General features: G+C 40.7%; 2 protein-coding genes across 3 annotated transcripts; both read right to left on the bottom strand.

Moving 5' to 3' along the window:
- Positions 1 to 30,356: 30,356 nt before the first annotated feature.
- Positions 30,357 to 37,449, bottom strand: C3H1orf52 (chromosome 3 C1orf52 homolog). Of its 2 annotated transcripts, XR_008199146.1 has the most exons (4): positions 37,165 to 37,449; positions 36,331 to 36,529; positions 31,265 to 31,388; positions 30,357 to 30,834 (listed from the first exon to the last, which is right to left on the bottom strand). XR_008199146.1 is itself a non-coding variant. In XM_052637872.1 (3 exons), exons 1-3 carry the CDS (start codon positions 37,438 to 37,440, stop codon positions 30,761 to 30,763), a joined length of 549 nt encoding a protein of 182 aa, XP_052493832.1. In that variant the 5' UTR covers positions 37,441 to 37,449; the 3' UTR covers positions 30,357 to 30,760. The 2 variants fall into 2 exon arrangements, 1 of the variants encoding a protein (XP_052493832.1); XM_052637872.1 differs by lacking the exon at positions 31,265 to 31,388.
- A 7,473-nt stretch (positions 37,450 to 44,922) lies between these two features.
- BCL10 (BCL10 immune signaling adaptor) lies at positions 44,923 to 53,450 on the bottom strand. Its single transcript, XM_052637615.1, has 3 exons — positions 53,153 to 53,450; positions 47,371 to 47,659; positions 44,923 to 45,437 (listed from the first exon to the last, which is right to left on the bottom strand). The coding sequence occupies exons 1-3, from the start codon at positions 53,207 to 53,209 to the stop codon at positions 45,091 to 45,093; spliced, it is 693 nt and encodes a 230-aa protein (XP_052493575.1). The 5' UTR covers positions 53,210 to 53,450; the 3' UTR covers positions 44,923 to 45,090.
- Positions 53,451 to 70,486: the final 17,036 nt, after the last annotated feature.

The following is a 70,486-nucleotide window of genomic DNA, read 5'->3' as shown; positions in this document are numbered from 1 at the left end:
TCAGGGTACATATAACCAAGAAAATCTTATCTTACATAGGAAAAGACAATTAATAGATAATTCCAACATGACACAGATGTTGGTATTATCTGACAAAGACTTTAAAATGGCTATTATGTAACTTCTTCAACAAACAATTGGAAACATTCTTAAATAGAAAAATAGAAAGTTTCAGTGAAAAAGTAGAACATACAAAGAAGAACCAAGTGGAAATTTTAGAACTGAAAAATGCAGTGATCAAAATTTAAAACTTCACTGGACAGGCTCAAAAGAATAGAGATGACAGAGAAAGAATCAATGAACTTAAAGATGTCTCAATAAAAAACTTCCCATCTGAACAAAGAAGAAAGATTTTTAGAAAAATGAACAGACTCAAAGACCCATGGGTTAATAGAAAAATATCTAACATTCACATCGTCAAAGCCCCAGAAGAAGAGGAGACCATGAAACTGAAAAAAATATTTGGGGATGTAATGACTGAAAACTTCCCAAATTTCACAAAAGACATAACATCCCTGTAGCTACCCCTGACATGTCTGTTACTACCTAGGCTTGGAGATGACATGTTATTTCTGCCCACATTCCATTGATCAAAGAAAATCACTAAACCTAGCCCAGGGGTCCGCATATTCAGTTTTTCTAATCTCTGTACTTTGAATTTCTAACTGGTTCCTAAGGGCTGTCCTGATTTTGGCCTTCCTCAGACCCTGCTATTACACTTGATACTATCACGTATTTCACTCCCTGGGATAGCTGCTGACCCACTTCCCTCCATAATCTGCAACTGGCAAGTCCTCTCACCCTTCTTCTATTTGCTTATCTACTTTGTTACCACCTTTGTACACACTGGAACCTCACCTGAGTTTCTATATGCTGGTAGGAATTCTAGATCAATCCCTTGCTTCTCTTCTAATGTACTGACAGAACTTAATGGAGGAAAACTACAATTTACGGAGATCCTACTCTGGCCAAGCACTTAATTATAAATCATCTCATTTATTTCCCTCATGACTCTGAGAAATAGAACTCACTACCCGCACTGCGCAGACGAGAAGCCTAAATCTCAGGGAGGGAAAGTTACTTGTCCAAGTCACAGAACTGGTAAGTGACTATTAGAATCCACCTTAAAAAAAAAAAATTACATCTGATTCCAAAGCTGAAGCTTTTCCTCTATACTCTACTTCTTTCCCAAACACCTGGCTGTTTTTCTCTGCATTCTAGCCACAGGCTTAACCCTTTGTTTATCAAATGATTTCTTGGGTTCTAACTGTTGTCCTTAGGAAATCTGTCCAGGTCATTGTATTGTAGCCACACGTTTCAGGAAACAAACTTACTCAGAAGGACAATGCAGATAGTCAGTTCAGTTCAGTTGCTCAGTCGTGTCCGAGTCTTTGCGATCCCATGAATTGCAGCACACCAGGCCTCCCTGTCCATCACCAACTCTCGGAGTTCACTCAAACTCACGTCCATCAAGTCGGTGATGCCATCCAGCCATCTCATCCTCTGTCGTCCCCTTCTCCTTTTGCCCCCAGTCCCTCCCAGCATCAGAGTCTTTTCCAATGAATCAACTCTTCGCATGAGGTGGCCAAAGTACTGGAGTTTCAGCCTTAGAATCAGTCCTTCCAAAGAACACCCAGGACTGATCTCCTTTAGAATGAACTGGTTGATCTTGCAGTCCAAGGGACTCTCAAGAGTCTTCTCCAACACCATGGTTCAAAAGCATCAATTCTTTGGGCTCAGCTTTCTTCACAGTCCAACTCTCACATCCATACATGACTACTGGAAAAACCATAGCCTTGACTAGATGGACCTTTCTTGGCAAAGTAATGTCTCTTCTTTTGAATATGCTATCTAGCTTGGTCATAACTTTCCTTCCAAGGAGTAAGCGTCTTTTAATTTCATGGCTGCAATCAACATCTGCAGTGATTTTGGAGCCCAAAAAAATAAAGTCTGACACTGTTTCCACTGTTTTCCCATCTATTTCCCATGAAGTGAAAGGACCAGATGCCATGATCTTTGTTTTCTGAATGTTGAGCTTTAAGCCAACTTTTTCACTCTCCTCTCACTTTCATCAAGAGGCTTTTTAGTTCCTCTTCACTTTCTGCCATAAGGGTGGTGTCATCTGCATATCTGAGGTTATTGATATCTTTCCCGGCAATCTTGATTCCAGCTTGTGTTTCTTCCAGCCCAGTGTTTCTCATGATGTACTCTGCATATAAGTTAAATAAGCAGGGTGACAATATACAGCCTTGACATTCTCTTTTTCCTATTTGGAACCAGTCTATTGTTCCATGTCCAGTTCTAACTGTTGCTTCCTGACTTGCATATAGGTTTCTCAAGAGGCAGGTCAGGTGGTCTGGTATTCCCATCTCTTTCAGAATTTTCCACAGTTTATTGTGATCCACACAGTCAAAGGCTTTGGCATAGTCAATAAAGCAGAAATAGAGGTTTTTCTGGAATTCTCTTGCTTTTTTGATGATCCAGCGGATGTTGGTAATTTGATCTCTGGTTCCTCTGCCTTTTCTAAAACCAGCTGGAACATCTGGAAGTTCACAGTTAACGTATTGCTGAAGCCTGGCTTGGAGAATTTTGAGCATTACTTTACTAGCCTGCGAGATGAGTGCAATTGTGCGGTAGTTTGAGCATTCTTTGGCATTGCCTTTCTTTGGGAGTGCAGTTTATACACTGGCGGGCCCAAGGCAGAATCTCCTCTTAGCCAAGGACCTGACCAGTTTTTGTGAAAACCTTATATACCCTAAGTGTACGTGCTCAAACCCACCCCTCCCCCCAAATTCTCTGAAATTAGCCTGAACAAAGGAAAAGAAAGATACAATCAAAGTTAACCCGTGATTTGTATGCCTCAAGCCTAGGTAGTTAACAGTGCACAATTATCGATAGGCCTGTGGTCACAAGCATAATAGAATTTATGATTTTATTCGGCTACACAGATAATTAGGGTATTCTTTTAGGGATGGAGAGTCTAGGTACAAGCCCTGGGGCTCTTCCATGGTGGGGGGTGGGTGGGGCTGGTTTTCCAGTTGTTATGTTGTTTCCATAGATACTGGGCATATAGCTCAAAGTCCACAGTCCGGCCCAAGATGGAGTTCTGCTTTCAAGATGGAGCCTGTTCTGTCCTGTTTCCTCCTTCAATTGCATGGTCTTGGGAAAAATGCCCAATTAGAATTCAAACAAAGACTTCTGATTAAACGATTCTGAAAGGACTTGGTGAAGGAGGCAGTCACCAAATGTTGGCTGGCTAGAAATGAGTTGGGAGGGCATCCTTGCTAGAACGAGCCCCCCACCCCCCGCCTTTTTTTTGCTCAGGGAACAGTGTGGGCAAAGGATGGAAAAGTACAGCATTAGCTTGGGAAATGGCGCCCCACTCCAGTACTCTTGCCTGGAAAATCCCATGGACAGAGGAGCCTGGTGGGCTGCAGTCCATGGGGTCACTAAGAGTCGGACACGACTGAGCGACTTCACTTTCACTTTGCACTTTCATGCATTGGAGAAGGAAATGGCAACCCACTCCAGTGTTCTTGCCTGGAGAATCCCAGGGACGGGGGAGCCTGGTGGGCTCCCATCTATGGGGTCGCACAGAGTCGGACACGACTGAAGCGACTTAGCAGCAGCAGCAGCAGCAGCTTGGGAAAGGGAGCCAGGGGTCTGCTTCAGCAAGAATGTGTGGTCAGCTGATGGGTAAAAGGAAGAGGGAGAAAAGGGCTATCAGGACGAATGTCTGAGGCAGGGCATTGTCTGTATATGAAAAAAGAAGTGAGTGCTTTTTACCTAGATGAAAATCACAACGAAATAACTAGTAGTTACTGCCAAGTCTTGTCAAGGCTGAAGGGGAGCAAAGATTTCATTCCATAGCATTATGTTAACAAGAGAATGAGCCAATCTATAAGCGAATCAAATTCTCTGTGTAAACATTCCAAAACTGCTCTGGGGAAAACAGAGAATGTGGCTTGCTAAAGGACCCAAGAAAATACATGGATTAGGTCAATTACAGGTTAAGACAGAAAGGTAAAGGGGAATAAGGAGGATGAGTTGGTTCAGGTTGCTACAAAATAAATTGTTTCAAAGTTGTTCACTTAATACTAAAATTGTGGCCACTGTTTAAAAATCTAAAAACCTGACAATACTTGCCTCCTTCCCTCCATCACAGAGCTAATGATGAGAGCAAATAATTGTAAAGGTCTGACTTAAATACAAACCTCTAAATAATCTCTTCAAAAAGACTGTCTTTTTAAAAAAAGAAAAGGTAAATAAGTCATTGTTTAACATTGAATAGTTAACTATTTTCCACCACAAGGGAGCCAGTTCTATAAAAAGTAGATCTCTTAAGAGGAGGGTGACTTGCCATTGTATTAAATACTAAATTTAAAAAAATAACTTGTTAATATAACTTCTGTTTCCTTTATAGAGTATTAACATTAATAATCAGTGAAATGCACATTAGAGAAGATAATGTTTTAATAGTTTATTTCATTCATGATAATGAGCTAAGACTTGATATGGCAGAACAGAATGGCCTAGTTACTCTGCCCACTTCAAAAGAAGAAGGCTATTCTGATAAGGGTTTTTGTTATTAGAAAGTGCTAATAGCTGGAGATATTAAAAATATTTATATTATTTGTTGAATGGAAGTCCTAATCTCACTTCTAATTGCTTTCCCCCCAAATAACCTGCCAGGAGCCTTCAGAATAATGGCTTATATTTTCACAAGACTTAATTTGTTACTCAATTTGTCTCCATTTTAGGAATAAAAGAGCAAATCTTAGCTAGGAATTTACTTCCCAACTGTAGATATCAAAGATTACTCCAATTTTAGCGTGTTTTTTCACAAACTGAAAATAGTTCCTTGAACTATCAAGAAAACATTAAAAAATTAAAATATGTATTAGTGGAAGCATTAAGATCACATATCAGGGTGGGTAGAGATAAATGTCATCCCAAATGAATAAAATGCAGTCTCCAAAAACAGAACACTTGAGCTCAGTTTAAAGGGTATCCAAGGAGTGCATGTGTTGGTTTTCATTTTAGTGCTGCTCTTGAGAGCTGGGGTCATAGAAAGGGACTTATTTTCATTGGATGCTATAAATACATTTGAATCATTATATCATCTCTTAAGAGAGTTTTATAGAAATACCAGGCATAGTTTCAAGTATAGCAATTTATACAAGTACCTCTCTAAATATATGTCTTGGGATTGTTGTTAAGCCAGGTAATAAGGGGCATTACCACTTCGGCTAAGGCATATTTGTGTGACAGATTAGACCCTGTGTGTAGGCACCTATTTACAGGTCAAAGCCTGCAGGCCTTGAAAGGAGAAAGCTGGGAGCTCACCCAGGCTGGCCTCCAGCTCCCAGGCAGCTGTGTAATCCCACTGAACCTGTTTGGCAGCTCCATCAGCCACTGCTGCAGCTTGCAGATAAGACCCTCTTGGAAAGCCTGATAGCCTTGTCAATAAGGAAACTGCAGAAAGCGACTGGAAATTTCCAAAGCATCAAAACAGATTCTCCAATTTGAAAAAGCATTGACATCTACTCGTTACAGAGAGCCCTTTGAATACGATTTTTGTTTTGGAAGGATAGATGACAGTTCTTTACTTCTTTGGGTCACATGCAAATCTCAAGCTTATCTTGATCATAAGCAACCATTTTTTTTTTTTTTTAACCTGTTGCATCACTGAAGCAAAATGAGTCACAGTAGCCATGGAAACAAGACTAAGGTTGAATTTCCTCAACTATGCTTCAAAAACATCATTTAAGTTTTACAACTTCCCTATTAGATAAGTATTGCAGATCCCATTTTTTGACATTTTTTAACAGTTTTTTGGCTTCTAGAAAGGTAGAATGAGCCTAGATCAGGGAGTAAAGGAGTGCCCCACCCACAACCCATAAAAAAGTGAGGCTTCCAGCCAGCTACATGTGGAACTACCTAGCGCTGACCTGATCCATGATTTCATAATAACATGTCGCTCTACGGGCCAGAGAACATTTGAGAAATTCAGCTGGGCTTACATTTTTTGCTTTTCAAAGCAATGGTCACTAAAGAGAGAATACCTTTATGAAAATAATACACCAATTTATTAAAATAAGACACCAATAAGTCTCTTATTGTGAAAGAAAAGTTACTGGGACATAATACTCAAGAAAAACATGAAGATGTTTTAGTCAAAGGAGAAAGAAAGAGACTGAGTGGGTAGACAATGATGAGAGGGCTGGAATGTAGAAACCCAAGGGAGCCAGAAAAGAGAAAAATGTAGTGTATGTGTCTAGTTAAGCTGTTTGAAACACTGCTTTATCTTGCTCAGTCTAATCGCTTGCTGGTTTATTCTGATAGTGCTTTCATTGCTGCTGTTCTTTCCCTATAATACTATTTTTTTCCTTTAAGAAATGATTTGTTTAAGTTTTATTGAAGTATAGTTGATGTACAAAATTATAAAAGTTACTATAATACCACTTTTTAACATAAGGGGTAGAGTTCCTTTCAGGATTATAATTTAGTTTTTCTTTTATAAACAGCTTTCCACCTGTTGAAGAGAAGTGACATGTACTCACAAGATAAGAACTGAAAACACTATAAATCTTTTGTCTTGAGACCATGAAGAAACAAAGTGCGCCAATAACAAGCCTGTTGTGGTCATTTGATTTCCGCAAAATAGAAGTGAATTTAAGGAAACAGAGTGAAGGAATAAAACCATTTAATTAGCAGGTGTCCAAAAATGAGGGAAGCCCCAGGATACAAGGAAGTTAGCCATTAAAGAAAGAAAATTAAAGCATTTCATTAAATGTGTGAAAAGAAATCTTTTAACAAAAGTTCTTTTGAATCACAGTGAAAAAATTTCGTTCTCAATAACAAAAACTTGGGTCAAATGAAATGAGGTTTTTCCTACATCTTATTATCTAAGGGGGAAAACTAGATCAAAATCTTTAAAGCATTATTTTTTTCTTATTTTAATTAATTTTTAATTTTAAATCAAGTTTAAATAAATTAGGAGATTATTCATTATTATTTAAGGTGTTTCTAGGACAACATTTCAAGTTTCACCCTACATTCATATCTAGAATTCTAACCAGAAATTTGTTGAGAATTTTCATTCCTTTATTTATTTCCCAAATAATGAAAAGAACTGTTTTTCTGTTCTATAAGTAAGATATCTTAAAAATCCAAAATCGCTATGCAAACATGTAGGGAAGAGTGTAAAAATGACTTGAAATCGCCTGAGAAAACCACAGTTAATATTTTTGTTTTCATCTTTTTATGCATCTCATTTATCTACGTACAAATTTCTGTAAATTGAATCCCATACATGCTATTTTTACTATGCCCTTACAATTTTTTTAAGCAATATTGTGTCTTGCACTTCCCTGGTGGTACATTGGATAGGACTCCACTTGCCAATGCAGGGGACAGGGTTTGATCCCTGGTCTGGGAAGATTTCACATACCATGGAGTAACAAACCTGTGCACCCCAACTGCTGAATCCCATGCTGCAACTACAGAAGCCCATGTGCCTAATGCCTGCGCTCTGCAACAAGAGAAGCCACTGTAATGAGAAGCCCTCACACTGCATCTGGAGAATAGCTCCTACTCTCCACAACTAGAGAAAGCCCATGCACAGCAACAAAGACCTAGCATAACCAAAATAAATGAGTAAATAAAAGTTATATTGAAAAAACTGTGCAAAAATATATATCGTTTCTTTGGTTGTATTCTCATCCCAGAGAATCAATACAAAACTATGGTATGGATGTGTCCTTTTCTTTCCCTGCATTCATATAATCAAATACGTCTGTGTTGTATGTGTGTTTTGCTGTTGTTGTTGTTTAGTCGCTCAGTCACGTCCAACTCCTTGCAGCCACATGGACTGCAGCACCCCAGGCCTCCCTGTCCTTCACCATCTCTTAGGGTTTGCTCAAATTCATACCATTGAGTCGGTGATGCCATCCAACCATCTCATCCTCTGTCATCCCCTTATGTATGTGTATAATAGGCATTTCTCTGCATTTCATCTGTCTTAATCTAAACGATACCATGGAGATTCCGCTGAAAAAACTGGTGTAGCCCTAAACACATTCTTTATAATGACTGCATTATTTTTCCACTGAATGTATGAACCTAATGCCAAATTTTTACATTTTTTCCTCATGGCAAACAAGGGTGCAATCAGTATCCTTATCCATGTACCCTCTCAGTTCAGTTCAGTTCAGTTCAGTCGCTCAGTCGTGTCCGACTCTTGCGACCCCATGGACTGCAGCATGCCAGGCTTCCCTGTCCATCGCCAACTCCCAGAGTCAACCCAAACTCGTGTCCATTGAGTCAGTGATGCTATCCAACCATCTCATCATCTGTCGTCCCCTTCTCCTCCCACCTTCAATCTTTCCTAGCATCAGGGTCTTTTCAAATGACTCAGCTCTTCACATCAGGTGGCCAAAGTATTGGAGTTTCAGCTTCAACATCAGTCCTTCCAATGAACATCCAGGACTGATCTCCTTAAGGAGGGACTGGTTGGATCTCCTTGCAGTCCAAGGGATTCTCAAGAGTCTTCTCCAACACCACAGTTCAAAAGCATCAATTCTGCACTCAGCTTTCTTTATAGTCCAACTCTCACATCCATACATGACTACTGGAAAATCCATAGCCTTGACTAGATGGACTTTGTTGGCAAAGTAATGTCTCTGCTTTTTAATATGCTGTCTAGGTTGGCCATAGCTTTCCTTCCAAGGAGCAAGCGTTTTTTAATTTCATGCCTGCAATCACTATCTGCAGTGATTTCAGAGCCCCAAAATATAAAATCTACCACTGTTTCCCCATCTATTTGCCATGAAGTGATGGGACCGGATGCCATGATCTTAGTTTTCTGAATGTTGAGTTTTAAAGCCAACTTATTCACTCTCCATATTGGTACTTTTATTTAAATGGAATATTCTTCGTATGAGTAGGATTGCTAGGAAAAAGATATGCATTTTTAATGCTAGTTTTACTTTTCAAAATAGTCTAACAATTCACATTTCCACTAGTAATGTGTGAGCATGCCCCTTTCCACATTTTCCTGAAAGCAGTGCCTGTTATCTCTCTCTCTTTTTGTTGCCAATCTGATATCTACAAAGGGATACTTTGATTTGCAATCTCCTGACTTCTTATGAGGAAGGCATCTTGGATTCTTTTTCTGTGTTTAGTGGCTATCTTGGTTTTGCTCTTCTTGAATTGGCCTTTTTACATTTTTTCCAATTTCTATTGGTTATTTTTATTTTTTTAACTTTTGTATAGTAAAACTCTTAACCTTCATTTTTCATGTGCTTTGGAAATATTTTTCTAACTCATCATTTGTCTATTGAATTTGTTTGGGGTATTTTTCCATACCATATATAAATATATATTAATATTTGAGCAGTCATCTGCTATTACTTCTACAGCTTCTGGGTTTCCTACTAAAGGACTCTACAACCAATGTTAAGAGCTAAATTTCCATTGTTACATTTTTATACTCAAATCTCAAATCTGACTGAAATGTACATGAGATAATGGTTGTACTTTTTATTCTACCATATATATAGTGAGGTGTTTGTCAACAATATATGTGAAATAAATCATTCTCAATCACTGAACTGAAGTAAAAAATTTTGCATGTACTAAATTTCTGTATATCTTATAGGAATGAAAGTGTATTCAATGCTGCTAAGTCACTTCAGTCGTGTCCAACTCTGTGCAACCCCATAGACGGCAACCCCACTAGGCTCCCCCATCCCTGGGATTTTCCAAGCAAGAACACTGGACTGGGTTGCCATTTCCTTCTTCAATGCATGAAAGTGCAAAGTGAAAGTGAAGTCGCTCAGTCATGTCCGACCCTTAGCGACTCCATGGACTGCAGCTTACCAGGCTCCTCCGTCCATGGGATATTCCAGAGTACTGGTGTGGGGTGCCATTGCCTTCTCCAAGTGTATTCAATAAAAACTATCAAAACAGTGTGAGCACAAGCCAGTTGGAATAGATGCTGTCTGCAAATCACTGCTATAGGGACACCATGCAAACATAGCGGATAGCAGTCCTGCCTCGAATCTATTTCTGGGTTCTCTATTGTGCTTCAGTGACTTATCAGTCTGTGCCTATGCCAGGATAATACGGCATAATTTCTGATTTCAAAACTCATTAGAATTATTAGAAATGATCATCAGAATAATAGTAGCTAAATGGCACCCCACTCAGGTACTCTTGCCTGGAAACTCCCATGGATGGAGGAGCCTGGTAGGCTGCAGTCCATGGGGTTGCTGAGAGTTGGACACGACTCAGTGACTTCACTTTCACTTTTCACTTTCCTGCATTGGAGAAGGAAATGGCAATCCACTCCAGTGTTCTTGCCTGGAGAATCTCAGGGATGGCGGATCCTGGTGTGCTGCCATCTGTGGGGTCACACAGAGTCAGACACGACTGAAGTGACTTAGCAGCAGCAGCAGCAGCAGCAACACTTGCATAGGACTATGTATGATGTATAATCTAAGAACTTTATGTGAACTGCTTAATCCTTGCAATAACCCTACAAATGAGGTGCACCAAACCATTTTATAAATTAAGAAACTGAGGGTCAGAGAAGTTGTTACCCAAAATGAGAAATGAAGTGAAAATTCAAACACAGGCATTCTGATTCTAGAGTATTCTTAACCACTAGGCAGTAAAAAGTATTAAAAAAAAAAATCATCTCAGTAAATTAGTTACAAACTATAACTGCTATTCCCTGTACTAGTTCAGTTCAGTTCAGTTGCTCAGTCATGTCAGACGCATTGAGACCCCATGAACCACAGCCTGCCAGGCCTCCCTGTCCATCACCAACACCCGGAGTCCACCCAAACCCATGTCCATTGAGTCAGTGATGCCATCTAACCATCTCATCCTCTGTTGTCCCATTCTCCTCCTGCCTTCAATCTTTCTCAGCATCAGGGTCTTTTCAAATGAGTCAGGTCTTTGCATCAGGTGGGCAAAGTATTGGGAGTTTCAGCTTCAACATCAGTCCTTCCAATGAACACCCAGGACCCATCTCCTTTAGGATGGACCGGTTGGATCTCCTTGCAGTCCAAGGGACTCTCAAGAGTCTCCTCCAACACCACAGTTCAAAAGCATCAATTCTTCTGTGCTCAGCTTTCTTTATAGTCCAACTCTCACATCCATACTTGACCATTGGAAAAACCATAGCCTTGACTAGACGAACCGTTGTTGACAAAGTAACGTATCTGCTTTTTAACATGCTGTCTAGGTTGGTCATAACTTTCCCTCCAAGGAGTAAGTGTCTTTTAATCTCATGGCTGCAGTCACCATCTGCAGTGATTTTGGAGCCCCCAAAATAAAGTCAGCTACTGTTTCCACTGTTTCCCCATCTATTTCCCATGAAGTGATGGGACCAGATGCCATGATCTTCATTTTCTGAATGTTGAGTTTTAAGCCAACTTTTTCACTCTCCTCTTTCACTTTCATCAAGAGGCTTTTAGTTCTTCACTTTCTGCCATAAGGGTGGTGTCATCTGCATATCTGAGGTTATTGATATTTCTCCCAGCAATCTTGATTCCACCTTGTGTTTCTTCCAGTCCAACGTTTCTCATGATATACTCTGCATATAAGTTAAATAAGCAGGGTGACAATATACAGCCTTGACGCACTCCTTTTCCTATTTGGAACCAGTCTGTTGTTCCATGTCCAGTTCTAACTGTTGCTTCCTGACCTGCATACAGATTTCTCAAGAGGCAGGTCAGCTAGTATTCCCATCTCTTTCAGAATTTTCCACAGTTGATTGTGATCCACACAGTCAAAGGCTTTGGCATAGTCAATAAAGCAGAAATAGATGTTTTTCTGGAACTCTTTCTTTTTTGATGATCCAGTGGATGTTGGCAATTTGATCTCTGGTTTCTCTGCCTTTTCTAAAACCAGCTTGAACATTTGGAAGTTCACAGTTCACGTATTGCTGAAGCCTGGCTTGGAGAATTTTGAGCATCACTTTACTAGTGTGTGAGATGAGTGCAATTGTGTGGTAGTTTGAGGATTCTTTGGCTTTGTCTTTCTTGGGATTGGAATGAAAGCTGACTTTTTCCAGTCTCTTGGCCACTGCTGAGTTTTCCAAATTTGCTGGTATTGAGTGCAGCACTTTCACAGCATCATCTTTCGGGATTTGAAATAGCTCAGCTGGAATTCCATCACCTCCACTAGCTTTGTTTGTAGTGCTGCTTCCTAAGGCCCACCTGACTTCACATTCCAGGATGTGTGGCTCTAGGTGAGTGATCACACCATCGTGATTATCTGGGTCATGAAGATCTTTTTTGTATAGTTCTTCTGTGTATTCTTGCCAGCTTTTCTTAATATCTTCTGCTTCTGTTAGGTCCATACCATTTCTGTCCTTTATTGTGCCATCTTTACATGAAATGTTCCCTGGGTATCTCTAATTTGAAGAGATCTCTAGTCTTTCCCATTCTGTTGTTTTCCTCTATTTCTTTGCAGTGATCAAGAAGAGGAAGGCTTTCTTATCTCTCCTTACTATTCTTTGGAACTCTGCATTCAAATGGGTATATCTTTCCTTTTCTCCTTTCCTTTTCGCTTCTCTTTTCACAGCTATTTGTAAGACCTCCTCAGACAGCCATTTTGCTTCTTTGCATTTCTTCTTTGGGGATGGTCTTGATTTCTGTCTCCTGTACAATGTAGTGAACCTCCGTCCATAGTTCATCAGGCGCTCTATCAGATCTAGTCCCTTAAATCTATTTCTTACTTCCACTGTATAGTGATAAGGGATTTGATTTAGGTCATACCTGAATGGTCTAGTGGTTTTCTCCACTTTCTTTGCTTTCAATCTGAATTTGGCAATAAGGAGTTCATGATCTGAGCCACAGTCAGCTCTCGGTCTTGTTTTTGCTGACTGTATAGAGCTTCTCCATCTTTGGCTGCAAAGAATATAATCAATTTGATTTCAGTGTTAACCATCTTGTGATATCCATGTGTAGAGTCTTGTCTTGTGTTGTTGGAAGAGGGTGTTTGCTGTGACCCGTGCGTTCTCTTGGCAGAACTCTATTAGCCTTTGCTGTGCTTCCCTGTACTATCAGGGGCTTTAACCATAGAATCTGCATATTAATCAGTCCTAGAAACATTTTATCTCTATGTGTTTGTTAATGAAATAATTAAAATTTCTATGTTTTAAATCATCTTTAGGAATTTTTGTTATGGACATTTCAAGCAACAGCCAATTGCAGTAGACAGATGGCAGGCACTTTGATCTTCAATTCTGTTCAAAGTATTAAGCATTTTGGATATTACATCATGACTTGGTCATTACTCTTAATTCAGTTCAAAATCTTTAGTATTTTGAATATTATGGCAACTTTCTCATTATATGAGAAAAGGATAGGTAATATGATAGTGTATTCAATGTCAGGACAAGAAGGTTTATTCTCATTCCTTGTGTCCAGTGTGAGCAGTGGAAGGTTGAGGGTGAAAAGTGGCCTTAGGCTACATAATTACTCAGAGATCTAGGTCAGTGGGGGTTTCATCATTGTATATGCTGTCAGATCAATAGGGGCTTTAGGGGAAGAGAGACCAGAGAAAGTTTGCATTGACTCCAAAATATGTTGCACCAGATGTCATATATGTTTCTTTGACTCACTATCCCTTGATAAGAGGTAGTCATAAAGCCCTAATTGCAAGAGGGCTAGGAAGTACAGCCCTCCAGGATTCCCAGGAAAGAGGAGACCCACACAGGACAAAGAGTAGATGTTTCTCTCACATCCAATCCCTCACCGTTCACAAGGATTTCAATCTATTGTGATATTTTTGTCTGTTCATTCTTTAAAGTGATGACATAAAGCATATAATCAGAATGGGGATAAAATCTGTTCCTACAAATAGTGTTACAGTTGTGGGTTATATTCTTTACAAAGGTCATAATAACAATAACAATGATTAAAAACTATCATTTATTGAGCATTTATTGTTAGTCAAGAACTGCTCCTAGATTATCTGACTTTGTAAAAGAGTTCCTAGTATTATCAGAATTTTATAGACAAGGAAGTAAAGCTCAGACAGCTTAAGCAATTCACCCAAGGTCACAGGTGGTGAGCAGCAGGGCAAGGAACTGAAGCTATGGGGCCTGAACCCAAAGTCCAGGTCTTATCCGTTAGGCCACAGAGTAGCACATATACCACAGCTGTGCCCAGCTGTATGCTCTGTAAATGCAGCTGCACTTCAAAGTTGCTATAACTCTTAAAGCAGCAAAATCAGGCTTTGACTCACATCAGTTAGCACTGGGAAGCTTCTTACAGATTATAGAGTACAGCACTTTGATTTTCTTGAAAAGAAACTGTGTTCATTAGGATAAGGTTAAGCCATTCAGTGGCTTAAGAAAGAAGCTTCTTTTTCTCTCATGTAACAGTCCCAGTGTGAATGTGCAGGCCTTCAGGGCAGCTTTGTTCCTCACCATTACTCAGGGACCCAGGTTCCTTCCCACTCCTGTGCTCACTTCCAGGGCTTGTTAGTGAAGCCAGGCACCGCATCCCAGCTCCAGCCAGCAGAGATGGGGGAGTGGGCATGCGCGAGGTACAGGGAGGCTCAGGCCTCCAACACACTAATGACAACTGGCAGGGAAAGATAAGAGCCAGACCCAGGGCAGTGACACGTGGAGGAAGAGAAGAGGAAACAATATTCCATTGTTGCACAGTGGGAGGAGAGAGTATGGGCTCAAAGTAGGGAATTTCATTAGCCAGGCATTAAAGAACATACTTGGGGGACAAAACTGCTTCCTGCTCTTTACTGCTTTCTCCTTTCTCTCTACTACCGTCATTACAAGTGCACTCATGAGGGAAGAAAAGGTATTCGAGCTAGCACTTCATCAGGCAGTAGGAAGGATTCAATAGTGGAACATGCTTCTATCCTGAAGTAATTAACTGGGATGCTGGGACTGAGATAGTCTGGTTAATGGAACTCTCAAATGAGCCACTGAGAATAGAAATTGAGAAAAGAAATATCTTTTTCTTGCTTTGTATTTTAAATTAAATTTAAATTTAAAAGTAGATGGTGCAGTCACATTGAAACTTTAAATGATGAAAAAAGATTTACCCAGAGAACTTTCCCACCTCTGTCTTCTTGCTTTTTGTGAAAATGCAGCAGATAAGTAAGAGAAGATTTTATTCTGGCTACTATAATAGAGAGAATGTTCATTAATAAGGAATGTCTCAAAGAACAGGAAGATGGCAGGTAAGCAAGGAGTCGTCCGCAGGAGTCTTATGGGTATTCCGAGGAAGGAGGAAAGTAGTCTCAGACAGCAGGGCACTCCTTTGCTGCAGATGTCTTAACCTTCATTTTCACTGGAGCACGGGGCTCAGGTAAAGTTCAACATGTCACTGTCTACCCTCGAGCTTCTCCTGTCCTCTCATAGGTGACTACTTTACAGCATTGGTATTAGCATTACATTGTACTAACACAGGTAAATTTGAATATGTATTCTGTTTTAAGACTTTTTTTTTTTTTAAACAGAGGTCTTAGATTCACAATAACAATGAGAAAAAGGTATATAGATTTTTCTTGAATCCCCTGCCCCTCCATATGCATATCCTCCCCCATTATCGACATCCCCCACCAGAGGGGCGCATTAGTAACAACCAAAGCACCTATGCTGACATATCATAATTACTGTTCATAGTTACAGTTCACTCTTGCTGTTGTACATACTACGGGTTTAGACAAATGTGAAATGACATGCGTCCAGCATTATAGTATCATACAAAGTCTTTTCACTTCCCTAAAAATCCTGTGTGCTCTATTCATCCCTTCCATTCACCCCAACTCCTGACAACCTCTGATCTTTTTATTGTAAGTTTCCATAGTTTTGCCTTTTCCAGAATGTCATATAGTTGGAATCATATACCACACAGTGTTTTCAGATTCACTTCTTTCATCTAGTAATATGCACGTGTCTTTTCATGGCTCATTTATTTTTAGCACTGAATAATATTCCATTGTTTGGTGAATATATATTTTTATCCTTTCCTTTCTTACACAAAAAGTAAAAAGTAGCATAGTATATATACCTTATGCAACTTCCTTTTCTCAAAATTTATAGTATATCCTGGATATCTTTCCATTTCTATACAAACAGCTTCTTTACCTTACTTATTTTTCCCCACTGCATGCTATTCCACCGAGTGGGTAAACCATACTTATTTTACCAGTTCCATGTGATATTGATTTACTTCAATATTTTGCTATTATAAACAATGTTTCAATAAATATCATGTATATCTTCAGTCGTGTCCAATTCTTTGCAGCCCTGTAGCCCATCAGGTTCCTCTGTCCATGGACTTCTCCAGGCAAGAATACTGGAGTGGGTTGCCGTTTCCTTCTCCAGTACATATTATACATTATATACATATGTATATCCCATTGCATATGTATTGGTATATCCACAGGATCATTTCCAGAAGTGCAATTGTAGGGTTACTCTGTAATATATTTGTAATTTCTATAGAATTTGCAAATTTTCTCTTGATGGATTTTGTATTACTTTACCCTTTTGCCTGTGTTGTATGAGCATGCTGTGCCTCTGTAGCCTTACTAACAGAGTGTGTTGTCAAGCGGAATTTTTCTAATCCAGTTGGTGAGAAATAGTATCTCCTAATAGTATTAATTTGCATTTATTTTAAAACTATCTTTTTGACTCAACAAATGTTTTGAAAATTAATTTAGAAATAGACTCTATGAAGCAGCTGACCCCATGAATAATCAATGATCAACCCTCCTTCCCCCAGCCCCTGTTGGACCCCCTCACCAGTGTAAACCCGAAAGAGTATTGTCATTCCACACGGTAGAGAGCAGCACCTCTTCAAGTCCATTCCACAAGATTTACCAACTGTCCTCAAGAGAGATCTGTGCTAAGTCTGAGGCACTCAGACCAAGATGGTGAGGAGCCTTCCTCACTGGCTGGCTCCTCAGGGGCTTTGCAACTGTGAGGTTCAGTGTCAGGTTCAATGGAGATCTTTTTCTTTTTTTTTTTTTTCAGAGCACAGGCAAGTACTTTTCTCAGAATACATTTCTTGAATGGAGAAGGCTTAGGAGGTTGGGTTGTATTTATTATACACTGTTAATGGCCAACTCTGAAAAGCAGTTTTAGTCGTTTTTTAAAATAAAAAGTTTCTATTGTTTTCTTACCATCTTTTATTCTAAACATTGAGGAAGTGAGGGTGAGGATCTCTGTTAATTGAAAGTTGCTAATACTTGGATTAACTGACGTACAGGAATCAGAATGCGGACTTGGCGAACTCCAGGGCCAGTCCAAGGAAATGAGAACCTTAGTAAACTGCTCCTTGCCAGTCCTCTCTTCCCTGGGCTGCTTTGCTCAGTCCCCCCAAAGAAAGTAGGCTGGCAGGAAAAGCCCTGCAAACTTATTTGCGCTGACATGCTAAGATGCTAAGAGTTACCAGGGCCCAGGTGGCTCAGGGGTAAAGAATTTGTTGGAGACAATGCAGGAGACAGGAATTCGATCCCTAGGTGGGGAAGATCCCCTGCAGGCGGGAATGGCAACACACTCCAGTATTCCTGCCTGGAGAATCCTATGGACAGAGAAACCTATCGGGCTATAGTCCAAGGGGTCACAAAGAGTCTGACACGACTGAATGACTGAACATGAACATGCACACTAAGAATTTGTTTTTCATTCAATTATTGGACAAGTTCTAACTTTATTGCGTTGTGCTGGGTCTCTGAATTTGTCCCACAAGAAATTTAAGGGCCTTCTGGCTCTGCCTCCATCCTTAGTTGCTCAGTGGTATGCGACTCTAGCGACCCCATGGACTGCAGCCCATGGGGCTCCTCTGTCCAGGGCTCTGCAGCAGCCACTGATCCACTTAGGAAGATAAAATGCCCAGAGTGAGGGAACAATGTAAGTGTGATTAAGTGACAAGGTGAGGGGTAGTATAATGTTACTTCTCCCACTCTCTGGTAAAACTGTACTGGGAGTTCCCATTGTGGAATTTCCCCAGTTCCACAAGTCACGATAAGAAGGCATTTTCCTCTGTCCGGTTTTCGGGAGAAGGTGTTCCTTGGCACTCTCTCTAAGTTTGCTGCCTGCTGCAGCGGTGCAAGCCCGCTGCTGTGGGGAAGCCAACCAGCTTGGCCTGCCTGAAAGCAGAGGGTAGCTTCAGTAGCTTTTGGCTCCACCTAAGGTTTTCCTCTGTTAACTGCATTCAGTTCAGTTCAGTTCAGTTCCGTCATTCAGTCGTGTCTGACTCTTTGCGACCCCATGAACCGCAGCACACCAGGCCTCCCTGTCCATCACCAACTCCCGGAGTTTACCCAAATCCATGTCCATTGAGTTGGTGATGCCATCTAACCATCTCATCCTCTGTTGTCCCTTTCTCCTCCTGCCTTCAATCTTTCCCAGCATCAGGGTCTTTTCAAATGAGTCAGGTCTTCGCATCAAGTGGCCTGGAGTTTCAGCTTCAACATCAGTCCTTCCAATGAACACCCAGGACTGATTTCCTTTAGGATGGACTGGTTGGATCTCCTTGCAGTCCAAGGGACTCTCAAGAGTCTTCTCCAACACCACAGTTCAAAAGCATCAATTCTTCTGCACTCAGCTTTCTTTATAGTCCAACTCCACATTCATACATGACCACTGGAAAAACCATAGCCTTGACTAGATGAAACTTTGTTGACAAAATAATGTCTCTGCTATTTAATATGCTGTCTAGGTTGGTCATCAGGAAGTTCATGGTTCACGTATTGCTGAAGCCTGGCTTGGAGAATTTTGAGCATTACTTTACTAGCATGTGAGATGAGTGCAATTGTGTGGTAGTTTGAGCATTCTTTGGCATTGCCTTTCTTTGGAATTGGAATGAAAACTGACCTTTTCCAGTCCTGTGGCCACTGCTGAGTTTTCCAAATTTGTTGGCATACTGAGTGCAGCACTTTCACAGCATCATCTTTCAGGATTTGAAATAGTTCAACTGGAATTCCATCACCTCCACTAGCTTTGTTCTTAGTGCTGCTTTCTAAGGCCCACTTGACTTCACATTCCAGGATGTCTGGCTCTAGATGAGTGATCACACCATCATGATTATCTGGGTCGTGAAGATCATTTTATTCTTGCCACCTCTTCTTAATATCTTCTGCTTCTGTTAGATCCACACCATTTCTGTCCTTTATTGAGTCCATCTTTGCATGAAATGTTCCCTTGGTATCTCCAATTTTCTTGAAAAGATCTCTAGTTTTTCCCATTCTGTTGTTTTCCTCTATTTCTTTGCATTGATCGCTGAAGAAGGCTTTATCTCTTCTTGCTATTCTTTGGAACTCTGCATTCAGATGCTTATATCTTTCCTTTTCTCCTTTGCTTTCCACTTCTCTTCTTTTCATAGCTATTTGTAAGGCCTCCCCAGACAGCCATTTTGCTTTTTTGTATTTCTTTTCCATGGAAATGGTCTTGACCCCTGTCTCCTGTACAATGTCATGAACCTCATTTCATAGTTCATCAGGCACTCTATCTATCAGATCTAGGCCCTTAAATCTATTTCTCACTTCCACTGTATAATCATAAGGGATTTGATTTAGGTCATACCTGAAAGGTCTAGTGGTTTTCCCTACTTTTTTAAATTTGAGTCTGATTTTGGTAATAAGGAGTTCATGATCTGAGCCACAGTCAGCTCCTGGTCTTGTTTTTGTTCACTGTATACAGCTTCTCCATCTTTGCCTGCAAAGAATATAATCAATCTGACTTCCGTGTTGACCATCTGGTGATGTCCATGTGTAGAGTCTTCTCTTGTGTTGTTGGAAGAGGATGTTTGCTATGACCAGTGCATTTTCTTGGCAAAACTCTATTAGTCTTTGCCCTGCTTCATTCCGCATTCGAAGGCCAAATTTGCCTGTTACCGTGAAATTCCTGATGTTCAAGCTGGTTTTAGAAAAGGCAGAGGAACCAGAGATCAAATTGCCAACATCTGCTGGATCATGGAAAAGGCAAGAGAGTTCCAGAAAAACATCTACTCCTGCTTTATTGACTATGCCAAAGCCTTTCACTGTGTGGATCACAATAAACTGGAAAATTCTGAAAGAGATGGGAATACCAGACCACCTGACCTGCCTCTTGAGAAATCTGTATGCAGGTCAGGAAGCAACAGTTAGAACTGGACATGGAACAACAGACTGGTTCCACATAGGAAAAGGAGTGCGTCAAGGCTGTATATTGTCACCCTGCTTATTTAACTTCTATGCAGAGTATATCATGAGAAACGCTGGACTGGAAGAAACACAAGCTGGAATCAAGATTGCTGGGAGAAATATCAATAACCTCAGATATGCAGATGACACACCCTTAGGGCAGAAAGTGAAGAGGAACTAAAAAGCCTCTTGATGAAAGTGAAAGAGGAGAGTGAAAAAGTTGGCTTAAAGCTCTTCAGAAAACGAAGATCATGGCATCTGGTCCCATCACTTCATGGGAAATAGATGGGGAAACAGTGGAAACAGTGTCAGACTTTATGTTTTTGGGCTCCAAGATTGCTGCAGATGGTGACTGCAGCCATGAAATTCAAAGAGGCTTACTCCTTGGAAGAAAAGTTATGACCAACCTAGATAGTATATTCAAAAGCAGAGACATTACTTTGCCGACTAAGGTCCGTCTACTCAAGGCTATGGTTTTTCCAGTAGTCATGTATGGATGTGAGAGTTGGACTGTGAAGAAGGCTGAGTGCCAAAGAATTGATGCTTTTGAACTGTGGTGTTGGAGAAGACTCTTGAGAGTCCCTTGGACTGCAAGGAGATCCAACCAGTCCACTCTGAAGGAGATCAGCCCTGGGATTTCTTTGGAGGGAATGATGCTAAAGCTGAAACTCTAGTACTTTGGCCACCTCATGTGATGAGTTGACTCATTGGAAAAGACCCTGATGCTGCGAGGGATTAGGGGCAGGAGGAGAAGGGCACGACAGAGGATGAGATGGCTGGATGGCATCACTGACTCAATGGACATGAGTCTGAGTGAACTCCGGGAGTTGGTGATGGACAGGGAAGCCTGGCATGCTGCAATTCATGGGGTCACAAAGAGGCGGACACGACTGAGCAACTGAACTGAACTAGGTTGGTCATAACTTTCTTCCAAGGAGTAAGTGTCTTTTAATTTCATGCAATCAACATCTGCAGTGCAATTAACATTTGCAGTGATTTTGGAGCCCCCGCAAATAAAGTCAGCCACTGTTTCCACTGTTTCCCCATCTATTTGCCATGAACTGATGGGACCGGATGCCACGATCTTCGTTTTCCGAATGTTGAGCTTTAAGCCAACTTTTTCACTCTCCACTTTCACTTTCATCAAGAGGCTTTTTAGTTCCTCTTCACTTTCTGCCATGAGGGTGGTGTCATCTGCATATGTGAGGTGATTGATATTTCTCCCAACAATCTTGATTCCACCTTGTGCTTCCTCCAGCCAGTGTTTCTCATGATGTACTCTGCATATAAGTTAAATAAGCAGGGTGACAATATACAGCCTTGACGTACTCCTTTTGCTATGTGGAACCAGTCTGTTGTTCCATGTCCAGTTCTAACTGTTGCTTCCCTACCTGCATTAATATTGTCAATAATGTAGAAGTGCAGGAGAAAAGCTGAATCTGCTTTATTTTTTCCCCTCAGTCCTCTTTTCACCTTAAAATTAGTCTTCAGTTCATGTGGCCACAGATTCCTTTTGCTGGAGGCAAAATAACCAGGTTCTCAGTCTGAGCACTGGTGAGGAGCTTTTTGGGGCAGCCTAAAAAGAAACATGGTTTGTCAGCACACCTAAAAAGAGGATATATTAGAAATGCCAAATTGCTACTATAAAAAGCTGGTTTCTCATCTAACATTTAGGTGATTTAACATCTAGGACTTACCAGGAGTTGTACAAAAATTTGTAAAATACTTGTTTAAATATGGTCTCAAGAGGTTAGGAGCATTAATTCAAAATGGATGAACTTACATATGACTCTGTATTGAGTTCTTACTCACAAAAGTAATTCTGTAATCAAATACTACAACCAAATACTTAATTACAAAGATCTTCATCTTAGGGTCATTTATAGTGGTGAAAAATATGGAAATATTTATAACAAAATAAATAAAAATAAATAACATTTTAAAAATTAGGTCTTTGAAGAATTCTTAATGGAATTGATAATGTTTAATGTTAAGTAAAATATGGGATATCTATATTGTTAAGATCATGTATACATATGGATAGAAAAAAACTCTAAGAAAATACTATATATTAAAATGTTAACAGCGTATTTCTCTGCCAAAAGTGGTTTTTTCCAGATCTTCTATAATACATATGTACCATTTTCACAATCAGAAAAAATTTTAATAAATACAGTTCTATAAAAAATTGTATCTAACATGAATGTTATGACAATGAATTAAAACAATATGACAAATTAATTATTGTTATATTTTTGGTGTAAATATTGTTCCTGTCCTTTAAAAGACTAAAAAATAACTACTATTCCTTCATAGTAAAAAAAAAAGTTTAAAAAGTTTTGTTTTCTGTTCTTCTGAAACACATGGACTTTTTCTCTTACTTTGGCACCTAAGTGAGGAAATTGAAAATCTATTCTCCAATTTACTCTTTTACATGGACAACACATTCTCAAAAGTTAGTGCAATAAAGTTGTAATTTCTCTTAGAACACTAACAGCAACAACAAAAAAAATCTGTTCTCCATCATTATCACATTTTCACAAATCCCAGTTGGAAAAATTAGTTGAAATCATGGTAAATGCTAAGAAAATCTAGTCCTCCTTCAACAAAATCTCCTGGGCTTAAAAAGAAAAAAAGTTAACATTAGGCTATGTGATTTTTAAAAACCTCCAGGGCAAAAGATTAAATTAGGAACTCCCACTGGCAATCCTATTTCTTTAAAAAAGCTCCAGAATCTTTTTTGTACAGTTGAAGCAGCCAGGTTTGGGGGAACCTCCTTCATGCTGTAGTAGTGACTTCCAAGTGCTTCAGTTCACAATTAAGTCACTTACATCCAGTCTGCAATCTCGAGAGTAAGCTCTTCTCCCAGGTGGCAGCTTGGTGTTAGAGAAAACAGACCTTGAAAATTCACAATCACCTTACAAATATAAGGGCTTATTATCTTTCTTCACCAACTATGGCGCAGTCTAGAGAAATTAACCCTCTCATTTGTTAGCCTCAATAACAGGCTTTAACAGATCTGCAGCCTTGGATGGCTCAGATAATTGCTCTAATTAGTTTGGTATGGAGGGAGGCAGGGCTTCAAATAATTAAGCCTAAATTAAAAGAAAAAAAAAAAGAAAAGTTTATGCCTTGATGGATTTGACATATGGATTCCAGATGTTATGGAAGAAATTTTACTGTTCAGAGTTTTAGGCTACTTTTCGTAGTTAAGAGAGGACTGGAGGGGAAGGCCTGAAGGCAGAATATGGGAAAAAGAGAGCATGTATGTATGAAATCTAGAAAAATGGTACAGATGAACCTATTTGCAGAGCAGAAATAGAGACACAGATGTAAAGAATGGACGTGCGGACATAGAAGGGGGAAGAGGGGACGAATTGGGAGAGTAGCATTGACATGTATATACACTACCATGTGTAAAATAGATGACTGGTGGGAAGCTGCTGTATAGCACAGCAAGCTCAGCCTGGTGCTCTGTGATGACCTAGAGGGCTGGCATGGGCAGGGAGAGGGGATGGCAGGGAGGCTTAAGAGGAAGGGGATATATGTATACCTACAGCTGATTCTCTTTGTTGTAAAGCAGAAACTAACACAACATTGTAAAGCAATCATATTCCAATTTAAAAAAGAGAGAGGTTTCACTGATTCTGTGTGTGTGTGTGTGTGTGTGTGTGTGTGTGGCTATTTCTCCAGATTGAAAACTAGCAAAAACCAGCAACAGGGCCTTAAAATCTTCCTGGTACGTGCGCGAGTAATTTCTGAGTTGGCTTGCCTATAGCTTTGCTAGCAGACAAGTCACCTCCTTAGTGGAAGTGAGTGTTATTTCAACGCAGTTTTTCTCAGGAATTCTAAATTTAAACTCCACAGTCAGCTGGCAAAGGTTGCTAGAATTTTGGTCCTATTTAGAAATGGAGACAGGTAATTATGCCAGGAATAGAGGTGCACTTTTACTTCAATGATATGCACCAAATCCTTTATTTTTTCTCCTTTTTCTGAAAATGGTAAACACAGGGAAAGGAACAGGAGTTCCAGATCCTGGGTACCAAAATATTACAGACACACAGGAAATGACTTTTCAAATCCAGCCTATAAACCTCTCATTTCGTGGGCTTGCTTGTGAGCCGAGAAAAGAGTGGTAAGATCACAGAGGAGACATTCCTAGGTTCTGGGAAGGCTGTACCAGGGGAGGCCTTCCCATGCCCTGATGCTTTGACTCTAAACTCAAGCCATAATTTGAAATGCTAGAGAAAAGCCAATGAAATTTAAAGCAAAATTTGTGGTTTAAAGCTATCTATCTGGCTTTGCTAAAAAAAAGAAAAGAAAAAGAAAAAAAGTAGACTCTGAAAAACAAGTGAAAAGCTAAAATATATTTTTGGAGGAAGAGGTGTTTATTCTCAGCCTATTATTTTAAGACTGTCAATTAAAAATACCCCAACTATGTGATAAGTGAGTGACTGTAGCTCAGATGGTAAAGAATCTGCCTGCAATGCAGGAGACCAGGTTTGATCCCAGGGTCGGGAAGATCCCCTGGAGAAGGGAATGGCAACCCACTTCAGTATTCATGTCTGGAGAATTCCATGGAGAGACCATGGGGTTGCAAAGAGTCAGACATGCTGAGCAACTTTTATTCATTCGTGTGATAAGTAAGCTACCAAATTATTGAATTATGCATCAATCTTCCTAAAACATTCATGCATTGACTTTCCTTTTCCATTTTATATGATCCATCTGAAAGACGTTTCTGGTGTATTAAACAAAGGCTGGGCTTCTGGTTAGTGAACTAGTTTCATTAATTTTCCAAGTATTTGTATTCTGAATGCCTTCTAGGGCTAAGACATTCTTTGACTCAAACACACACCACTCACTCTATTGACGCCAGTGCAGTAAGGAAAGGGCCTGGAGCCAGACTGCCTGCCTTTTGCAGCTCTCCCACCTTGAGCAAGTCACCTAACCTCTCTGTGTGTCAGTTCTCTCCCCAGAAAAGTAGGGCTAGTAATAGCACCTACCTCATCAAATTAAATGAGTTACTAATACATGGAAAACACCGGGAATAAAACCTGGCACATAATAAATACTCAGTAAATGCTGGCTATTTGTTTGGTACTGAGCATGGGGAAAAACAACATACAGGTCCAGATACAGGGATAAACAGAACAAGGTGAATAAAGGAGGGAATAATTGAACTGCTTCTTGGAGGGAAAGAGAGGGGTTTGCTAAGTAGATAGTGAAGGGCCAGGCCAAGCAGATGGTACAAGTGAAGGTACAGAATGATGAAACTGAAGAGGGTATCCGGGGGACTGTAAATGATTTAGTAGAGCTGGATTAACAGAATGAGGGGAAAGAACCCTCAGTATTTGCTGACCAAACTCATGTGATGGGAAGTAAGGCAGAGGACAGATTTCCGGGTTGATGGTGATGCCATTAACCAGAAATGAATTATAGGAGATGGTGTGGGTTTTGACTCAATCTGTTGCGTTTTGGACGTACAGTATATGAAGGGCCTTTGAGACCCAAGCAGAAGTGAACAATTGCATGCATGAAACTGTGCAGGAAATCATTAGAGTGTTACTAATTTTGGGGAGCCATGAACTTGGCTGACATTGTCAGGAACCAATGTAAAGAAGAGAACACTGTAAGGTACACTGGCATCTGAAGGCAGCTGGAAGAGAGGGAGCCAGAGAGAAGAAACAAAGAGAACATGGGCCCTTAGGAGAAATCACAGGAGTAAAGAGCTTCACGTCAATTAGGACATTCTCGACTGAAAATGACGCAAGACTTAAACTGGTTTAAATTCTCAAGATTTTTTGGCTCATATGACTGAAAACACAAGCCTCAAGAAGATCACCCCTAAAATTTGCTGTGTGATGTAGGGAGCTCAAGCATGGTGCTCTGTGACAACCTAGAGGGGTGGGAGGGGGTGGGAGGAGGGAGGAAGGTTCAGGAGGGAGGGGACATATGTATCCCTATGGCTGATTTATGTTGATGTATGGCAGAAACCAACACAATACTGTAAAACAATTGTCCTCCAATTGAAAATAAATTTAAAAAAGAAAGGGTGCAGTTTCTTCAAAAAAAAGAAGAGGATCACCCTTAAGCTTGGGTGAGGAATTCCTCTTACCTTATCATCAACACTTTGAAGATATATTGATATATTGAGTGCCTACTATGTGCTGGTACAGTTCTAGTTAATGAACAAAACAGACAAAATTCCTCCTCTGCACATACAAATGCTTCTTGGTATCTCTCTCTCTTTTTCCTCTCATTAAAATGAAAATACAATGCCTTAAATTGGGAAAACTATCTCTGTGGAGGAAGATGAAGAGAAAAAATTTTAGAATACAATGCAAAGTTCAAAACACTTGCTGGGAACCTAACACCTTTTTGTAGGAATGTCTGAACTTCTATACTAAGTGATAATGGAGGGGTGAATGCAGTTCACTATGGATATAAAACTCTAAAATCCAAAATATCACAAATGATACATTTTAAAGCCCAGTGTGGACTTAAATTAGTCAAAGCTCTTATCATAGTTGCTGAGTTAAATTCAGGTACGTATGAAAATAATTACATTTTTCAAATATCTCAGTGGGTCTTTGTTTCTAACTGAATTGTATGGCAACATGTTTTACATGTAGGTCAGGTCTAAACCTGCATTGCTACATTTACATTTAAATTAAAAGTATATAGTTTGCAATAAAAGGAGACCTCAGTCTTTATATCCAACTAAGCACTGTAAGTTTCTCAAATTTCTCCAATGCCTTAGTTCACTCAGACACTTGTCACTATTTGGACTACAGCGACCAGCCTTTCTGACTTGACTTGCATCCTACATATCTGTCCTCTCCATGGCTGAGAGATTTCATCCAAAATGAAGATGAGTCCTTTATTCTTATAATGCCTTGCACTATAGTTACTCCATAAATTTTGCATGAAATGAGATGCAGCTTCTAGCCTGAGCTCTGAAGCTAAGTTCTGGTGCATTTATGGGTATATTGTTTCATCTTACTGGGCCTTTCATTTTCTAATTTGGAATTTATAAAACCTACTCATTAGGTTTTTGGCAAATAAAATACTACTATATGATTGAACTTTGCGAATTCAAAAGCACTACACAGCATTGAGTTAAGATTAGAAGCAAGTCCAAGTTATGTTTGTATTTTAATGGCTAAAAAGGGGTCATTTTCCTCAGTAATGATCTTTGATTCCAGTTAGAATGTTTTTCATAAAACTCTGTAAAGTTATTTATACTTTGAGTTTTAAAATATGGCCCACAAAAGCTTACTTAGTTCTTTTCTCAAAATTCCTTCTTTGCCCAAATGAAGTCCATGCCTGATGTAACTTAATTTACTCATCTTAAGATGAGGAAACAATCAGAAACATTAAGTGACTTGACTTCTAAAACAGAAGCAACTTGAATAAAGGATTTTCCTAATCTTCATGGATTTTTAGATCCTTCTCCACTGGGTGTTCATTACCTGAACCAAATAGTTCCTTATCTACATTACCCACATGAACTCTTAACATGTTCCCAGGGCATTTCTGAAGGGGGGAAAAAAAATCTACTCTCTGATGTGGTGGTAGATTTAGAGAGGGAAGTGAAAAGTCAATTTTCCAACCAGGAATATTTCTACAGGTGAAGCAATCCATCAGCAAGTTCCTTTCCCCTTCAGTTACTTGGCCGTATTTTGAAAAGAAACCCGAGATACCATAAATGGCTGAGTCAGACTGCTCTAAAACATCAGTATTTAGCTTCTTTCTTCCTAAATTCTTTTCCTAAAACTTTTTATGGTTGATATTCCATTATATATACATACTACTTCTTTATCCATTCATCTGTTGAAGGACATCTAGGTTGCTTCCATGTCCTGGCTATTGTAAATAGTGCTGCGATGAACACTGAGGGTCATGTCTCTTTGAACTATGGTTTTCTCAGGATATACACCCAGTAGTGGGATTGCTAGGTTATATGGTAGTTTAATTCCTAGCTTTTTTTAAAAAGGTATCTCCATAATATATACATTACCATGTGTAAAATAACTAGTGGGAAGCTGCTGAGTAACACAAGGAGCTCAGCCTGGTGCTTTATGATGCCCTAGAGGGTGAGATGGGGGGTGGGTGGGAGGGAGGCTAGAGAGGGAGGAGATATATGCATACTTACAGCTGATTCATATTGTACACAGCTGATTCATGCACCGCAGAACCAACAAAACATTGCAAAGCAATTATCCTCCAATTAAAAAAATACTAAAAAAACTTTTTTATTAAAAAAACAAAACCAAAAACTGGTTTGACCTGTACTCACATAGGTGCACCCTCGTGGCTCAAATGGTAAAGAATCAGCCTGCACTGCAGGAGACCCAAATTCTATCTCTGGGTCAGGAAGATGCCCTGGAGAAGGGAATGGCTATCCACTCCAGCATTCTTGCCTGGAGAATTCTATGGACAGAGCAGCCTGGTGGGTTACAGTCCCTGGGGTTGCAAACAGTTGGACTCGTAACACTTCCATTTTTTCACTTTCACATAGGTGCACATCTTAATAATCTCACAAGTGTAATAACTACTTGTCCTATAGATAAAATATTAGAACATTCACCTCCCCCAAGAAAAAGTTGTGTTTGTTTCTCACCTCCCCCATTCTGCTACCTTCTAGAAAGGAAGCTCAAAGAACCACTAGGGACTGATCTAGTGATCCTTTGTTTTCCATCACAAACTGACTGATGGAAGTTAGGAGCTGAAACAATAAATGATAAAAAGAGGTTAAAAAGATTTTCAGACACTGGCTTGGTGGGCATTTTTCTGTGGTTTGTTTTCACGCTAGTTTTTTAAACCTTTTATTTCAGTATCTTCTGAGATATCTGCTCCACCGATACATGAATCCTGACTATAGACTTTTCCAGACTTGGGAATCACAACCTTAGAATTCCCATTTGTCACATGGGACTCATGTTTTACCAGCTGATGTCACTCCCTGGTACATGATACCATCGCCCTCCTAATTATTCACGCACAAAGACTTCAATTTTAAGCAAAAGGTTTCATGCTCTATCAATTACTTCAACTTTGGAATTCAGATAGTTATCAACCTAGAGAATAAGCAGCTGTAGAATTGGATTTTTAAGTTTACGATACCGTGGAAGCTATCACACTCATGTCCCTTCCTCAATTCACAAAACACTGTGACTAGCATCCTTTTAACGACTTTCACAAACTTTAATCTACTTGATCTGTGCTCTCAACAAATTTTACAGTTTTTTGAATGTTGGTTTTCAGTGTAGGGGAAACTATTCAGACTGGGGATTTTTAAAAACTCAATAAAGTCCTATAACTCCTATCTCTTAAAGGCGTAAGAATCATGGAAAGACTGATGGAGTACATAACCTTTTCTTTTTATGTTTCAAAATGTTATAAACAACTGGACTGCATTTTGGACTGTGTAAGTCAAATCTAAGGTTATCATCTCCCTAAATACCCCTTGTTGATTTTATTATCATATGCAAAGCATTAAAATAGGAGTTGCATAAAGAAAACACATAGAAGTAGGGTTACCAGATGAAATAGAAGAGGCTATTATATTTGAATTTCAGATAAACAAATTTCTAGTATAATTATGTCCCAAATATCGCATATACTAGAACATCAATTGTTATTTAAAATTCAAATTTAACTGGTTGTCCTATAATTTCATTTGCTACATCTAGCAACTTGTAGAAGATCCTTATCTCTGGCAAGCTTACTATTTAAGAGGCAAATATACAAAAGATCATAACATAAGGTGTATGTGATAAGTGCAGTAACATAACCAGGAGAGGAGATCTCCCCTGATTAACACAGAAGAGTACCTGGAAAATAGGGTAACTGCAGTTCCTAAGAGATGACTAAATGCAGATTGCCAGATACATGGTTTAGTGTGATTTCCAGAATTCAAGTGTCCTGAGTTAAATCCCAAATCCACTGCTCACTAGCTGTGTAACCTTGGATAAATTAATCTCTATTATAAAATGAGGCTACTAATACCTGCTTTATTAGGCTACAGATCAGAGATAATACATGCACAAAGCACCTAGAACATGGAGGCACTTCCAAAATGGAAATATCCACTATTAGAAGGTCACATGGCAAAAAGGGTACTTGTCACAGATATTCAAATGTTAATGTTATGCAGTAATATCGGTAAATTTATTTTCATGATCTATTTACACTGTACAAACACTGTTGAAAAGCACCCTACAAGTTCACAGTACATTACAATGTATTTACTTTAAAAATATACTCCTTTATAAAAGGTTCACAGAACACTGGCATGTCAACTTGGGATGAAACTCAAAGCATGTCACCAATTCTGCGGTAGCAAGAATGCTTCCAAGCATTGTCAATTACACAATCACAAGTCACCATTTCAGTTTTAAATACATATTTTTAAATAAAAAATGAATTCTACAGTGGAACGTTCCAGCAGGAATACTCATTAGTTAATTAACATATATTTTCATGGAGATGTTGTTTCATAATAATTTACAGTATCAACTTAATTTGCCAAAAAGACCCACAAGTTTTGCAGTCCAAAGATTCTTGTCATTCTTGTCTATTTTTTCTTCTTTGTTGGTTCTCCCAGTTCTACTTTGCGCTTTTTAGAAGTATGCTCATCTTTTTCATCATCTTTAAATAGGAAAGGAAGAGTTTCAATCAGTAACTTTAAAAAAATATTAAACATTAAAATTTCATTGACTCTATAACAAAATCATCATCCTCAACTAATGTTTCTTTCAAAGTTTTCCAATAAAAAACAAAAACTTAAAGGGAGCTGACAATAAGAAAATCAAATTTGTTCTGATAAAGTGATTCTCAAATATTCTACAGTATATACATGGTGAATATTTAAATACATAATCTACATGTTAAGAATGGGGTATTTTCTGTTGTTTTTTACAAAAGAAGATGTCAATTTAACCATGACATTATTTAAGTGACTATCTGGTAGTCTTTCCCTTCTAATCTGGCTTCTCTCTCCCACAAACAACTTCCCTCCCTATTTCATCTCCCCATCCCCACCCCCACATTTACTTTTTGAAGTTAAAAAAGCACTCACAGGTAGATGTTTCACTGAAACCGTATTTTCAATTTTGTCCTATGTAGGTAGTTCTACTTTCTCCCCCATTCCCAGGAGGGTCAGAATATTCCAATGGCAAGACAAAAACAGGCTTCTTCCCCCCCTTCATATTATGGAGAATCGGGAGAGGGGAGGGGAGAAGAACCTCAAATTAAAACCATGTCGTTTACACTTTTCGAAAACGTTATTAGTATCTGTAGTCACAGAAAAATTTTAATTAATAAATAAAAATATTGTAAAATCTGAAACAGTGGACCCTTTAATTCAGTTACAACAATCCAGCTACACATTTCAACAAAATACAGGGTAGCACAGAGCAGCTGTTAGTTCCCATCCTTGAACAAACGTGTGGCATTAAGAACTCCACACAGATGGAATAAATTATACGTAGGAGATGTTATGATTTATAAAGTACAAATTTATTTTAAGCACATCACTGAATTCTTTGTACTTTATTTCTCAATCAAGAGATACTCAAAGTTCAATAACTACCCATGTGGTAGCCTATAAAAAAATGTTCTGATGCTGAAAGGGGACTTCATATTAAAAAATCTGGGAAGCCAACTGATATAGAACATGGACTTTTTTTTTCAACTTCCCTTTTATTATTAACTGTCAAGAGAACAATGCCAACGTCACTGTTATTATTCAACACTTCACAGTCATTTTTACATGTTATTTTTTGATATTCTTCTGATAAAGACTGAGGAGTTCTGTCACTACTCTTTTTTTAAAAATTGGATTATAACTGACACTAACATTAGTTTCAGGTGTACAACATAGCGATTTGATATTTTTATATATTATGAAATGATCACCATAATAAGTCTAGTTATCACCTGTCACTGCACAGTTATTACAGTATTACTGACTATATTCCCTATGCTGTACATTACATCCCTGCGCTTTAACTCATTCTATAGCTGGAAGTCTGCACCTCTTAATCCCACTCATGTTTCACCTGTCCCCTTAACTCCTTCCCTTCTGGCAACTACCAGTTTGTTCTCTTTATCAAGGAGTCTGCTTCTGTTTTGTTTGTTCATTTGTTTTTCGGATCACAAACTCATTATGGGAAAAATAAACAGAAAACCTTAAGCCGGGACTTTCCTGGTGGTCTAGTGGTTAAGAATCTGACTTGCAATGCAAGGGATGTGGATCAGGGAACTAAGATCCCACCTGCCTTTGAGCAACTAAGCCCTCGCATGGCAACTACTGAGCCCATGTGCCGCAACTAGAGAGTCCAAGTGCCACACCAAAAAAGATTTTGCATGAGGCAACTAAGATCCAACTCAGCCAAATATAAATAAATTTAAAAAAACAAAAGAAACCCCCTAAGCCTTCAATTCCCTTCTGATAACTACCATATTCAGAATATTTCTTTTGTTGATATGGACAATAATTAGTATCAAAGCAGGTAATGCATCTTCAAAACCAGCCAAGGTCTTTGTTTTTTAATTGGATTCTAATTATCACCATGCGCCTGGTGGGCTGCCGTCTATGGGGTCACACAGAGTCGGACACGACTGAAGTGACTCAGCAGCAGCAGCATGCCTGACTTTTGAGATTCCTTTCACTAGTAATATAAAAATTGAAATTACTTTTAAACTCTACTAGAAAATGCACTGCTAACATATACTAAAAAGACGATCCTAAGACACTTCTGTTTTTAGTCTGTCACTTATTACAAGAACACTTAACTGAATAACAAGGGAAAACAAACTACTGAGGCTAGAAAAATAACTTCCTACTAGTCGCTGAACAGAAGAGCTAATGCCATCTAGTGATATAACAAGGCATTGCCTTAGGAAAAAAAAACGAAGTGTTTAATCAACTTTACTGAGTTTCTCATTTTTACTCTGTGCTATCTACTACAGATGCACTAAGGAAGCAGTTGTTTTATATGGAATTCACATCACTTGAAGCAAACAAGTTTAAATTATTAACAGAAACTAACTTTATAAATTCTTTAAACAAGTGCTGGTAAGTAGTAAGGCTCTGTAATGAGTTTTGAATTTTTCCCAGCTTCTTCTAACTAGAAGGAGTTAACTGGTAAAAAGAGGCCAAAGGGCAGAAAATGAGAAGAAAAGTAAAATCAAAGTTATCTGATAATCTAGAAAATGAGATAATTTAAGAGTGTGGAACTTCTAATACAAGATTTTTTATGAATTTTAAAAAAAGCTAAAAAAAGATGATGGGAAGTCGACTTGTTAACATGGCACAGGAGACTGAAATGGCAAAAATCACTTCTAAGAAGGAAGGTATTTATTACAAAAAAAGGACAGTTACACTCAACCAACATTAAAGTCAGAACTGAAGATTTCAGTATTATCTTTCAATCTCATAATCCAGCTTTAAGCTGGCTGAGCACTGGGATCCTTTTGTTTTTTGACACTGCCAATATCCACTTCCTAGTAGAGGGCCATCGTATGGTCAGAAATTATCATGGGACTAGCAGCATTATCTGACACATATTTTCTTCTATCTGAATTTAAAAGGCAAGCTGGAAAAAAAGATAATTCTTTCTACTTGTTTGTCCTGGTATATAAGCCTAGGCTATTCCACACAGGAACAAAGAGAAGAGCACCAGTCTACTGACACCCTGGATTGAATATCAACTCTAATGGCCTTACTGCCAATTCTTCCCACAGGACAGATACTTCTCAAGCACCCTGGCTTGGAAAACATCAAGAGACGAAACCCCAGTTTAATAAAGCATCGTTTCCATTTAAAAATCTGATTCCTGTTCTGTCTCTTCCTACTTGTGTGAAGTTAGGCAAATTCTTTAAGCTGCAACTGTCTTCTTGTCTACAAACAGTAATAACAAACATACTAACTCTGTACTAGGTTGCTAAGAGTAATAAACTAGAAAACTCAGGTAACAGTATTATTTTAGAGCTTGGCATTGTCTAGTTTTGTGACCTTGGACAAGTCACATAAGCTCTCGTTTTGACATTTCCCTAATGGTTTCACAAGGGGTTGTAAGGATTAAAGGTAATTTATGCAAAAGTGCTTTTTATTAACTATATAAAACTAGTATAAAATGAGGCATTTTAAATGTCCACTTCATTTGGCATCTCCAAAGAGATGCCATTTACTGAAAATATGCCTTCACTAGTGATTTCTAATTCACACCAGAAGTCATGAAAAAAATGGAAAAACCAGGTAGAATCAAAACTGGAGAGTAATATCCTTTATAGTGAAAAAAAAAAAAAAAAGAGAGTATACACTTCAGGCTGTATACTGCATTCAACTGTCCCATCTCTTTAGGGTCCTTTAGTCAAAAATGTTTCTTTAATCTTTCTTTGACTTTCATGATCTTGATACTTTTGAAGACTCAGCTCATTATTTTGTGGAATAACCTTCAATTTGGATATGTTTGTGTTTGACAGGAATATCACCAATGTGATGCTGTGTTCAAGTGACAGTTTTGATTTGTCCTATTACTTATGATGTTCAGTTTAATCACTTGATTAAAATCGTGTCTTCCAGGCTTCTCTACAATGAAGTAACTCCAAAATGAAGTTACTATTTTTTTCCATTTGGAATGAACAAGTATTAATTTTCTGAAAAGATATTTTAAATCTGAATGAATATCCTATTCCTTAAAAAACGCAAATAAAAACTGGAGTAAGACCTTCAACCAGTTTGTTACCCTTTCTCTCACAAGAAAATTCTCTACAGTTGTAAAAGGAGCTAAGTAAAGTAGCACTTGTATTATGGGAAGATCAGAAATTTGTTTAAGAAAAATAGCACACTCTTCCATAAAAATGACAGTCAAAAATATTTAGTCCAATAATCCATTAAACACTTAAAATGTACTACAAATGGCAATACAAACATAAATAACCCCTGGATCCTGGTATTTAAGAAACTCATTTTTATAAAGGAGACAGACTTATGAACAAACAGCACATAAAGAGTGGTAAGTGCCATCCATGGGAAGCCCAGGTGGCTCAGTGGGTAAAGAATCCACCTGCCAATGCAGGAGACACAGGAGACTCAGGTTGGTTCCCTGGGTGGGGAAGATTCCCTGGAGAAGGGAATGGCAACTCACTCCAGGATTCCTGCCTGAGAAATCCCGTGGACAGAGCAGCCTGGCAGGCTACAGTCCACGAGGTCACCAAGAGTGGGACGTGAAAAAGAGTCGAACGTGACTGAGTGACTGAGCATGCACATGCATGTGGTACAGAGGAACAAATCTTTAACCACAGACTAAGGAGAAACATATATGGAACCACTGAAGGTATGGAACCATTAAATAGCTTGGTCTATTCAGTGCTGAATTTTAAGATCTTAAGAGATGGCAACCCGCTCTAGTAATTTTTCCTGGAAAATGCCATAGACAGAGGGGCCTGGCAGGCTACAGTGCATGGGGCTGCAAAGAGTCGGACGCAACTGAGCACATAAACTACTACAAGGGGGCCATGTGAAATGAGGGCAGAGAAAAAGGCAGTCTATCACAGAGGGCTGACTCTGCTGCTGGTGAAGGGTTTTAAGTAAGTGAGGCCAGAAGATAGAGTGGGTAAAAGTATGGAAGTAGAGATTACTGTGATTACTTATGACTCCTTTTTCCTACTCTAACTACCTAACACTTAAAATCCAAGCAAGAGATGGAATTACAATATTATGAACAAGGCAAGACAACTAAGTCATTATCTTACTACTATTTTTAATCATTATGTATTAAGGGTAAGAAATTCTTTTTGTGATGCTAATTTTAGCTCTAAAGCACAACTGCTTTAATATAAAGTAAAACCTTCACCACTTCACAACTGTGATTACAACAAAGAGTTTATGAAGTAACTCATGTTGCTCTAACAATAAGACGTCATATATCACACATAATACTGGTTGAGATATCAAAGATTTCACTTTAAATCCTGAATATTTTATGACCTTTCTCAAAAACAGAGCAAAAGATATCCAAAGACCATCATAATCAGTTTAACTCAATAGATTTAAATTTCATTCGTTAAATATCTCATTCTTTTAAAACTCGTCACAGGGATCAAAAGGTATTACCACTGGAGTCTGACTTGCCTCACCTGATTCCACTGTCTCCTCCCCTTCTGGTAGAAGCCTAGCTTTCTTAGCATTCTGTGGGGCATCATCACCATTGTCCTCATATATGTTGGACCATTTTATTGCCATATCCAGCTCTGGAGGGGGAGGTTTCTTCTCTGTAGAGTACGTCTCCGGAGGTGGTACATAGTTTGACTTCCATATTTTGAATTCCTTTGGAGGCTGTTAAGCAAACACATTAAGAAGCACTGTGAGGAACCGAGGTTTCTATAATCAATGTGGGCACATGCAACTCCCTGCCGTTCGCTTACTGTTCAGGTTGACTTTTTTTTTTTAAGGTTTAAAGACACATTTTTCCATCAAAATCACAATACTGTTAAGTGAAAAGCCAAAGGGTTCCCTGTACGAATAAAGCTAATAACTTTTAGTTACCAAAGAAGAATCCAGTCTCAGATACTACGCCAAGGCTGACCCCTTCAGGAGGCTGCAGCAGACACTGTCTTGGAGGCAGCACCGCAGGCACTTCGGCGTCAAAGGGAAGGGGTCTCGGGGAGAAGCTGCAGCAGGGGGGGCGGGGGAGTCACCACCGTTAGTCCTCGCCGCGCGGGGTCAGGGCACCGAGTGTGGAGGTTTGGGTCACCTCACAAGGGGGCGGGGGCTGCGGGTCCAGTATGACACCCACCAGGCTGGGGGAAAGGGGCCCGGGCTCCCCAGGGCTGGAAGTGGGACAGGGTGGTGCGGCATCCCGCAGGGCGTGACTGCGTGTGAGGGGCGGACAGCTGGTCCCCAAGACGGGGCTCAGGAGGAAGGGGGCGGAGGCTGGGACCAAGATCGAGAAACGGGGTCGGGGACCTCACCTCCTCTGGAGCTTTGACGACGTGCCTCTCCCAGTCTATCTGTTTGTTGAGCGGATTGTAAAGAAAGGCCGGGCGACTCACGCTCCGGAACAGCTCGTCTGGTCCAGGCAGCCGCTTCTCCGCCTTGTTCCCATTGCCGCCGGCCGACTTCGCTGGATCTTGGGCCTTACGACTTGTCTCCTCCGGCTCGCTGTTATCCTCCTCGTCCGAGGAGCCTGAGCTGCTGCTCCCGTAAGCCGCGAAATAGCTCAAAGGATCCTTCTCCTCCGCTGCCATGACTGCTGCACCGTTCCGCCCAGGGCTCCGCCGGAAACCGGAAGTCACTCCAGGGCCCGCCCCGCAGTTGACCCCGCCCCAAGTCTCGCTGGTGGGCCGGAGGCCTGCGCCCCCTGGCGGTTGCATCGCGTTTTTGCGCCCGGGTTTGTCTTTCCTGGTGGCTCAGAGGTTAAAGTGTCTGCCTGCAATGCGTGAGACCTGGGTTCGATTCCTGGGTCGGGAAGATCCCCTGGAGTAGGAAATGGCAACCCACTCCAGTATTCTTGCCTGGAGAATCCCATGGACGGAAGAGCCTGGTGGGCTACAGTCCACGGGGTTGCAAAGAGTCGGACACGACTGAGCTACTTCACTTCTAGGGGACTGAGGCTGAAGGCTGGCCGCGCACGGTCCCTAAACAGGGAGCTCTAATGCTCATTACTGAGAGGGCTTGAAAAGAGACAGATCCCGAGACGGTAGTCTCAACCAAACTTTCAGATACAGTAAGACTTTATTAAAGGCAGAGAACAGCTGAAAAAATTTCTTTTCACTGCCGCCTTAAAGCCCTTGCCCAGTGAGACCGGGATTTCTTCCTGTTTGCGCAGCATCTCTTCTTCAAAATAGAATTACTAGTCTCCTCTGTCGTCATGGAAGACCTCTGCGGGTAAGTGGTCAAGCAGAATTCTCTCCTGCTTCACCTCATTCCAGCGCTCTCTGAACAGCCTTCTTTGTTGGAGCTTCTCTTGTATTGCATCACACCACTCTGAGGGATCCTCCAAACTCTATGGCTTCTTATTGTCAGCCTCTTTCCGTGCTGGCTTTGCTCTGTATGGCCCTTAAGTGTTCATGGTTCCCAACGTACTATACCATCGTTCAGGAACACTTACTAACCAGGTGTTACAGAGTTGCAAGTCAGACCATCCCTTTCCAGAGTGTTAACCACCTTAATGCTTGTGACTTCAACAGCCGGGTCTCCAAATCCAGTCTCTGCAAGGCAAGCTCTGAGTCGCACCTCTACTTGGCTCTTAAACTATCCCTATGGCCAGGTCTCAAACACCCACTTAAAGATCAGTAAATTGTTTTTCCATATAACTTGCTTCTACATTTGTGTCCCTCCCTTTTAGTAAATGATATAGCCACCTGCTTAGCCACCAGGGAAACCAGAAATCTTTGACTTTTGGGGAACTCAGAAGAATGATACACACACGAAGGCAATAAGGTAGCTATCAGCGGTATGCATTCACAGACCTCACCTAAGGATGCCTAAGTCAGACATGATTGAGCAACTAAACAACAATGGGTTTTGTAGCCAAAGAATACAGATTAAAATTAACCGAGGGAAGAGATGTAGGGGGCAGAATGCTGGAGCCTCCACATGCAGGGCTTCTGGTTGTCTTCTCCCAGTGGAGGTGTAGACAGTGCTCACTTCTGCAGCAAAGATATGTGACAACCTGCATGGCGCCATCAGGGGAGCCTCACCAGAGCCTGAGTCTCCAGAGGATTTACTGGGGATTGGTCATCCGGACATAGCCTCCAGCCCCACCAGAAAAGCGAAAAGTGAGAGTTGCTCAGTGTCCGACTCTTTGTGACGCCATGGATTATACAGTCCATGGAATTCTCTAGGCCAGAATACTGGAGTGGGTAGCCTTTCCCTTCTCCAGGGGATCTTCCCAACGCAGGGATCAAACCCAGGTCCCCTGCATTGCAAGCAGATTCTTTACTAGCTGAGCCACAAGGGAAGCCCAAGAATACTGGAGTAGGTTGCCATGCCCTCCTTCAGGGCATCTTCCCAACCCAGGGATCGAACCCAAATCTCCCACATTGCAGGCAGATTCTTTACCAGCTGAGACACCAGGGAAACCCAAGGATTCTGGAGTGGGTAGCCTATCCCTTCTCCAGGGGATCTTCCTGTAGGGTAAGGGAGTTAGACAAGGTGAGGTTCAGAAAAAGAACAAGACTGGCACTTTACAGGAACTGCTGCTGCTGCTGCTAAGTCGCTTTAGTCATACTCGACTCTGTGCGACCCCATAGATGGCAGCCCACCAGGCTCCCCCGTCCCTGGGATTCTCCAGGCAAGAACACTGGAGTGGGTTGCCATTTCCTTCTTCAATGCATGAAAGTGAAAAGTGAAAATGAAGTCGCTCAGTCGTGTCCGACTCTTAGCGACCCCATGGATTGCAGCCCACCAGGCTCCTCCATCCATGGGATTTTCCAGGCAAGTGTACTGGAGTCGGGTGCCATTGCCTTCTCCGCTTTACAGGAACTGATCACCTTTAATGAGGCCAGAAGGGGCAGCAGTCAGATTAGTGAGCTGCAGCACTAACCCAAGAAAAGAGTAAGTATATAGAGGCATATATATGTGGAAATCTACTGTCTTAAGGGGGCCTGTTCTTCAAGGTTGTTCAGAGTAGTTATCTCTTAAATGGCTGGGGCAGGGAATTCTGGAGATTGGTCAGAGGCTGCTATCGACTGGGAGCTGGGTGTAATCAACCTTAAGGTCCATTTTTTTTTCTTCGGGTGAGAGAGTTCTTTATTGTACATAGGATGGTGGGAAGGACCCAGAGGGGAGTTTTAACTCTAGGCTATTTTGAGCCGTGTAACTTTCCTTCACTTCCCAACCCAGGAATCGAACAGGGGTTTCCTGCATTGCAGGCAGATTCTGTACCAGCTAAGCTACCTGGGAAGCCTATACTAGTCTCTAATACACCTTTTATTTCAGTATACTAAAAAGAAAGAAGAAAATTCAAACTTCTCACAATGGTTTATAAATCCTTTCATATCTGATCTTATCTTACTTGATAGTGAACTCTTACTTTTCAATCCAGGCTCCAGAATTCCCTAGTCATCCCTCTTACGATCCTGCCTTGTATTGTCCTCACTAGCTTATATTCTTGCCTCAGGCCTTCTGCACTTGATGTTCAGTTCAGTTCAGTTGCTCAGTCGTGTCCGACTCTTTGTGATCCCATGAACTGCAGCACACCACGCCTCCCTGTCCATCACCAGCTCCCGGAGTTTACCCAAACTCATGTCCATTGAGTCAGTGATGCCAACCAACCATCTCATCCCCTGTTGTCCCCTTCTCCTCCTGCCCTCGATCTTTCCCAGCATCAGGGTCTTTTCAAATGAGTCAGCTCTGCATCAGGTGGCCAAAGTATTGGGGTTTCAGCTTCAACATCAGTCCTTCCAATGAACACCCAGGACTGATCTCCTTTAGGATAGACTGGTTGGATCTTCTTGCTCAAGGGATTCTCAAGAGTCTTCTCCAACACCACAGTTCAAAAGCATCAATTCTTCTGCACTAAGCTTTCTTTATAGTTCAACTCTCACATCCATACATGACTACGGGCAAAACCATGGCCTTGACCTTTGTTGACAAAGTAATATCTCTGCTTTTTAATATGCTGTCTAGGTTGGTCATCGGAGAAGGCATTGGCAACCCACTCTAGTACTCTTGCCTGGAAAATCCCATGGACGGAGGAGGCTGGTAGGCTGCAGTCCATGGGGTTGCTCAGAGTCGGATACGACTGAGAGACTTCACTTTCATTTTTCGCTTTTATGCATTGGAGAAGGAAATGGCAACCCACTCCAGTGTTCTTGCCTTGAGAATCCCAGGGACGAGGGAGCCTGGTGGGCTGCCATCTATGGGGTCGCACAGAGTCAGACACGACTGAAGTGACTTAGCAGCAGCAGGTTGGTCATAACTTTCCTTCCAAGGAGTAAGCATCTTTTAATTTCATGGCTGCAGTCACCATCTGCAGTGATTTTGGAGCCCCCCAGAATAAAGTCAGTGTTTCCCCATCTATTTGCCATGAAGTGATGGGACCAGACACCATGATCTTAGTTTTCTGAATGTTGAGCTTTAAGCCAACTTTTTCACTCTCTTCTTTTAATCAGGAGGCTCTTTAGTTCTTCTTCACTTTTTGCCATAAGGTTGGTGTCACCTGCATATGTGAAGTTATTGATATTTCTCCCGGCAATCTTGATTCCAGCTTGTGTTTCTTCCAGCCCAGCATTTCTCATGATATACTCTGCATATAAGTTAAATAAGCAGGGTGACAATATACAGCCTTGACATACTCCTTTTCCTATTTGGAACCAGTCTGTTGTTCCATGTCCAGTTCTAACTGTTGCTTCCTGACCTGCATACAGGTTTCTCAAGAGGCAGGTCAGATGGTCTGGGATTCCCATCTCTTTCAGAATTTTCCACAGTTTATTGTGATCCACACAGTTTGTCTATACTTCTCCCTAGAACTTCACACAGCTGGCCCCTTCCTTCTTATGATTTAGGCTCAGCTCAAATGTTGCTTGCTTTGAGAGGAGTTCCCTCATGCTGTTATACTCTGGTCCAAGTTACTTTTTAGCTCATACATGCCCTATTTTGTATCTGTGGCAGCTAGAATTATCTGGGTTTGTTTCTTTATTTTCTGTCCTCCAACTAGAATACGAGTTCTCTATGAGAACACAGACTTGGTCTGTTTTGTTTATTGCTGTTATGTGCAGTACCTAGAATGATAGGTACCAGTAAATACTGAATTAATGAGCAAAAAAATACAGTCTCCACTCTTACCTGCCATCTGAGAAATGTTAACAAGAGAGCTACAGCAAAAACTAACAAACTAACAAAATTATGCAAAGCAATTATATTCCAATGAAAAAATAGCAAATAAATAAAAATAGAAAAAAAATTTTTTTTAAAAAGCATGGAGTTATAGAAAGAACACTGACCTTAAATATCAAACAGTCCTAGATTTCAATTCTAAAGAGATTGTTTCTCTGTTCAAAAAAAAGTAACAATAAAACCTTCCTTGCAGGGTTGGTATTAGCATTGAAAACAGTAACACACATGTGGAAACACCAAGCCACCAGTATTTGGCACCCGTAAGATGTGGTTTCCAAACATTGTTGCACACTGGAATCACCTAGAAATTTTGACACATTTCTGATGACTGTCTTTCATAATCCAAACATTCTGACATTCTCATTTAATTGGCAATGGGGTGTAGCCTGGCACTGGGATGTTTAAAAGCTCTTTAGGTGATTCTAAAATGGGCAGCAAAGTTTGAGAACCACCACAGGACAACTGTCTGATAATTAAGTAGAATGTCAAGTTCGGAGTGAGGACTTTAGGAACAGTGCTAAAATTACTCACAAATTGTGCTTAAATTTAGCTCTCTTTTCAGAAAACCCTCCTAAGAGTACATTTGCTCCTCGGTTAGCTATTTTTTTCCCAAGTCAATAATCATTGTATAATAAATATTGATCATACTTCTATATGATTCATCAATCTTTTATGCAATTGTTAAGTACGTATATTTTAAAACATTTTTAATATTGAAAGGAAAGCTATGACAAGCCTAGAGAGTATATTAAAAAGTAGAGACATAACTTTGCTTACAAAGGTCCATATAGTCAAAGCTGGGGTTTTTCCAGTAGTCATGTATGGATATGAGAGTTGGACAGTAAAGAAAGCTGAGCACCAAGGAATTGATGTTTTCAAATTGTGGTGCTGGAGAAGACTCAATTTTTAAGAGTCCCTTGGACAGCAGGGAGATAAAACCAGTCAAAGCTAAAGGAAATCAACCCTGAATATTCGCTGGAAGGACTGATGATAAAGCTGAAGCTCCAATACTTTAGCCACCTGATGTGAAGAGCCAATTCACTGGAAAAATTCCTGATGCTGGAAAAGATTGAAGGCAAAAGAAGGGGGCAGCAGAGGATGAGATGGTTAGATATCATCACTGACTCAGTGGGCATTAATGTGAGGAAACCCCAGGAGACAGTAAATGACAGAGGAGCCTGGTGTGGGTCTCAAAGAGTCAGACATGACTTAGCGACTGAACATAACAACAATATAGGAAACAGGGGACAGGGGCGGGTATATGGGAACTCTACTTTCTGCTCAAGTTTTCCATAAACCTAGGACTGCTCTAGAAAATAAATTCTCAATTTTTAAAACAATTTTAAAAAGTGACTCAAAGGTGTATTTTTTTATATTAAGTGATAATGTATCTGTGAACTTTTTCACTGCTGCATTAATCAACCCAATAACCAGTTGCACTCTATCATGTCAGACTACCATTCAAATTTACATTTTTGGCAATGGCTGGTTTTCAGCATTTAAAGGAAAAAAACTGACTTCATAGGATTTAGAAAACCCAAAAGCCTAAATTTGAAAACCCAAAAACCTTAAATTTTATTACCTACATAGTTAGTCAACAGTCTGAAAGAAAAGTATTAATATAAATATAGGTGCTACAGCATATCTAAACTACGATCTTTGATTGCAATTGTCTTAAAAAAAAGTAACTGTGTATCAGATTTTATTTTAGTAAATGAAAAGCCTGCTTCTGCTTCTTAAAAAGATTTCTTCAAACATAATGTCATTATTTTTTTTTTTCAACTGCCAATATCTTATTATGCTATCCTGGAGGTGAAACATGCTTCTCTAAAATCCTTGGAAAATGTTTATACTATAAAAATCACCCAGTCTTTAAAAACATTTAAAAGCCAATATGCCAGTCTTCTTCATGATTGATAATTTCATCAGTCCATTCAGAAATGAACTTCATCTCACAACTTGAAGTAATATTTCCTATAAAAGTTGTTCTAGGTATTTCCTATTGAAAAAATAGAAACTTCCAAAACACAGCACTACAACTTAAAAATGTTTATTTTCAATAGCATATTTCCATCTCTGCTTTTTGCAAGTAATGGAAATATATATGAGACAGGTATCTGGAAACATAATTATAATTTAATGAAAACAATGAAAGCAGAAGATTTATAAATTTGTAAAGTAAGTCATACTTTGTCATAGAAAAAATGATCTGCTTGTTCCAGACAGTATTAAAAATAGAATGTAATATACACACACAAAAACCATTTTGTCCTAATTATTTCAATTGTACAGTGGTCTTCATTAAAAGGGAACAAAAAATACAGAAAAAAGTATTTTTAAAAATCTCATCAAATTATATGAAATAACTGAAGTTTATGCTAAGATTTTTCTTTAGGAATAAAAATGATAAAGCAAGGAATGTCACAATTTTAAGGAAGTAGTATTTATTAGTAAAATTAGTAAGACATGTATTTTGGCAAATTGATACCTTAGCTGGCTCAAACTCCATTAGATATCCCTCTGAATCAAAAGGGGACTTTGCAAGTGTCTGGAAGCCAACTAAGTGGGGAAAAGATTTTTTTCTGTCTGCTGGCAGTTTTCCCAGTAGTGATAGGCTTTATTACCAAATGGAAACAGCTTAATTCTGAAAATTTACTGCTGAATGGTTGGAAAGGACTATTAGACTGTGAAACTTATTAACGCAAACTCACAAGGAAGAAACATTATTCACAGTCTAACATTCTATTCTCAAATAGAGAAATGTTGTCTATTAAAGTTAGTCTAAACACACAAAGAGAGTGAAAACACTAAATCTCAAACTTCTGAAATTTGAAAATACTGAAAAGTACATGATCAACATTGAATATGATCAACACTTACTTTAGCTCTCTAAAAATATGCTTTTTATTCTAGAAAATTCTATTTACAAAGTATGTTTATGTTGCATTTTATAAAACATGTATCAATATTAGTAAGTCACTGTAGCAATTTTATGATTCATATCCTTTTCAATATTTTTTGTCATCATTAAAAAAAAAATAAAAGGCAGTAAACTGTCATTGCCGCAAAACAGCCCGTGATCGTAAGGGAAGAAACATCTCACTAGAGTTTCCTTCTTCTTCTAACTGCAGCTCTGGAGGCAAAGGAGGAGCCCCAGGGTCCCCAGGTCTCGGAAGTGTAGTTGAAGAGAAGGTGGGATTTTCAGTTCTGCCTACTTCTAGAACAGGCAAATTCAGAGAAGAATCGGTAGAAAAAAAGGGGGCCGTGCTGGATTCTCCTTCTGGGTGATACATGATGGTGGATGCTCTCAGTTTCTCAGAGAAATTACTCTCATCCGAATTTGATCTAGAAAGGTTATTCGTGGCTCCATCAGGAAAAGGCTCACAGCTGCTACATTTCAGTCCTACAATATAATTATTCAGAGGTAAATAAGAAGTAACTAGGAAATGTGAATCCACACCCATCTTGGAACTTTTTAAAGATTATACAAATTTAAACAGGAGTTTATAAATTGTCATAATCCATTTCACATTTTATCTGCTCTTGACAATCATGAAGTATACTGCTTTTTACATTTTTGAGACAAGTGAATAATCTCAAGGAAGCTACATGACATGCTAAAATTCACATTTAATTTCTGTACTTATACTTAACCATTGAAGGACCTGAAAAAATAAAGTAGCTCCTAAAATTATTCATAGAATAAGAAACAGCTTTTATAACTAAAAAATATTTTTAGGCATTCTAATATACACACACACACACACACACACACACACACACACCACTACCCAATAAAAACAAAATTAAAACTGGATATATCCTAAAATTCTACAAATTAAGTACTTTCAATTCCTGAATCATGGAGTATTAGAAGTGGAAGGGATTCTGGTGGGCATCTGGGATAGCCTCTCACTATGAGAGACACTATGAGAAGACTGAGGCCCAGAACACTGAAGTCATGCCCAACATTCCAGGATTACTTCCTGCTAAGGTGACACCTAGAACCCAAGTCTCCTCTTCATATTACACAAAAAATGTTCTGATGCTCAACCTACCATTTTACTTAAAGAGCAGTGGTTGTTCTGAACAAAAAAACTTCTGTCATATCCAAAGGATACAGTCAACAATTAGCCTCATGGTGGAAATAAATACAAATGCATTTATCTTTCTGTTAGGCTTAGCAAATATTCAACCCAACTGTGTACAGGCACAGAAAGTTTCTGAGTTGACAGATTTGGTGTAACACCTGCAAAGTCTGTAAAGCACATCTGTATGTCATTTTTTTTTTCCATTAGTTTTTCAACTTCACAATACAGTCAGCATTTCTGTCCCATGGAAGAGAAACTATTTTCTTAAAATACGTTTCACGGGGAAACTTCACGTGTGTTCCAGCCTCAGACTTATAGACTGAGTTCTGTAAGGTAAAGTTAAATTACCTGTTTCTGTTTCCCTAGTGCTTAAAAGAGCTGGAATAGAGCTGTTATCACACTCACATCTATCTTATGTGCTACGTAGAGAGAGACGGGGGAAAAAATGGGGGATTTGGGGGAGAGGGGAATTTAAATTGTGCAGACAATTCTATACAGCATTCCAATCAGTGAGTGTGTGCTCCAGGGCAAGGGTGAAACAGAAGGGGTAAACGTGCTCCTCCCTTAATCAGTATCAGTTTCATACCTCTCTCATCTCACCAGACTGAGTGTGATTCTAGTGTTTAAAGTCACATATAATTTATACAACATGATTCTTATCAACATAGGCCAACTATTTTATTGTATGATCAACTGGTGGAAGAAAAACCACCAGAGTTTATCAAAGGTAAAATTTACCTATACACTGTTCTTCATATTTATGATCTGCATTTTCAGGGGTTACTTTTTAACAGATTAATCTTGCATTCTACTAACTTTAGAAACAAACTCCTGTGTTTCTAGGAAATACTGCAATTTCATTATGGTTGTTTTCTATAAATATAGGGTTGCTGCTGCTGCTAAGTCACTTCAGTTGTGTCTGACTCTGTGTGACCTCATAGACGGCAGCCCATCAGGCTTCCCCATCCCTGGGATTCTCCAGGCAAGAACACTGGAGTGGGTTGCCACTGCATTCTCCAAAATGTAGTGTTAATGAACAGAAATACAGAACACTGAGCGATACTTCACTTTTCCAATGTAATGAAATCAAATAAGGTTAAAAAGATACAAATCAAATGTAATGCTGAAGCTTGAACTTTTTAAATAAAAGCAAAAATGGTCATTTCTGGGTTTTCTGTTCTATCATTCTACTTACAAAAGCATTGTTACATTTAAATGAACTTTTAGATACCTAAGATATCTTACCTTTCAGATGCTCTAGTTTTATATTCCTAAGTTTCAGCACTTCATCTGTAATCTTCTGTATAAGGAAGTTCTGTGTTTTTTCTCGTCGAATAGATTCAACCAGGGTATCCAGTCCTTTGGGGTTTTCTTGTAAATAGTCTAACAGTTTCCCAGCCCTTTTTCTACTTGATGTTCGGCAAGAAATTTCTTCAGTGTCTTCTCTACTGAGTATTTTTTTTGCTCGTAGATGATCAAAATGTCTCTCAGCTATGATTTTTTCACACAGGTATACACGCAAATTTTCTAAAGCCTGAAAGAAATAAAATATGGCTTAATGTAACACCTAAGTCATACAGGTGACTGATGGTAAGTTAGGAATCTGACTGGTAAGAGAAAACACCCTGAAGTCAGGAAGCTCAGCCCTACTAAAGGCATGCTATTAAGATGAGTGAACAGGGTTTCCCTGGTGGCTCAGTGGTGAAGAGTCTTCCTGCTAATGCAGGAGATACAGGTTCGATCTCTGGTCCGGGAGGATTCCACATTCTGTGGAGCAACTAAGCCCGTGCATCACAACTCTTGAGCCTGTGCTCCAGAGCCTGGGAGCTACAACTACTGAGCCCACGTGCCGCAACTCCAGAGCCCATGCTCCCTAACAAGAGAAGCTACCACAATGAGAAGTCTGTGCACCACAACTAGACAGTAGCCCTCCACTTGGGGCAACATGAAAAAAGCCTGTGCAACAAAGAAGACCCAGCACAAAAAAAAAAGAAAAAAAAATTATATACATTAAAAAAAAAGATGAAGGAGGAAAGAGATAGAAGTTCTCCGACTAGATATTCCTCACTGTTTCCGTCCTGCTCTGATCTCATCTCCACAACTGTAAGCCAAGATCAAACTATTGTGAGGAGGGGGCCAGTCTCTTCTAGCGATCTTGGGTCTGTGGAAATGAGAGGTATGCTGAGGGCCTTCAGAGGTAAAGATGAGAGCAGAGGTTACTGGACATTTTAGTTTCCATTTAGTAAGGAATCTATGATTAGTCAGGACCAGAGAGGATAACTTAGGGAGGTCTCATGGTTTATAACTTTCTCATTATTAATTTTGCATCTTTCTAGAGTAAAACCCCAAAAGAGAGAGAGAAAAAGAAAGAGCCTAAACTAAAGGGGACCATAATGTGTCTGTCTTTGGAGTCAGTTGGCAAGACAATAATCTAACTCAGTCTTGGGAGGTAGAAAGGTATGGGAGGAAAGAAACAGTGGATGTTGGGGAAAAAAAAAAAACTAAAGAAATACAGAAAAAGAAATCACATAAACAGGCCTACACCTGACAAGAGCTTCCCAGGTGGTGCTTGTGGTAGAGAACTCGCCTGACAATGCAGACCCTAGACATGGGTTTGATCCCTGGGTTTGGAGATCCCCTGGAGGAGGGCATGGCAACTCACTCCAGTATTCTTGCCTGGAGAATCCCATGGACAGAGGAGCCTGGAGGGCCACAGTCCATAGGGTCTCAAAGAGTCAGAAAAGACTAAAGCAACTTAGCATGCATGCACACCTGACAAGTGCCTGCTGCTGCTAAGTCGCTTCAGTCGTGGCTGACTCTGTGTGACCCCACAGATGGCAGCCCACTGGACTCCCTCGTCCCCGGGATTCTCCACGCAAGAACACTGGAGTGGGTTGCCATTTCCTTCTCCATGACAAGTGCCTCGTGAGGCTTAATTAGCCAAAAATCGATCTGGGTCTCCATAAATGGTATGAATAATTTGATGTGAGCAGCTGTATTACATAGCTCCTTCATTCACTAGATATGTGATCTTGGTAACTCCACTCCTTTGGACCTCAGTTTCCTCATCTGAGTGTAATGAGATATGTAATACGTAACATGTGTATGATGATGCCAAACATGACTAATTTGATTCGCACTGACAAAGATGAACTAAAGGCAATGGAAAATCTTCAAAATACTCCAGTATATGGTGGCAGAAAAGTAGCTTAGGTGAAGGGGTTCCTAGAGTTCTCAGTCCACTAAATTCTCACATTTATTTATTCACACAAGACACATTTCACATATCTAAATGCCTAATATGCCAAGTGCTGACAGCGGATATGCAAAGATGAACAAGACTTAAATTCTGCATCAAAGGGCACATAATCCAGTTGAAGAATACATTATTAACTCAAGTTAGTAATTATGAGATAATGGAATATGACCCAGAAAAAAAAAAGATATAGGTCAAGTAGTGGAGAAGCAATTTATTCTGCTTCTAGGACCTGGGAAATTTACAGAGGCCACACCTGAGTGAGAGGCATGAAAGGTATGTAGTAGGGGAAATTACATTTCCCTGTAGCCAAAACCTCATCAAAGGCTTATAAATAAGAAGCCATAAGAAAAGTTTTACAGAGGGCTGGGGGAAGCAAAAATTGGGGTCAGAGTGGACTAGACAACTGCTGCCATATCTTACATATATTATGCTGAGTGCATGAATTTCAGCTGACAGGATGAGGAGAGAGAAAAATAGATTTAAAAGATGAACTTCTTGGAAAACCTCATGTGTTTCCCTAAATTTTGCTATGTGATCGAGGCTCTCTCCCTAGATATCCCAATGGTACTTGAAATTCAACATGTCCAAAACCAAATTTATCTTCTCCTATCCTTTTCCTCTGACATTGTAAACTCACTTGGGAGTACCACCATCTATTCAACAAGCTATAAACCTTCAACCCACCCTTGACTTTTCCGTTTCCACCCACCCACCAAATCTTGCTGATATTTATCTTCCTCAGCGCATACATTCAAATCATCACCAAGTCTTATTACTACTATTTTAAAAAATGTCTGGAATTCTCCTGTTCCATCCATCTCCACTACCTGTACCCTGATCCAAATCACCATCATCTCTCACCTCTATAAAGTTCAAGAATCTCCTCATTAGCTGCCTTCTTCTCACTTTTGCTCACCCCAGTCCATACATTAGGCAGAGGAAATTCCTCAATAGGTCTCTATTACACTTGGGAAGAAAATTCCACTTTACTACCATCTATAAAACCCTTTATAATCTGGCCCTAGCCTACCATCCTAACTTCACCTCAAGGCACTCAACAGCTTGCCTGCATTAGATCCTTTGCAAATTCTATTCAGTCTAGAATGTTCTTCCCTAGTTCGGTCATATCCTTCAGGAATCAGTTTAAATATAACCTTCCCTGAACATCCTATCTCAAGTAATTTCTCCTCTTATCCTGTTATTGTCTCAGCACCTGTTCATCTCCTTCACAGTACTTACCTAATTTGAAATTATACATTTGTTTTCAACCCTAAGAACTCACATGTTAAAAGCACGCAAGAACCAGGTACATTTTGTTCAACTCTGTATATCCTACACTTAGCAGAGTGCCAAGTAGATAATGTTTCAGATGAATGTAAAAATTCATCGTTATTTTGTGATTTGCAATCATCATTTTACATGTCTCCTCCTGCCCCAAGAAGTTGAGCTGTTCTCAAACTAGAATTTTGTCTTCGTTTTTAATTTTTAAACTGTTAGAATCAATGGCAGGATCAGCCTCAGAGTAGTGTGTAGTCCATATTTATGAAACAACTAAATTCAAAGATGAGAGAAATAACTAGATGAGGTACACAGGGAGAAGCGATATAGTAAAGAAGTGGTAGCCTGGGAAAAAAAAAAAAAGAAAGAAATGGGAGTTTCCATGTGGATAAGTCCTCTATATCTGCAGATTCTGCACCCTTAGATTCAACCAAAAATGGATCAAAAATATTTGGGGGAAAAAAAAATTTCCAGAAGTTTCAAAAAGCAAAACTTGAATTTGCTACGTGGGTCAACTGTTTACATAGCATTTACATTATACTAGGTATTATAAGTAATCTAGAGATGATTCAGAGTATATGGGCAGATGTATGTACGTGACATGCAAATATTATACCATTTTATAAAAGGGACTTGAGTATCCATGAATTTGGTATCAGCAGTCAATCCCCCATGGATACAGAAGGAGAACTGTACACTAGTCACCAAGACAGAGACTATAGTAGAAACAGCAAGTGGCTTTGGGGGAGGGATTATAAAAAATTCAATTTTAGACAAAGTGAAGAGTCTGAAGGATATAAAAGTGGATTTCCAGTAGATATTTGGAAATAAGCACTTAGAGATGAGAAGGAAGGAAGTCCAAATATGTGAAAATTTCTAAGGTCACAAACCATTTTGAAAATATCATGAACACAATTTCTAAGAAAAAATGTGCACATACTATTTTTCATAGATGTCCTGAAACCTGTTCATGATTCCCCAAGCTTATAACTTTCTGATACAGCTGTAAATTGAAGTCATGGAGATGGAAAGTATCAATGAACAGATGGGAAAAAATTAAGGCCTGGAAGCCTCCCTTCGCATCTGTACAGGTTTTATATGTATAGGTTTTTTATGTACGTTTTATATCTTTTCACTTGAACCTCTCACTACCTGTCTTATTAACTATAAAATGGGAACGACAATTATCTGCCTGAGAGGTTGTTGGGGATATTGTCAACTGTGAGACACAGCAGGCCTAGCTCTTGCAGTTCATGTTTTTACTGGCACACATCTTGAATAACACAACACTCTTTTGTTCTTTAGTAGTTATCAATATCCCAGTCTTAACTAGAATATAAAGCAGGGGTGACTTTTTTTTTTTTGGTATCTTCCCAGGCCTAAGAACAGTACTTTCCATAAAATAAGTGCTCCACAACTATCTGTTGAAGGAGGAAACTAAGGCACACGTCCCAGTCATAACCAGTTTCCTTCTGCTAATTCATTATCAGAATTGCTCACAGTAATTCTGTAATTACTCACTGTAATTATGAGTACAGCATAATAAACCTTACAGGTGAGGGAAAAGCAAACAAACATTTAAAACGCTGTTATTCTGTCTAGTTCACAAAGATGATTTTGTGTAAGTATTGCAGCGGTAAGCCAGAACACAGTTAATGTTCATGTTGTTTTTAATTTGAATATAAAGTATTTTGATGGTTGTCAGAGAAGTTTCATGTGGCAAAACAAGTTACAAAAAGCAAAGGAAAAGAGAAACAGGTCAGACCTCAATAAACTCATTCTCTACGAATAAATACTAAGATCTGTGCACTTCACCATCCAAGCAGAAGACCATAATTTAGCTACTGAGTATCTCCAACGTTTACCTGTACATTAATTCTCGACTTCTTTTATTCTCTCCCCACCCCCACCCCACCCCTTCAATTTAAATACGTGGGTGTTTCCTTAGTAGGGGAATTCCAGGTAGTGCTTTCAGCTGTCGAGCTTCCCCCAACCCCTTTTGCAAAAGTTTCTCGTATTTGCTCCGCTGCTTGGGATGCTTTATCTGGTCCAGCTTTTGCTCCAGGTCGAGCAGCAGCCAAGGCAGTCTGACTCAAGGATGAACTTGAGTCTTCGATCCCTAGCAACGCTGCTCCAAAGCGCATCTGGGGTGAAATCACCAGGGGATGAGTGAAGAGTGGGCAAGAAGCTGACTGTGAAGAAACGCTCCACTGAACAAGGTTTCAAAAACCCAAGCCCTGCTTTTATTGATTTAAAACGTGGATTAACAGGTCAGCTGGGGGCAGGTCACTTCCACCAAGGTTCCTCGCATGCAGGGCTCGTCGCGGTCCTGCGGTTCTCGGACGTTCCGCTTCTCCGACCCCGGGCTCCTCCTCCAATTTCGACTCGGACGAGGACACTGGGTTTCCGCTTTCCTCGCCCGCAGAACTGCAGCCCGCCCCCGCCCGCCCCTAGCCCGCGACGGCACCTGGGCAAGGTTGTGCTACTCACGTCCTTCTTCACTTCAGTCAGGTCCTCCTCGGTGAGGGACGGCGCGGTGGGCTCCATGGCAGAGGCGGGAGATGGCGCTTCTTCCGGGTCCAGGAGCTCCGGCTGCGCCGCCCCGCCCAGGCTGCGGGCTTCGGCCTTCGAATGAAGGGGCAGAAGGGAGGCGGAGAGGGTCGGGAGGGAGAGGGCTGCCCCGTCGAGGACCGACGGACTAGTAAGTCAAACTGTGCCGCTTCCGGCAGAGCCGAGGGCGAATCAGACTTACTCGTCCACAAGCGAGTTCGGAGCCCCGGATCCTTCTCTCTCCCGGAGGCCCAGGAGCAGGCACCGCCCCTCGGGGGGCCACCGGGAGAGCCCGCCCAGTCTCTACAGCAGCCAATCAGAGCCAGCCTGCGGGACACCCTTGTCCCCGCCCCCTGCCGGAGCCTTTCAGGAGTGGCTCCGCCCACAGCCTCCTGAGCGTCAGCGGGTGGCAGCGGGGTGGCCTCCCCGAAGGGAATCGTTTCCGTGGGTTGGGTACGTAGCTGCTCTGCCTGCCTGCGGTCGCCGCCTGCGCAGACAGTTCACAGGTGGAGTCGGGTCTCTGCTTATCTGTACTTTATGGTTCCTCCCTTTTTCCCAGACCCTATCCAACGACTTCTGTTGCTGCTTGCTCCCTCGTTTTAAAACAATTTGGTCAGACACTGACATGCGTGCGTACACATAACATACCCGAGACGCATGTACACAGCCTATCAACAGTATTACATTTATGAAAGAGAACAATCGCCTACAGTCCCAACACTTTAACACTTAATTTAACGTCTGCATTCTTTTGGTCACTTTATTATCAACATGTTTCCTCATTTATTCATCCGTATAATGAACGTTTTTCTACTTCATACCTCTCACAGGGCCTCTGTGAAAATTAAATGATGTGGTATCTGTTAGGCTCTTACAGGTACTGGGCACACAGTACACAGCCAATTTATCAATATCTTACACTACGAAAACATGTATTGAGTCCTTACTAATATGTTCTAGGTATCTTATTTTGTAACCATTCTACCGTTGTACTGGGGAGCCTGATGAACAAATCACTATTCTCAGAATGGTATTCCAGCTACTGACAGAGGTGTATATACCCAGTAAAAATCTGGGTGGATGAAAAGCTCACAACAGAGTCCTGCGCACAAGAGGGTTGTTTGGACAACATGCTAAGTAAACTGGAAATAAAGTAGATGGTACTTGAAGCTAGAGGGTAGGTAAAAATGATAAGAGGACCAAAACCAAATTTTGAACCCCAACAATTAAGGGAAGAGGAAGGAAAGGAATCAGAAAAGAACAACATTGCCAAAGCCACACCAAGCTATATTTGATCACAACACAGCGGTTCTATTTTTAACATTAACATATCACATGTCTTTTTCCATATTGATACACAGTATTTTTTCTGATTGCTTAATCTTCCATCTGCTTGATATAATCCAATTTACTAAACCATTTGTTCTTTCATTTCTCAAACATTTACTGAATATCAGCTATGTGCCAAAGACTGACTGCTCTAGGTGCTGGGGAAACAGCTGTGAACGAAATAGATAACAATTCCTTTCCTCCTGGAGTTTAAATTCTAGCATATGTGTGTTTGGGGCAAGGCAAACAGACATTCAAAAAACATTGTGTAAGTTATTTATTATGTTAGAAGATAATGAATACTAAGAGAAATTGTAAGACAGGGCAATAGGATGAGGGTGTCTGGAGCAGTAAAATTTTAAATCGGCTGGTTAATGAAGACCTTATTGAGAAAGGAAGATTGGAATTACTACTTCATGGAACTGAGGGAATGAGCCATGTAGACACACGGAGAAAGAATACAATGAGAAGAGAAACAGTCAAGGAAGAGGATCCAGTGTGACTGGGGAGGGGATAAAGTCCTTGTGTGCCACTGTAAAAGTTTACTTTGACTTTGCTCTGAGTCATATGGGCATACTCTGAGTCAGACGGGAAGCCACTGGAGGGTTCTGCACAGAGGAGTGATATGATCCGATTTACAATTTGAAAAAGGAACACTTTCACTGTTGCCTTGAGGGGCAGGAAGATGGGAGAGGGGAGACCAGATAGGGAGCTATCACCATCATCTGGCCCGGAAGGTGGTGGCTCTGAATGGGGCTGGTAGTAGCAAAGGTGGTGAGAACATTTTGAAGTGGGGAAGTGATTTCATTTCCTTTTCAAAGAATCACTCTGGTGGCTGAGTAGAGAATAAATTATAGATATATAGGGTGGAAGCAGAGAGATCAGCTGGAAGCTACCAGAGTGATCCCAGCAAAGATGAGAGTGGTGTCACCAGGCTGGGAGCAGTGGTAAGTTCTTCCCCATGGTGACCTCAAGTGAGCGAAGTTGTTCAGTTGTGTCTGACTCTTTGCGACCTCATGGACTGTAGCCTACCAGCCTCCTCCGCCCATGGGATTTTCCAGGCAAGAGTACTGGAGTGGGTTGCCATTTCCTTCTCCAGGGGATCTTCCCAACCCAGGGATTGAACCTGGGTCTCCCACATTGTAGGCAGGCGCTCTTACTGTCTGAGTCCCCAGGGAAGTCCTAATACGTGAACAATACGTGAACCGTGAACTTTCAGATGTTCAAGCTGGTTTTAGAAAAGGCAGAGGAACCAGAGATCAAATTGCCAACATGTGCTGTATCATCGAAAAAGCAAGAGAATTCCAGAAAAACATCTATTTCTGCTTTATTGGCTATGCCAAAGCCTTTGACTGTGTGGATCATAATAAACTGTGGAAAACTCTGAAAGAGATGGGAATACCAGACCACCTGACCTGCCTCTTGAGAAATCTGTATGCAGGTCCTCAAGTTATTCCTAATTTTTCATTGTTATAACAAATTTGTCCCTAAATTTTTTATCCACATATTCCCCAGGCCTTTTTTCTTTTGAATTATCATTTCTTTTGGATAAGTTCTCAGGAGCAGAAGTGCAGAGCCTAGTGACATGACTATTTTCTGTCTTTTCATGCATATTTTCACAGGTTCTCTCCAAGGGATTGATCCATCTGTGTATGGCAATAAACCATAACTGCTCTGCTGATGAAAGAGGGGGCTCAGAACCTATCAAAGCAAAGGGATTTGAATGAGGCTGATTTGCTACATGCATTTTGATAGGGTATTATCATTATGAGGTTGCTGTTCTTTTAAGATTTATTTATTTATTCAGGATTTTTGGCTGTGGGCTTTTTTTTTTTTTAGTGTGTCTTTGCTGCTGCTCACAGGCTTTCTCTAGTTGTGGTGCTCGGGCTCCTTAGTGCAGTGGCTTCTCTTGTTGTGGAGCATGGGCTTCAGTACTTTTGGAATACAGACTTAGTTGCCCTGTGGTATGTGGAATCTTCTGGGACCAGGGATTGAACTCATGTCCCCTGCCTTCACAAGTGGATTCTTAACCACTGAACCACCAGGGAAATCTGAGATTGCTGTTCTTTTGTTCTTTTTTAAACAAAATACTTCAAACACACCAAATTATAAAAAATAGTATTACAAACACCCTACATTCCTTACCAAGATTTAACAAGTAGGATATTTTGCTGCAATTGCTTCTGTTATATTTTTTTATTGCCAAATATTAGTGGCAGACTAATGTTTGATTAGTTGCTGATTCTTGAGCCTTCTGTATGACCCTTACTATGCATCTGACTCTTTCCTTGTTGTTGACTACCATTTCACTTCTGACACCTCCAGCCTTCTTCCTTATTTATTCCTTTTCCATTTATTCAACTAAAATGTTGTCAGAATGGAAGTTATAAAATGAGGATAAGGGGTTGGGTGGGATGAGGAAGCCAAAAGGTTGATATTTTGTTTTTAAGGCCATATCGCAATGTTCCCAAGTCACATAGTCTATGTCAGAGCAGCCACATTTGAATGTCATGTGCCTGGTCACAGAGCTAGTTCACATCAGGCCTTGCAATTCCCATGCCTGCTTGCATTCAAGTGCATCATCCTTTCATAAGCAAATTACTTCCCCTTTCTCTGCTCTATTATAGGAAGAGACATAATGAGGATAGGGCACAGATTAAAGAAAATCATCCTGCCCATTCTCTACTTTGCAATACTTCTACCTTTTCCCCACCCCCTCCATCCTCACCTTGACCTCTAGACTCATCATCTGCCTCTTTCTATGAAACACAAGGCATCTGATAAACGGACTATGAAGGATACAGTTAGGGCATGACAAACAAGACAGTATATCAGAGTGGTTAAAAATGAAGATGTTTGGTGTCTGACGGACTTAGGGTATTCGTTTCTTAGGGCTGCCTTGATAAATTACCGTACATGGGGTATAAAACAACAGAAATGTATTCTCTCGCAGTTAGAGGTTAGAAATATAAAACTGGCAGAACCATCACAGCTCCCTCTGAAGGCCCTGCTGCTGCTGCTGCTGCTGCTGCTAAGTCGCGTCAGTCGTGTCCGACTCTTATCGACCCCATGGACTGCAGCCCACCAGGCTCCTCTGTCCATGGGATTTTCCAGGCAAGAGTGCTGGAGTGGGGTGCCATTGCCTTCTCCGTCTGAAGGCCCTAGGGAAGGTTAACTCTGCACCTCTCCCTAGCGTTTGGCAGCGGCTGTGGCAATCCTTGACCTTTCTTGGCTCTGGCCGCATGACTTCAGTCTCTGCCTCCATCTTGACGTGGCCTTCCCTGTTTTCTACCTATGTCTGCTTCCAAATGTCCTTTTTTTAAAGGACACTAATCATTGGGTTTAGGGCCCACTTTAACCCAGGATGAAATTATCTTAACTTGGTTACATCTGGAAAGACACTTTTCAAATAAGGTCACATTCTGAGTTTCCAATGAACGCTGGAGGAGACGCCATTCAACTCTGTACAGCTGAATTCTAAATTTGCCAGTTATTAGCTCTATGACCTGGGAACAATCAGTAAGCATTCCATAAACATAGCTGTTATAAGAAGGCAGAGGGAGGGAAGAGGAGACCATTTCTCCCTGAAAAGACAACATGAAAAAGATGCATTTAAACTGGGCCGGTGAAGCTTTAACTGCTGTTTAATGATTTATTCCAACATTTCCTGCCAGATACCAGGTGCCGTGAATTCTGTTTCACGGTGACTCGAATTCTATTTCAAGTAATCTGTATTATAAATTTCCTGGAAATCACTGGAGGAGAAAAGTGGCCACTTCTGAGCCAGACACTCCTGGTCTAAATGGCAAGGCGATATGTGGGAGAGTTTAAATGTCTTAGCACAGGGACTTTGGGAAGATTCCAGGTGGTCCTGCCCCCAGGAGTGGCTTGCAGCCTAGGAAGGAAGGACCAGGAGGGTATGCAGTGGGGAGCATGGGCCTGAGCAGATCGTCTGAAGACAGTTACAAGTGCATCCCAAGATGGAGATATTGTCGGGGCTGATGAGGAAATCAGAGAAAAGGGATCATTTGCTCTGCCTTCCCCCTAGAAGACAGGTTGGTTTGGAGGATAAGGACAGGTGTTTGGTACTAGAGGCCTGCATGTTTATGGGATAGGCTGCCTTGGATCTAGTTGAGGGGAGGCAATGTCCTGTAAACCAGCAGGGAGATCTTGAGAAAAGGGCTAGATCTCCTAGGAATACAACTGCCTGGGAAGAACCAATTACTAGCAATTTATTTCATACCCATTCTGAGGCAAGCACACCACTTCTGCTGTTATAATTTTTTTTAATTAATTAATTTTTTTCTTGAAGGATAATTGCTTTACAGAATTTTGTTGTTTTCTGTCAAACTTCAACATGAATCAGCCATAGGTATACACATAGCCCATCCCTTTTGAACGTCCCTCCCACCGCCCTCCCCATCCAACCCCTCTAGGTTGATACAGAGCCCCTGTTTGAGTTTCTTGAGCCATACAGCAAATTCCCATTGGCTCTCTATTTTACATATGACTGCTGTTACAATTTAATCTCTATGACAGTCCTTCCAGGTAGGCTTTATTATCTTCAATTTATAGGTGAGGACTCTGAGGCTTAGAAAATGTTTTTCCCAAGGCCATTCCTCGAACAAGTAGCATAATCAGGATTACAACTCAGCTCTATCTGATAACAAGACCAGTGTTCTCAATTACTAGCTATCAGTTCAGTTCAGTCTCTCAGTCATGTCCGACTCTTTGCAACCCCATGGACTATAGCCTGCCAGGCCTCCCTGTCCGTCACCAACTCTTGGAGTTTATTCAAACTCATGTCCATTGAGTTGGTGATGCCATCCAACCATCTCATCCTTTGTCATCCCCTTCTCCTCCTGCCTTCAGTCTTTCCCAGCATCAGGGTCTTTTCAAATGAGTCAGTTCTTCACATCAAGTGTCCAAAGTATTGGAGTTTCAGCTTTAGCATCAGTCTTTCCAATGAATATTTAGGACTGATTTTCTTTAGGATGGACTGGTTGGATCTCCTTGAAGTCCAAGGAACTCTCAAGAGTCTTCTCCGATACCACACTTCAAAAGCATCAGTTCTGTGATGCTCAGCTTTCTTTATAGTCCAACTCTCACATCCATACATGACCACTGGAAAAACCATAGCTTTGACTAGACAGACCTTTGTTGGCAAAGTTATGTCTCTGCTTTTTAATATGCTGTCTAGGTTGGTCATAACTTTCCTTCCAAGGAGTAAGCATCTTTTAATTTCATGGCTGCAGTCACCATCTGCAGTGATTTTGGAGCCCCCCAAAATAAAGTCACCCACTGTTTCCTCATCTATTTGCCATGAAATGATGGGACCAGATGCCATGATTTGTTTTCTGAATGTTGAGCTTTAAGCCAACTTTTTCACTCTCCTCTTTCACTTTCATCAAGAGGCTCTTTAGTTCTTCACTTTCTGCAGCCATAAGGGTGGTGTCATGTGCATATCTGAGGTTATTGATATTTCTCCCGGCAATCTTGATTCCATTTTGTGCTTCATCTCACCCAGCGTTTCTCATGATGTACTCTGCATATAAGTTAAATAAGCAGGGTGACAATATACAGCCTTGATGTATTCCTTTCTCTATTTGGAACCAGTCTGTTGTTCCATGTCCAGTTCTAACTGATGCTTCCTGATCTGCATGCAGGTTTCTCAAGAGGCAGGTCAGGTGGTCTGGTATTCCCATCTCTTTTAGAATATCCCACAGTTTATTGGGATCCATACAGTCAAAGGCTTTGGCATAGTCAATAAAGCAGAAATAGATATTTTTCTGAAACTCTCTTGCTTTTTCGATGATCCAGTGGATGTTGGTAATTTGATCTCTGGTTCCTCTGCCTTTTCTAAAACCAGCTTGAACATCTGGAAGTTCACGGTTCATGTACTGCTGAAGCCTAGCTTGGAGAATTTTGAGCATTACTTTACTAGCATATGAGATGGGTGCAATTGTGCGGTAGTTTGAGCATTCTTTGGCATTGCCTTTCTTTGCGACCGGAATGAAAACTGACTTTTTCCAGTCCTGTGGCCACTACTGAGTTTTCCAAATTTGCTAACATATTGAGTGCAGCACTTTCACAGCATCACCTTTTAGGATTTGAAATAGCTCAACTGGAATTCCATCACCTCCACTAGCTTTGTTCATAGTGCTGCTTCCTAAGGCCCACTTGACTTCACATTCCAGGATGTGTGGCTGTAGGTGAGTGATCAAACCATCATGATTATCTGGATCGTGAAGATCATTTTTGTACAGTTCTTATTAGCTATAGACTGAACTAATTGCTTTAGGATATGGTGATTCTGTGGAGCTGTAAGATATTGAAATGTTTCCTGGGGCAAGAGGAGAGATATAGCACATTCAGGTCTGTTCTCTGTTTCTGAGGTAGGAAAAAGAAAAGCCAGGAAACTTATCATGGGATTTTTAAGCTCCCTAAATGCAGAGGAGAACACCCAAAGATCGGCTGGAAGAAAGCTCATAGGTTCTTAATGGGGCCTGAACTGCAGCCTTATAAGAACATCCTGCCATTATGAAGGCCAAGGAGTGCACCCAGTGTTCCAGGCCTAGGGATGTAGCTGATGGATCAGGATTCTGAAAGCCAGCATTAATATAACTAAGGGTGGCCAAAGCTCAGAAATGCAGCAAGAGGACTTCACAGTCTTTGGTGAGCTTCTGCAAATGTACCATCCTCGGGTGAATGAAGAGACGGTAACTAAACAGCTTCATTTGCGTTCAGAGGTTCATAGTTCTGTTGGTACCTCAAGGTATAGAAGGAAACTTGAGAATGAGCATTCCTGGTCCTGCTGAAGGTGCACGAGGCATTGTGTAAATGGTGGCAATGCTGGAGACCAGGCACAGGTCAGTAATATGAGTTGCAGAAGGAGGAAGAAGGTGGTACTCGCAAACTGTGGGTTGGATTCAAATGCACGCAGAATTCTGGGAAGGAACATTAAAGGAGTAGCTGATGTGTGTCTAGAGTGAAGGTTGGGGTGACCACTGAGAGGTAGCATGGCCTCCCTCAAAATCAGTCAGTTCCTCCTGAGCCATGGTTAGAATCAGTGGTTTTTGGTCTGGGATCATGTGGGAGCTAAAGCCCCACTGCAGACCAGTTTTAAAGCCTGAGTAGTGGAAGGACTTTTTTTTCCTCTTCTAATAGTTTCACTAATATGTAATTCACATACTACATAATCCACCTAATGTATAAAGTTCAGAGCTTTTTAGTATAGTCACAGATTTGTGTTACCATCACTCAATCAATTTTAGAATATTTCTTCACTCTTAAAAAGAAATCTATGGTCTTTAGCCTTCTTCCCTACTCCTCCCATCATTCCTAGCCATAGGCATCTATTCACTGATTCTCTGTCTCTATAAATTTGCCTATTCTGGACATTTAATAGGAATGGAATGATATAATATAGGACCTTTTGTATCTGGCTTCTTTCACTTTGTATAACGTTTCCAAGGTTCATCTATGTTGTAGCAGGAATTGGTGGTTCGTTCCTTTTTATGGCTGGATAAATATTCTACTGTATGAATATGCCACATTTTGTTTATGCATTCATAAATTGGTGAATATTTGGACGATTTCCACTTTTTGGCTACTCTGAATAACGCTATTATTTTGAACATTTTTGTACAAGGTATTGTGCGAATGTATGCTTTCATTTCTCCTGGGTATAGATCTAGGAGTGAAATTGCTGGGTTACATGATAACACTATTTTATCTTTTGGAGGAGGAGTGGCAGTTTTGCAAATTTCCTAGTTGATTGTAATGAGACCATTAGACTCCCAGGTGGGATGAGAACCAGTGATGCTGACAGAATGGTGAATCACAGAACGCAGGCTGACAGTTTCAGGGAGACACTTGCAGCTTTAGGGAGACATTTCCTAATTCCTGGGGATCTTGTAGAACACTGATGTTGGTTCATAGGTGGCTTCCCAGCTCTACCCAAGATGTTAGTGATTGCTGCTGACATTCAGGGATGTATGTCTTAGCACCCTGTTCTCAGCTCTGTTCAGTTCTACATTTATACTAATGACTTCAGTGGATGAATATCTGGAGCAGGAGTTTTCAAACTTTTTTCTAACTGTACAACCCTTTCTTCCAATGAAATCTGCTGTAGAAGCTTAAGAGAAAAAAAAACTAAACAGGTAAAAGAGGAGCTCTTCTTGGGGCCACCAGGAGTGAGCAGATGATTAGGGGGCTGTCTAGTGACTTGTAGAAGCCTCCACTCTCACCTGCTCATCCAGGGCTTTGTAGAACATAGTTTGAACACCAGTGATTCAGAAGGTAGTTTTTCATTAAATGTGGGTAACCCAAAACTGAGATCATAAAATACTTTTAATAACAAATCCAGGATCAAGAGGAACTCTTACAGAGATCAATATAAAGGGTAAGCAAAACTAAAACGAATCTTCTCTGAAGTGGATTGTATTGAGAAGTAAAAAGTTTTGTTTCCTGCAGGATATTCAAACATATCCCAGACAACTTTTTTATAAGGGGATTCAAAAACCAGAAGGTGAGGAGGTTGGCCTAAGTGACTTTGACAGTGCTCCCACTCTAAGCTTCTGGAAGACTCTATTCATGCTGGCAGAGTTAGTCGTACCAGGTCTCTGGTAGGCAGGGGAAGGGGCTTGACCTGCAGGATAAAAAGTTGTTGTTTTTCCTTTTTATCTTTCTCTTAATTTTCCTAATCTGGCTCCACTGGGGTTTTGCTTGAAAACAGCTGAGTGTGATAGCAGGGCATATTAGATCTACTGTTTTTATTGTATAATATTTAATATATTATTATTCCATTAGCTTGTAACTTCAATAAAGCCAGCACATTAGTTACTGTTTTCAATGCTGCTCCTGGAACAGTGACTGGCCCATAGTAGGTGCTATGGATCAATGTGTTTCCTCCAAAATTCATATGTTGCAATCCCAACACTCAGTGTGATGGTATTAGGTGGGGCCTTTGGGAGGTGATTAGGTCATGAGGGTGGAGCCCTATGAATGGGATGAGAGCCTTTATAAAACAGATTGCAGAGAGCTCTTGCTTTTTCGGCCAGGGGAAAATATAATGAAGAGTCAACTGTCTGCCACCTGGAAGGGGCTCTCTCCATAGATCTAGACCATGCCAGCACCCTTAGAGATCACAGACTTACAGCTGTGGAAACCATGACAAATAAAACTCTGTTGTTTACAAGCCACCCAGTCTGTGGCACTTTGTTGTATCAGCCCAAATGGACTAAGATGCTAAGTGTACAATAAACACATATTGAATGACTGATGAGATAAAAAGCTATTCAACAGGTATAAAGGTTTGGTTATACAAAATGAATATGTTCTAGAGATCTGCTGTACAACATCAGGCTTATGGTTAACAGTACTGTATTTTACACTAAAACATTTGTTAAGAGGGTAGATTTCATGTTAAGCATTCTTACCACAATAAAGTAAAAAACACAATATTCTGAACATCTTTATATCAGCATACTTTTTCCTTTACACCCCTCAGTTCTGCACCCACCCCTCAGCAGCCACTCTCCCTTCTGTTATACTCCAGGATGCAGCTCAAAGAGACATCAGTGCTCTGTAACTCTTCTCGGCCTTAGTACCTACCACCCACTTGCCTCAACCTACCTCTTTCCCTCCTCCATCCTGACCTCCATCCTTGTACTTTTTGGCTGACACCTCATTCTCTGGGTTTCAGCCTTACTTTCCTTTCGCTTGCATCATTTCTTTACCACTTACTTTTCAAGTTCAGGCAAGTTTCCTAATTGCTCTGTCTCCCAAGTTTCTCATCCACTCAGGAAAAAAAAAAAAGCTTAAATATGTGAAGGGAAGAGAAATAAAGATGGAATGTTGGGAATTACTACCATAAAAAGAGTAAGAAATAGCGACATCTGATCTTAGATTGGTTGAATGCACATAAAGTGCTGTTTCTTGAGAACACTATACAGGCAGTAAATATTAGCATCCTCATTTTATTATTTTGGACATGTGCTATCGTTATTAGCTCATCCTTGGGATCTGATGCTTGTCAGATGATAATCTTGAATCCCCCGGGGCACAGTCTTGTTGATGATGACCTTGAATCCCCTGGGGCACAGTCAGCTTCTCCCAACCACTGTGCTGTCCGGAGGAAACTCAGGCCCAGGGCTACCACCTCAGGTGCTGGTTCCCTCTGAGCTGCACCCACATATTGTTGGCCTATGTTTCAAGCAGAAACAAACCTCGCTATTGCTAAAGACTAGTCATTGATTCTATGTTTCTGATCAGGACATTGGCAGGCATGTCAAAGTGCTGAATTGAAGATTCAACATCACAGCAGTGCTGCGCTTTGAACTTGAAAATTCCCAGACCCACCACTTGTCTGTCAAACTCCGTTTAGCTCTGTCAGCCACCTGAAATTTCTTAGAATTGCTGCTGTTTATTTCAACTCTGGGTAGCTCCTACAGTAGTGAAAAGCATGTCAAACCTTTCAAAATAGGAAGATCATTTTGCTCTTCTTTCAAGAGAAAAAAATAATTCCATTGTGTTTTTTCTAAGTATGATTCTGTTGACAAACAAACCTGCATCTCTCAGTGTATATATTTTCACAGTAATATAATGCTTTGGTAAGCATATGATCAATTTCAGGTATATTTTAGGAAAATGACAGTGGCAGTTGTATTTTAGGGAGTGACCCCTTGGGCAGCAGGGATTCCCACGTACCGCTAGTGGTAAAGAATCTGCCTGCAATGCAGGGGATACAGGAGACAAGAGTTCGATCCCTGGGTCGGGAGGCTCCCCTGGAGAAGGAAATGGCAGCTTACTCCAGTATTCTTGCCTGGGAAATCCCATGGACTGAGGAGCCTGGTGGGGTTACAGTCCATAGGGTTGCAAAAGAGTCAGACACCACTGAGCGACTGAGTGCACACACCCTCGGGCCCTAGTCTGGGGAGTGGGATAGAGAAACCTTAGACTGAAGCTTGAGAGAAGAGCTGCTTGAAGGCTGAGGCCCTGAGCTCATGAGGAAGGGTGGATCTGAGAGAATTGGTGGACCTTCTCAGACCCAGATGTGGAGCAACACCCCAACTCTATTTTCCATAAGAACCCCGATTGTATTTGGCAGCTGTGATACTTAGGAATTTATTGGCTGCGGTTACATTAGGTGAAAATCACACACCACCACAGTGTCCGGCCTCCAAACCCTCCTTTTTTTTTTTTTCTTGCTGCTCTGAAAGGGTTGTTCTCCATTGTTCTAACTCTGTGATTTACTGAGGTGAATGAGTTATGACATCTCCTCTGTTCTAATGTGAGCTCCAAAGGGCAGAGGTCTTTGTTTTATTCCCGGATGTATTCAAGGTGCTTATACTAGTGCTTGGTTTAGAGTAGATACTGAGTAAACAATTATTGAACTGGAATGAACAAAGAAAAGGCTGTTCAATATATTAAATGCTGTGGAAATTTCAGGTAGAATGATAACACAGAGGAAAGCCCTGGTTTTAGAACAGGAGGTTACTGGGACTCTAGAGTAATTTCAGTAGAATGTGTTGTGGAAGCTAAGGTGAAATGTTGCTATTGTTATCCATAGATTCACTTTTTAGAAAAACATGGTTTGGGGAGGTAAGAAAATAAGGCCACGCGGTTACTCTTCTGGTATATTTTGTTCATTTATTATGTTTGGCACAAAAGTTAAAATATATTGGCCTATATTTGGTGAGGATGATTTGGGGGAAAAATACACCTGGAAATATACTGCTAGTTTCTCAAAGGATTGTTTCATTTGGTTTAGAGAATTGGAGACAAAGTACAAATAAGCAGAAAGGAATGTTTTGTTTTCATTCGATGAATAAACAACAGAAGTTTATTGTTAATCTACGTGGACATTTTAGGGTCAGATTTCTTCTAGGGATATTTTAGTGCTCGCTGACATAAAATTTCTCTCTGGTCTTTGCTCCACCCCCTGACAGAGCTGGGTTACGTGCTGTGTTGTTTGACGTTTTAAGTCATGCTCTGATTCCTAGAAGGAAGCACCTCTTCTAGGGGACTTTATGAACACTGTCAGAGTCGATCTGTAGCTTAACAGTCCATTGTTTTTGTTAGTTGCTCTCAGAGACATATGGAGGATTCTGTGGAGTCATCCTGACTGAGACAGCTGATGGAGACTTAATTCATATGCCACTCATCTGTCATGACTTTACCACCAATGCCTACACAAATTTAAATTTCCTTTTAAATATAGATTTATGGTATCTGTACCTCCGCCCTTAGTTTGGTGGCAGAAAGTATCCTCTGGCCTGTCCGAAGGTTCCCAGAGTCATCTTGTGGGAGAGTAGATAGGTCCCTCATGTTCCTCTGCCCTCGCCCCCTGGTCCCTCAGCCACACTGCTTCTGGTGGCCCTGGGAAATTGCTGCTCCACTGGGCACAGCTATCTCCATGGGTGCTGCTACTGCCAACACCACTTTGACCTCAGGGGAGGGGACACTCTTCTGTCCTCTGATATTCAGGTTCAAAAATGAACAGCCCCTTCTCTGAGGTTGTCACAGCATAGAACACACCTTGCTGGAACTTTCACTATGGGTTTACTCCATGCAAAGATAACAGAAGGAAAGGTAAAAATTGAGAATAACTTAAGAAATATGAGATGTGGCTACCCTTACAGCTTTTTACCCTTAGATGTTCCCCAGAAGCTGACTCAGAGGCACGCATCTGAGTGTAAATAGTTCACTTGGCAGATGATTTGTGTGTAGGAAGTGTTGGTGAAAGTAGAGAAGTCATTCAGGGGAGGGAAGGAAGTCTAGATCGGGTGTATCAGTAAGAAGATTGCTTCTGTGGGCAGCTGGGGCGCCATACCCTAAGGGACCTTTGAAAGATAGTATGGAACTGCCTGGTCAACACTGTAGTCACTAGGTGCACAAAACTGCTGAGCATCTGAAATGTGGCTAATCACGATTGAGATTGACTCTGAATGTGAAAACACCATTGAGTTTCTCACACTTAGTGCAAAAAAAATGTAAAACATCTCATTGATGACTTTTATATTGATTACACTTGGGCAGGATAAATTTTAGATATATGATTTCAACAAAATATATTATTAGAATTAATTTCACCTGTTTACTTTGAAAAGTGTAGCTACTAGGAAATGTAAAATTCTACCTGTCATTTGCATTATATTTCAATTGAACAGTACTGGTGTAGGTCATGCCTTAGAATTCTCCGACCTGAAAATTGAAGAAACTGAATATATTTATCTGCTTGCTCCAAATCATCACTGGCCGAATACTGCCCTGGAGGGTGTGCGTGGGAAGTTAATTCCCTGGGACTTTTGCTGCCACCTGCAGAGCAGTGTCCTTCTGAGCTGGAAAGAGTCCCAGGGAGGTAGTCAGTAAAATGCAGTGGGTGCCAAGGCATTTGGGAGGGCACCAACTGTGCCTGGCACACTCTCTCCTTCCTATCTCCCAAAGCAAAGCCCATCTTAACCAACAAATTATATCTCCCCAAACAGGAGGGCTCCACTCATTTTCATCCTCAGAGGCCAGAGCTGACTCACTCCAGGGAAAAGAAGAAAGTATTTGGTCATTTTTTTCTTCTTCATTCTGCTCTAGGTCAGCTCATCCAAGAAATGATTGATGGGGGAGCTGTCATTATTGCCAGTGAGGTCTGGTATTAAGGTCTTCCAAAGACAAAGAATGCATGGCCTAATATCAGAATGTTTCTCAAGATCTGGGTTCCTCAGCCAACTCTGCAGCAGGACATCTACAGGTAAGCCCCAATTGTGATGGACAAAGCTACTTTTCCTGCTTTGTCCTCTGTGGAAGGTCTACATGTCTGTCCTGCAGCCTTCAAGAAGCATGGGAACAAGAACACACAACTTGACAATAACAAGTCTCATATTCTAGAACAATGCCTGATTCTTTCAGAGTGGGATAATATTTTAAAGAATTATTTCTGTGTTCTCACACCTGTTTCCCTTTTGTCACAACCTTCCCAATTCTGGGCTCTCTGATTTTCTTCACTTGCACCCTGAGGATCTTCCTCCTAGCCTAGAAAACTAAATATGTCATCCAATGCTTTAGGAAGGTTGTCATTCTTAAACCAGAGAATGCATGTGTGTGTGCTCGGTTCCATCCGACTCTTTGTGACCCTATGGACTGTAGCTCACCAGGCTCCTCTGTGCATGAGATTCTCCAGGTGAGAATACTGGAGTGGGTTGCCATGCCCTAAACCAGAAAATAAAGGAGGCAAGTTTGTGGTGTTAAGTTCAGAAGTCACTGGTGCAGGTGTTAAGAAAGAGCCAGATGACTAACTGCGTAATTACAAAGAGAGGTCTATCCCCCAGACTAAAGATTGCACAGACTGGGGGATGGGGAGGGAAGAAGGACTCAAGGAGAGAGAGAGAGTGCTATCTGTGCTCCGCTGGAACATGGCCCATGGCTCGCATCCTAAGGACCTAGATCAGATGTCCTGTTCATCTGGCTTGCAGTCACAGTGGTGATTAATTAGATCTAAAGACAGGTACCTGTGCCCCGAGATTTTGTCCAGCAGCCTAGGACACTTAAAAGTCCTGAGATCAAAGTCTTGGTTACCTAGAAGTCTTCTTGGAGTAGTACCTCGGCAAGTAGTACCATGGGACCAGGTAGAACTGGCCCCAAACCTCTCAGCAAGCCAGGACAATGGTAGACACACACTTGCACTACATTTCTTAGAGTAGGAATATTTATCCAAAGGAAACATCATCTTAGGAACTATGTCTGTCCACAGTTATGGCAACTACTTACATTAATGTGCAGAGCGACTTCTCTTCTTGAAGTCACCGTGTTATTGACTGCATCTCACTCCCCAGAGTATTGAATAGGCTTCCCACAACAGAGGAGGAGTTTGCTCAAAGGTCAATCAATTGAAAAATACGAGGCGTTCAAAAAAACCCAAGGTGTGATCTCACCTGGTGTCATTTTTATCATACACACCTGGTCTAAAGAGCCAGAAAACTTTCTGGATGAGTCAGAAGTAGTCAGTGAGAAAAGCAGAAAGTTGTGTAAGCTGCCTTATAATTACTCATGGAAAGGTGTGTCTTGGGTACATCTAGGATACACTGTCTTCTTTGGTTGAGATGGTTGGATTCAGTGGGTACATTCTAGGAATTGTTTTCTCAGGCTTCAAGATCAAAAAAGAGGTAAGTGGAAATTTGCCCAAAGGACTTTTGTAGCATCTGGCTTCTTTAGGCCAGTTTAGGGCAGTAAACCTTTGTCACTGGCTCTTGATTACTGCTTTAGACCCACTAACATTAGAAACAAGTGTTTAATGCCCTGCTGCTGCTGCTGCTGCTGCTAAGTCGCTTCAGTCGTGTCCGACTCTGTGCGACCCCATAGACGGCAGCCCACCAAGCTCCCCCGTCCCTGGGATTCTCCAGGCAAGAACACTGGAGTGGGTTGCTCTTTCCTTCTCCAATGCATGAAAGTGAAAAGTGAAAGGGAAGTCGCTCAGTCGTGTCCAACTCTTTGTGACCCCATGGACTGGAGCCCACCAGGCTCCTCCGTCCATGGGATTTTCCAGGCAAGAGTACTGGAGTGGGGTGCCATTGCCTTCTCCAGTTTAATGCCCTGGTGACCCAGCAAATGATGGACAAGACAAATGGAAAGTATCTGGACAATTGAAAGGAAATGACAATAAACTGCTCTGCAGATATTTCTGGAGCCTGGACATGTCGTTTGTTGCCTAAGGTAATTTCTGTTAGGGCAATGGTCCCCAACCTTTTTGGCACTGGGGACCAGTTTCGTGGAACACAGTTTTTCCTCGTGGAAAATAGAGAGGAGGGTGGTTTCATGATGATTGAAGCACACTACATTTATTGTGCACTTTATTTCTATCATTATTACATCTCCACCTCCGATCATCAGGTATTAGATCCTGGAGGTTGGGACCCCATCTTAGGGTGATCCCCAGCCACAAACCCCCTCCTC

The sequence above is a fragment of the Budorcas taxicolor genome, chromosome 3 (assembly GCF_023091745.1).
Source record: "Budorcas taxicolor isolate Tak-1 chromosome 3, Takin1.1, whole genome shotgun sequence".
NCBI lineage: Eukaryota > Metazoa > Chordata > Mammalia > Artiodactyla > Bovidae > Budorcas > Budorcas taxicolor.
Note: the sequence above shows the minus strand (reverse complement) of the source record. Positions and strands in the feature narration are given on the sequence as shown.

Bases quoted from the DNA above. Each gene is read 5' to 3' on its own strand.
- C3H1orf52 (XM_052637872.1), bottom strand. From the start codon at position 37,440: ATGGCAGCGGAGGAGAAGGATCCTTTGAGCTATTTCGCGGCTTACGGG. The intron at 36,530-37,164 runs GTGAGGTCCCCG...TTTGCTTAACAG, and splicing joins TCGTCAAAGCTCCAGAGGAG to CCTCCAAAGGAATTCAAAAT. The intron at 30,835-36,330 runs GTGAGGCAAGTC...TCCTATTTAAAG, and splicing joins GGAGGAGACAGTGGAATCAG to ATGATGAAAAAGATGAGCAT.
- BCL10 (XM_052637615.1), bottom strand. From the start codon at position 53,209: ATGGAGCCCACCGCGCCGTCCCTCACCGAGGAGGACCTGACTGAAGTG. The intron at 47,660-53,152 runs GTGAGTAGCACA...TATTTCTTTCAG, and splicing joins TGACTGAAGTGAAGAAGGAC to GCTTTAGAAAATTTGCGTGT. The intron at 45,438-47,370 runs GTAAGATATCTT...ATTATATTGTAG, and splicing joins AAAACTAGAGCATCTGAAAG to GACTGAAATGTAGCAGCTGT.